The following is a 70343-nucleotide window of genomic DNA, read 5'->3' on the forward strand; positions in this document are numbered from 1 at the left end:
AGGGTGTCTGTTGTGTGGAGAGGAAGGGAAGGAGATTGTAAGCCACTCTGAGACCCCAAGTGAATGTTGGGGTATCAATCCAACTTTTCTTCTTTTTCTCCTCCTCCCTCTTCCAGCTTGGTGTAGCCAGTTTGGTGTAGTGGTTAAGAGCGCGGACTCTAATCTGGGAGAGCCAGTTTTGATTCCCCACTCCTCCACATGCAGCTGCTGGTGTGACCTTGGGTCAGTCACAAGTTCTCTCGGAGTTGTTCTCTCAGGAGCAGTTTCTGTCAGCGCTTTCTCAGCCCCACCTGCCTCACAGGGTGTCTATTGTGGGGAGGGGAAGGGGAAAGGAGATTGTAAGCCGCTCTGAGACTCTCAGTGAAGGGCGGGGGATAAATCCAACTCTTCTCTTAGAATGACACACTGAACACTATCCCACGCTGGTTGCCCACTCTTGGTTGGGGAAATTCCATTTTATTCTCACAACAATCCTGTGAGGTAGGTTGGTTTGAGAGGGTGGTATGACTTGCCTGAGGTGACCCAGCAAGCTTCCATGGCACATGTGAGGAATTGAAACCAGGTCTTCCAGATCTTAGTCTTAACAGGATAGAACGCAATAGAGTCCATCCTCCAAAGCGGCCATTTTCTCCAGGAGGGTCGAACACTAGTCACTCATCCTCCAGGTGGGCCCTGGAGTTCTGAGAGCCAGTTTGGTGTAGTGGTTCGGTGTAGTGGTGAAGTGCGCGGACTCTAATCTGGGAGAACCGGGTTTGATTCCCCACTCCACCACTTGCACCTGCTGGATGACCTCGGGCAAGCCGTAGTTCTGATAAGAGCTGTCCTTGAAAAAGAGCCGTTTCTGTCAAGAGCTCTCTCAGCCCCACCCACCTCACAGGGTGTCTGTTGTGGGGAGGGGGAGGGAAAGGAGTTTGTGAGCCGCTCTGAGACTCCTTTGGGTAGTGAAGGGCGGGGTATAGATCCCATCTCTTCTTCTTCTTCTTCTTCTCCCAGAATGACTGATCTCCACACTCCAGAGATCCACATGTCAGGAGAAAATGGCTGCTTCAGAGATGCAACTCAAGGGCACCACAACTCTGCTGTGTGTTGCATTCCCTGCAGGAATTCAGAACCTGACCAAAATCTCAGTCAAGGACTCTGTAGTCTGTCCTTGAATCAGACCATTTGAACAGAAGAGAAGCCATGTTGGATCAGGCCGGTGGCCCATCCAGTCCAACACTCTGTGTCACAGTGGCCAAAAATACCAGTGCCATCAGGAGGTCCACCAGCGGGGCCAGAACTCTAGACGCCCTCCCACTGTTGCCCCCCCCAAGCACCAAGAAGACAGAGCATCACTGCCCTAGACATAACATAAGAACATAAGAGAAGCCATGTTGGATCAGGCCAATGGCCCATCCAGTCCAACACTATGGGTCACACAGTGGCCTAAACCCAGGGGCCATCAGGAGGTCCACCAGTGGGGCCAGAACTCCAGAAGCCCTCCCACCCTTGCCCCCCAAACACCAAGAATGCAGAGCATCACTGTCCCAGGCATAAGAACGTAAGAGGAGGCATGTTGGATCAGGCCAGTGGCCCCTCCAGTCCAACACTCTGTGTCACACAGTGGCCAAAATCCAAGTGTCATTAAGAGGTCCACCAGTGGGGCCACCAATGGCCCATCTAACTCCAGTATCTTCTAGTGCTTTGCAATTTTAGGCAGAGAAAGTCCTCCCTCAAGTACCTAGCATCTGACTTCTGTTAGAGTCTAGGAACAATATTGACTGAACCGGAGACCCTCTGCTCGTGTCTCGTGAGGTACTTGTCAACTGAGCCAAACTCCTGGTCCACCCAACTCTTGTCTTCTGATTGGCCGGGCAGATTTTTAAAAATGTTGTTTCGGTAGCACCGGCCACCGTAACACAAGGCTCTTCATGGCATGACTGACCGTAAACCATGGGCGCCATTTTGTGTTTGGCTCGGTCTCCCATGTCAGCCATTTTGTGTCTGCGTCCATCAGGCCACGCCAGATTTCCAAAGGTGCCCATGGGCTCAATTAAGTCCGGGACCCCTGTGCTAGTCAGTTATCCCTCCTGCTATTCCATTCAGACCCCCAAAAGCGTGCAGCTTAATGGGGAAGTCTATATACAGAGTGGCTTTTCTTGGGTGAGGGAACATGGGGTGTTAAACATGCGGCCCCAGGGCCGGATGAGGCCCCCGGAGGGCTTCTATCAGGCCCGCAGTGGAACGGGCTGTCTTCTTCTTCTTCTTCCAGTTCTGCTGCTGCTGCGTCATCATAGGTTTGCAGCTCACAGATACACACCTGAACAGCCAGGGCTATTTTTGGGCAGGAACGCACAGGAACGGAGTTCCGGCTGGCTCCCAAGTTGGCCACGCCCAGTAGGAACTCATTAGCATAATAGGCCACACCCAACAGCAGGAACTCATTAGGATTGGCTACATAAGGTGTGTGTGGCCTAACATGCAAAGGAGTTCCTGCTACAAAAGAAGGCCCTGGGTTTTGACCACAAACAAGGTAAACAGAATAAGAAGGGAAAGGTGGGTGTGGCTGGATGACCACACTTCTGGCAACATGGGGGTGTGGCCTAATGTGCTAATGAGCTGAGCTGTCAGGGTTGTGGCCTAATATGCTAATGAGTTTTGCTTTTGGGTGTGGCCTATTATGCTAATTCGTTCCTGCTGGGCTTTTTCTACAAAAAGAGCCCTGTGCCATACTCAAGATTGCAACAGCACAGACACTTTGATGCAATAATTCAGCGCAAGAGGGGTCAGTTAGCAGACACTGTTCAATAAACAAAATATTGCAAGAGTGCTCATGTTTTAAGCCTGTTTTTAAATTTTAAGTAAAACGAAACCCTTTGTGTTTGTGCCCTTTATAAAGTTTATATCTCCGCTACCTGGCATCAGGTTTTGTGACACACACGGCCCGGTCCAACAAGGTCTCATTCAGGTCAGATCCAGCCCTCATAACACATGAGTTTGACACCCCTGCTCTAAGCTGTGGAGTCCTGTGCGCAAAAATTCTCCTTGGTGAGCTGCCGGCATTAAAGTTGTGAGCGAGCGACTTGGCTGCTGCAGAGATCAGTTTGCTCCGGAGCCCTCCGTCCTGAGCGGAGACAAAAATGTGTGAGCCGGAGGCTCAAAAACTGTTGAGCTAGCTCACACGAACCTGGCTTAGAGGGAACCAGTTTCTGTTCGACATACATGGAGTTTAGGCCACAAGTTTGCCCAGAGCACGGCTGACAGGGTTGCCATCTGTGAGTTGGGGAATACCTGGAGATTAGGGGGTGGGGCCTGGGGAGGGCGGGGTTTGGAGAGGGGAGGGACTTCATTGGGGTATAATAATACCACAGAGTCCACCTTCCAGAGCAGCCATTTTCTCCAGGGGAACTGATCTCTGAAGCCTGGGATCTCTCCAGCCATCACCTAGCGGTTGAGAGAGAAAAATCAGAGGTCATTTCGGGGGGGATCGCGGGGGATCGCAGTTCCCCCGGGTGAGGGGCGGGGGGCGGGGCACATGATGAAGCCCCGCCCCCTGCTTCCGGCCACCCCGCTTCCGGCCCTCATTCAGCCAGGAGGAGGCAGGAGAAGAGGGAGGGTAAGTTGCTTCCTCCCTGCCTCTCCCCACCCCTGCCTGCCTGGGGACAGGGAGGGCCTTCGCGGGGCTTCCTTGCACTCCCGCCGGCCTTGCAGGCCCACCGCCGGGCCCGTTGGGGGGCGGGGTGTGTGGCCTTATGACACATTTACGGTGATGTCAGGGGGTGTGGCCTTATGACACACTTCTGGTGATGTCAGGGGGTGTGGCATATGCTAATGAGTTATGCTAATGAGTTCCCCTAGCTCTTTTTCTACGATACGACCCCTGAGAAAAATATATATAACTCACCAAAAAACAACAACACTATTCCGTAAATTTTAACACTTGATCCACTGTCATCTGTTATATGTGTTGGCAAAGAGCTTGGAAAAACAAAGGCTTTTTCGTCCGTTTCTTTCTCCACAGCTCTGTTAAGACGCCTTAAAGTGATAACGCCACTAAAAGAATCCAGGAACATAGCCAGGACCCTGTTCATAATATTTTTTATTTTTTTTTTGTAAATCTATTTATTTCAGTTTTCTTATGCATTACATCATGCATCCATGTTACAGAACCTTTACAGAGTCATCTGGGTATCAGTTTATATCATATTTTCATCTATCCATTTATAAAACATTCCCCATCTATTAGTAAATATATCCATATTCTTATTTTCTAGTATTGTAGTCAATTTGTCTATTTCGACTACCTCCCACACTTTGGTAATTAATTCTCTATGAGACGGTATCCGCTCGGCTTTCCAGTTTTTGGCAAATAATATACGTGCTGCCGTAAGAATAAATCCCATAACGTATTTTTCTTCATTTTTCATCTTATCTGGCATTACATTCAACAGAAAAGTTTCTGGTCTGAAGGGTATATCTAATTCATACATATCTATTAACATCTTATGTATCCTCTGCCAATATTGTTGGGACTTGGGGCATCTCCACCACATATGATAGAAGGTGCCCACATTATTTTTACACTTCCAGCAATTTTTAGATGCGTTTGGGTAGCATTTGGCTATTTTATCCGGAGACCAGTGCCACCGATGAAACATTTTAAATATATTTTCCTTATATGGAATTGCTCGTACTTGTTTTGCAGTTACCCAAATTTTTGACCAGTCTTCTATGATATAGCCTAAGTCTTGCATCCATATAATCATTGTACATTTAACCTCTTCATCCAATACAAAATTAGTAAGGAACAAATTATACAATTTTTGGATTAACTTATCATTTGTCGATAGCCATAATTTATCCAGTTCATTTTTTCACAATAAATTCCTTTTTTTTCATCCTTCTCAAAACATGATCTCAATTGCATATTTTCCCACCAGGATAGCTTTATTCCTTGTTTCTCAAGCACTTCTTGTGTTTTTACTTTACCCATTTTATCTAATAACGTTTCATTTAAATATTTTTGCATTTCTCAAGACCGGTATATTTTGTGCTAGGAATAGGAATCTCGGGAGAATATTCATTTTTAATACTGCTATTTTCCCCATGAAAGATATTTGAAGGTTTCCCCATTTTGTTAAATCATTTGTTATATCCTTTAATAGCTTAACATAATTATCCTCAATTAACGTGGTGTTTCTTTTGGATATGATTATTCCTAAATATTTAACTTTAGTAACAATCTTCATTTGAGATAGCTTTTCTATCTGTTCTATTTGTTGTGTTGTACAGTTTTTTGTCAAGATATTTGTCTTGTTATAGTTTATTTTTAATCCTGCCACTTCTCCATATTTTTCAATGACTTCCATTAATTCTGGTATAGATTCAACCGGCTCTTCAACCACAAATACCAAATCATCTGCGAATGCCTGCAACTTATACGTTTCTTTCTGTATCTTGAGCCCTTTTATTCTATCGTTATTTCTTATCAGATCCGTTAGTGTTTCTAGCATAAAGATAAATAGTAAAGGTGAAAGTGGGCAACCTTGTCTTGTGCCTTTTTGAATTTGGATCTTTTGTGTCGTATCACCATTTACTATCACTCTAGCAGATTGCTTTGAATATATCGCTCTTATCATTGTATAGAAATTTTCTCCACAATCCCAGCTTGCTAATTTCTGTAGCATAAAGTCCCAAGATACTCTGTCGAAAGCCTTTTCGGCATCTAGAAAGATTAACGCTAGCTGTTCACTTGGGTGTAATTCATAGAATTCCAATATATTCATAATCGTACATATGTTGCTTTTCATTTGTCTATTGGGCAGAAACCCTGTCTGATCTTCATGTATTATTTCCACTAAGACCTTTTTTAGCCTTGAAGCTATTATAGTTGCGTAAATTTTGTAATCCACGTTGAGCAGTGATATAGGCCTATAGTTCTTTATATCTTTTGCGTCTGTATTTGCTTTATGCACTAAAGTAATCAGGGCTTCATCCCATGACTGTGGCATTCTACCTCCTTGTACTATTTCCAATAGTACTTCTTGAAAAGGCTTTGATATTTGTTCTTCCAGTTTCTGATATACTTCAATTGGAATGTTGTCTGGACCTGGAGTCTTATTCTTTTTTTGTTTTCTAATTGCTTCTGATATTTCTACACTTGATACTGGAGTATTTAATATCTCTTTCTGTTTTGCATCAAATTTCTTAGTATTCCATCTTCTTAAGTATTCCTTTGTTTTTTGGGGATTTGAATACTCTTGGTGATATAGCTTCCCATAAAATTGTTCAACTATGTTCATAATATTTACATCCAGATTTTGTATTGTATTAGTACCATTCTCTATGGTCTTTGGCCACAGACCTATATATATATTTACTCGTACTTATGAAATGTATTTTCTACAATGAATGTGACTTATGGTAGATATTTGCAATATAAGAAGTATAACAACGAAGAAGAGGAGGAGGAGATTGGATTTATACCCCGCCGTTCACTACCCGAAGGAGTCTCAGAGCGGCTGACAAAATCCTTTCCCTTCCCCTCCCCACAACAGACTCCCTGTGAGTTGATGGGGTTGAGAGAGGTCTTTCGAGGACTGCCCGTGAGAGAACAGCTCTGAGAGAACTTGTGACTGACCCAAGGTCACACCAGCAGCTGCATGTGGAGGAGTGGTGGGTTGAACCTGGTTCTCCCAGATTAGAGTACGCACACTGAACCACTACACCAAACTGGCAAAAGAGAAGAGAAGGGATAGGATTTATACCCTGTCCTGCACTACCCGAAGAAGTCTCAGAGCGGCTTCCAATCTCCTTTCCCTTTCCCTCCCCACAACAGACACCCTGTGAAGTAGGCGGGGCTGAGAGAGCTCTTTCGAGGACTGCTCATGAGAGAACAGCTCTGAAATTAAGCCAGTTTGGTGTAGTGGTTAAGTGCGCAGACTCTAATCTGGGAGAACCAGGTTTGATTCCCCACTCCTCCTCCACCCGCACCTGCTGGATGACCTTGGGCAAGCCACTGTCAGAGCTGTCCTTGAAAAAGAGCAGTTTCTGTCAGAGTTCTCTCAGCCCCACCAACCTCACTGGGTGTCGGTTGTGGGGAGGAGAAGGGAAGGGAGTTTGTAAGCCGCTCTGAGACACCTTTGGGTAGTGAAGGGCGGGGCATAAATCCAATCTCTTCTTCTTCTTCTGACTGACCCAAGGTCACACCAGCAGCCGCATAGGGAGGAGTGGGGAATCAAACATGGCTCTCCCAGATTAGAGTCCACTCTCCTAACCACGACACCAAACTGGCACACCAAAATGTGTTCAAAGTTACAGAATAGTGGGTTTCCTTCGGTGCGTTATATATATATTTTCCTCTATATTCACACTGAAGCCTGTGTGTGTGTTTTTGACCACCTGGAGATTGGCAAGCCTAAACTGTCTGAGGATAACTTAACCTCTGGCCAGGAGCAGCTGGAAGCGCATCTTACAGGAAGGGTGGGCTGAAATGAGGGCCTGCCCCTGGGAAATGGGCTGTTTTGCACATAAATAAATGACAAGGAGGAGAGAAGACGGAAGGAGAGATGGAAAGAAGACTGGATGGGATTATGGAAACACGAAACATAACTGCTCCATAATTCATCCCCCTCTAAAAAGCAATGGCCCGATGAAAAATTAATGGACTTAGCCAGCAGAAGCACAGTAAGATTTGTTAAAAGGCTCCCAAGAAATATCTTCCAGGCACTTTACGTAAGCGCTGGCCGTAGAGCAATAGTGCAACCCTGCTGGGTTACTCCAGTCTAATCCCATTGGTTTCATTGGATTTAGAACAGAGCCACTTGGTATAGGATAACAATCTAAACCAGGGGTGCCCAAATTGTGGCTCGGGAGCCACATGCGGCTCTTTCACACATATTGTGCGGCTCCCGGCAGAGCAGCTGGGGAAGCGAATGGGAGGCGTGCTTTTTCTTCCACCCTCCTCCCCTTCCTTCCTTCTCCCTCCCATAAATTTGCTTTCTGTTTCTCTCTCTCTCTTTCTTTCCACCTCTTTCTTTCTTTCTTTCCACCTCTCTCTTTTTCTCTCCCTCTTAGACAAATAAATGTCATTAGCGAACAAATAAATATCATCGGACAATCATTATCAATATCCCTTTGGTTTTTATTTTTGGCGGTCACTTTTAATGTGATTAAAAAGCAAATTTGCTTATATTAATAAAAACGTGTGCGTAATATCTGTTCATGTCCTGCGGCTCTCAAACACCTGACGTTTATTCTATGTGGCTCTTACATCGAGCAAGTTTGTCCACCCCTGCTGTAAGCCATTCAAGCGGGTTCCCGTATTTTGAAAAGTGAAAAAGAGGACCAATTTCCTGACTGTCTACTTCAAACAAGTGATCCCGGTGATATATCTCATTTGAAATACCCCTCCTGTTTAAGATCTGATAATCGCTACTAACTAGGAATATTCCTAAACTATTGTCATGGCTCAGGTGGGGTGTCACCTGACGCTGCCACCACTCTGGAATTAGGATTCCTTGAGAAGGCCAAGACCTTTAGACCTCCCTTTCGGCTGAATAATAGGTGTGAGGACCAGGCACAGTACAACAAGGAAAAGGTTTATTTTATAGGAGGTCAAACAACAAGGTGCAGAATAATAACAGTAAGTGGGCGAAAAGAAAAGAAATCAAATGCCCTAACGCGTCTAAATATATACTGTCCCTAGCTCACTATCTCAAGTGGCCTTAGACTACTCACCCTTCCCTCAGGAGGAGGGTCTCTTCCCTGCAGCAGCCTTCCTTCTGGCTCTGCCCTCTGGGAAGAAGACCAGCTTTTCCTGCTGCACCAGATCTTTTATTCCAAGCCCTCCTCTTTTCCTATTGGACAATTTTGGCTCCAAAACCTCTCAGGGGCTTCTGGGAATTGTAGGCCCAGCCTCACTTACTGCTAGCCAGACTCCCTGGGCCTAGTAGGCCTCTGGTGGCACGGCCCAGATCATGACAGCTTCCAACCCAGAAGGAGGACATTTTCATCCGTTTTTTAAAAGGAGCCCCAAAGACGATGGACGCCAAAAAAAGAGAGGACGTGTCCTCGAAAAAGAGGACTTCTGGTAACCCTAAGTAAGGGCTCCCTTGCACACATGGTCACATGCGTTCCACAAATAGTGCCTCGTGTGTCCCCAGGCCCGATTAAGAGCCACACAAGAGAAGTCTCACTGAGTAGGAATTATTTAGATATAGGTGTGTTCCACACACGTGTGACCCCGAAGCGCATTTGTTACCGCAGATCGAGAGCGGTGTTCCCTCTAAACTGAGTTAGTGTGAGCTAGCTCACAGTTTTTTAGCCTCCGGCTCACACGTTTTTTGCCTTCGCTCAGGAAGGAGGGCTCCACAGCAAACTTAATTGATGTAGCAGCCAAATCGCTCGCTCACAACTTTAATGCCAGCAGCTCACAAAGTAGAATTTTGGTCTCAAGACTCCACGGCTTAGAGGGAGCACTGCTTGAGAGGCATTTCTACTAGGAGATGTTCCCTCTAAGCTGTGGATTCTTGTGAGCAAAAACTCTACTTTGTGAGCGACTAGCATTAAAGTTGTGAGCGAGTGATTTGTCTACTGCATAAATTAGTTTTCTCTGAGCTAAGACAAAAATGTGTGAGCCGGAGGCTAAAAAACTGTGAGCTACCTCACCCTAACTCAGCTTAGAGGGAACACTGGTTAGGAGAGGTTGACGCAGAAGGTTGCCAACTCTGGGTTGGAAGATTCCTGGAGATATGGGGCTGGCACCTGGGGAAGGCAGGGTTTGGGGAGGGGAGCAGGTCAATAGCCAGGATTTTGTGGCTTGTGGGGCAATTCCCCCCCCCCAGTGGGGCTGAAGTTCTCGGTGCAGACAGAAAAGCCCCATTGTCAGTACAGGCCTGGAGGGAAGGGACTTCAGCAGGGGATATGAATGCTACAGAGCAGGGGTCCCCTACCTTTTTGAGCCTGTGAGCACATTTGGAATTCTGAGGCAGTGTGACGGGCGCAGCACAAAATGGCTGTCACTGGAGGTGGAGCCAGCCACAAAATGGCTGTTGTATCTTACTTTCAGTCACACTGTGAAGATCCTTGTGTTGTGATTGCAGCTCCTGTGAAAAGCAGTGTTTTTAAAATAAATTTGCACAGCCAATCAATTCTTCGATGGCCAATCAGAAGTCGTGCTGGGCACAATCTCGACCTGGCCCCGCCCACCATCTAAAGCACCAAGAAAGGTGTGGGCGGGTGCTGTAATGGCGCCCACAGGCACCACCCGCCAAAGCAGCCATTTTCTCCTGGGGAACTGATTTCTGTAGGCGGAAGATTCATTGTCATTCATGGGCGATCTCCGGGCCCCACCCAAGACGACGCCTGGCCAAATCAGCATTGTCCATTTTGTCTTCCCTGATAACGGAATGTGAATCTGGAGCGAAATATTGTTTCCGGAAGGAAACGCTTGCGGAAGGAGATCTGCCTTATATGGTTTGGAGCAAGGGTGTCAAACATGCGGCCCGGGGGCCGAATCAGGCCCCCGGAGGGCTTCTTTCAGGCCCGCAGTGGAACTGGCTGTCTTCTGCTTCTTCTTCCAGTTCTGCTGCTGCTGCGTCATCATAGGTTTGCAGCTTGCAGATACACACCTGAACAGCATACTCAGGATTGCAACAGCACAGACATTTTGATGCAGTAATTCAGAGCAAGAAACAAAATATTGCAAGAGTGCTGATGTTTTAAGCATGTTTTTATTTTAAGTAAAAAAAAACACCTTTGTGTCTGTGTCCTTTATAAAGTTTATATCTCTGCTACCTGGCATTACGTTTTATGACACACATGGCCCGGCCCAACAAGGTCTCATTTATGTCAGATCCGGCCCTCATAACAAATGAGTTCGACACCCCTGGTTTGGAGGGTTTTGACTGTGGCTGTCGTCTTTACAAAGCGTGTGAAAATCCGATGGATTTTCAGGGGTTGTCTTAGCATTTTGATGCCTGGGCGTCTTTTCCCGAGAACCTGACAGCCGGTAGGCGGTCTCGAAATGATTCGATAAAAAAATATCAAGCAAAAAAGCCGTTCCGAAGACAACCCACAGGCATCGAATCCACGAGGACCTTAATTGCGAACTCCGTCAGTGCCCCTCGGAGGAAAGCCCAGACGGCCGAAATGAATAGAGGGCGCTGGCTTGCACCCACAAAAGCCCCCCCCCTTTCCCCCACCCATTTCTTATTGCTCCGAGCCACCGAAGTCCCGGCGCCTAACAAGGAATCTATTGTCCCCATTTTAAAGAACCTCGTCACCATAATTAATAGCATGCCCAGAGGCCCGGTGGGTGCTGAGGCCCATCTCGGAGAGAGTCTTCTGCTGGGTCCTTCCCTCCCCCCGTTTCCCTCCCTTTGTGCTAAAAGCGGGTGGTGGTGGTGGATTTTTTAAAAAAGGAATGCAGCGCTCATTTTTTTTTTTTTTTTGGCTGATCCAGTTAACGGCTTCGCAGGTTTTAACTGCAGTCTGGTAAAAAAAAAAGTGAGGCGTTTCCACGGGTGAGAATTAAATTTTCTCTGAGCCTCTCTCGACCTGTAGCGGTGGAGGTCAACATGGCCCTCGGGAAGAGAAAGCGGAAGAGAAGCATTCGTAATGGACCGGTTAAGGCTGCCAAGTCTGGGTTGAGAAATTCCTGGAGATTTAGGGGGGGGGGGGCTGGAAGAGGCAGGCTCGGGGGGTGTCAAACATGCGCCCCGGGGGCCGGATCAGGCCCCCCCAGAGGGCTTCTCTGAAGCCCACAGTGGAACTGGCTGTCTTCTTCTTCTTCTTCTTCCAGTTCTGCTGCTGCGTCATCGTAGGTTTGCAGCCTACAGATACGCACCTGAACAGCATACTCAAGACTGCAACAGCGCAAACGTTTTGATGCAATAATTCAGAGCAAGAGGTGTCAGTTATCAGACACTGTTAAATAAACAAAATATTGCAAGAGTGCTAATGTTTTAAGCATGTTTTTATTTTAAGGGGGGGAAAACCCTTTGTGTTTGTGTCCTTTATAAGGTTTATATCTCTGCCAGAGGTCATTTCGGGGGGGAACGCGAGGGAACGCAGTTCCCCAGGGTGAGGTGCAGGGGGGGGGGCCACAAGACGAAGCCCCGCCCCCTGCTTCCAGCCGTCCCGCTTCCGGCCCTCATTCAGCCAGGAGGAGGCAGGAGGGGGGGGGAGTTGCTTCCTTCCCGCCTCTCCCCACTCCTGCCTGCCTGGGGCCAGGGAGGGCCTTGGCGGGGATTCCTCGCACTCCTGCCAGCCTTGCAGGTCCACCACCGGGCCCCTGATGTCAGGGGGTGTGGCATATGCTAATGAGTTATGCTAATGAGTTCCCCTAGCTCTTTTTCTACGAAACGACCCCTGATCTCTGCTACCTGGCATTACATTTTATGACAGACATGACCCGGCCCAACAAGGTCTCATTTATGTCAAATCCGGCCCTCATAACAAATAAGTTCGACACCCCTGCCACAGACTCCACGAGAGTCAATTTGGTGTAGTGGTTAGGAGCGCTGACTGTAATCTGGGAGAACGGGGTTTGATTCCCCCCTCCTCCACCTGCAGCTGCTGGTGTGACCTTGGATCAGTCACAAGTTCTCGAAAGAGCTGTTCTTTCAAGAGCAATTCTTGAAAGAGCTCTCTCAGCCCCACCTACCTCACAGGGTCTCTGTTTTGGGGAAGAAAAGGGAAAGGAGATTGTAAGGCGCTCTGAGACTCCTTCGGGTAGTGAAGTGTGGGGTATAATTCCAATCTCTTCTTCTGTTCTTTTCTTCTTCCTCCACAGTAGCCATTTTCTCCAGGGGAACCCATCTCTGTAGTCTGGAGAGCTAATGTAATTCCGGTAGTTCTCCACTTGGTGCTTGACAAACGTAGGACCGGTGTATGTTTTATATCTATATACGCTACAAACAGACTGAAGAAGGAATCACTTTAAGTTTTGCCTCAGGAGTGAAGAGTGCCTGCAACCCGAGCGAATTCCCGTGCAGAATTCTTCATTGTAGTGAGCTAAAATGACCTAGCCCTCATGACGTAATTCAGGGGTCCCCAACCTGTTTTGATAGTGTGGGCACCTCTGGAATTCTGACATAGCTTGGTGGCTGCAGCTACGAAATGACCGTTGCAAAATGGCCGCCACAGGAGGCAGAGGCAACTCCAAAATGGCTGCCGCGAAATGGCTTCCACAGGAGGCGGTGATGTCAAGGGGCGTGGCACATGCTAGTGAGTGATGCTAATGAGTTATGCTACTGAGATCCTGCACCTCTTTTTCTATGAAATGACCCCGGTGAGCGAGCAACTTGGCAGCTGCATTAATTAGTTTGTTCTGGAGTCCTCCTTCCTGAGCAAAAACAAAAATGTGTGAGTCGGAGGCTAAAAAACTGTAGCTCACACTCACTCAGCTTAGAGGGAACACTGGACCCGAGAACCCGACTGGGAACGGATGTCTATAGGCTGGAGATCAGTTGTGATTCTGGGAGGTCTCCAGGCGCCACCTGGAGGTTGGTAACCCAAATTGCATGGCCTCCAATGAAACTTTAAATCCAGGATTGAGGTTTAAAATAGTCCCACAAGGGAGCTGCCTGTAGTGTTGCCAACCTCCAGCTGGGGCCTGGAGCTCTCCCTGAATTGCCACCGATCTACTAGTGAAGATATCAGTTCAGCTGGGGAAAATGGCCGTTCCAGACGGCGGCCTCTATGGTACAGCAGAGATTCTCGGAGAAATTCCTCTCCAAAATCCCACAAGCACTGGCCCCCCGCCAATCGCCAGGAATATCCCTGGAGTTCGCAACTCTATGCCTCACCCATTCTCTTACAGAGGTGTCAAACTCATTTGTTATGGGGGCCGGATCTGACATAAATGTCACTTTGTATAAAGGACGCAGGCAAACCCAGATAACGATATTATTTTTTACTCAAAATACAAACAAGCTTTAAACATGAACGCTCTTACGGTATTCACGGACGGACAGTATGTCCCTGCCCACCCTCCCGCTTCCACGGCCCATTATGCATTCACACTGGGACGGGATACAGGGAAATAACGCACAACCTCTGTCATCTGGCAATAAAGGTAATGACTAGTTGCTCGCAGGTTGGTAAGAGCCCTGGATGGGCCGGTGCTGGCCCGTGGACCAGCAAAAGGGCCTAGAGGCTGAGTCCTCCACAAGAACATCAGAAGAGCCCTGCTGGGTCAGACCAGTGAGGGTCCCTCTAGTCCAATGTCCTGTCTCACACAGGGGCCAGCCAGTTCCTCTGGATGGCCAACAACAGGGCAGAGAGGCCGAGACCTTCCCTTGAGAAGAACATCAGAAGAGCCCTGCTGGGTCAGACCACGGAAGGTCCCTCTAGTCCAGCCTCCCGTCTCACACCGTGGCCAGCCAGTTCCTCTGAGGGTCCAACAACAGGGCAGAGAGGCCGAGGCCTTCCCCTGAGAACAACCTCAGAAGAGCCCTGCTGGATCAGACCAGGGAGGGTCCCTCTAGTCCAGCCTCCCACCTCACACAGGGGCCAGCCAGTTCCTCTGGAGGGCCAACAACAGGGCAGAGAGGCCGAGGCCTTCCCCTAATAAGAACCTCAGAAGAGCCCGGCTGGGTCAGACCAGTGAGGGTCCATCCAGTCCAGCCTCCTGTCTCACACAGGGGCCTCATCCTGATAACTCTGGAGTAAGGCCAGGATTACCAGTACGATTGCCAACTCTGGTTTGGGAAATTCCTGGAGATTGAGGGGTGGAGCGTGGCTATGACGGGGTTTGGGAAGGGGGAAGGACTTCAGTGCCGTAAAACACCATGTAGAGCCCACCCTCTAAAGCCACCGTTTTCTCCAGGCGAACTATCATCTGGAGAGCTGCTGTAGTTTCAGTAGCCCTCCAGGTCCCCACCTGGAGGTTGGCAACCCCATCTAGGAACACAGCACCCCTGGGCAGGGAAAAACACAGATGGCAGAAAGCGCCCCTTAGAGTCATGTCCTGTCCAATTCAAGAGAAACGGAGAATATGGGACTGTAACGGGTAATTCAGGGCGCAGCCCCAAAACCAGCATTTGGATCCCACGAAGAAAACTAGGGGCCCTCGTCATAAAACAATGGACCTTCGTCGCCCCCTAAAGGTGGCTCTAGTGAAAAGCCGTCCCCAAGGTACAGGAATGGGGTGGGGTCCAATGGTCCCTCTAAGCTGTGAGGAAAAATTCTACTTTGTGAGCTACTGGCATGAAAGTTGTGAGCCGGCAATTCGGCTGCTGCATAAATCAGTTTGCCCTGGAGCCCTCCTTCCTGAGCTGAGTCACAAATGTGTGAGCCGGAGGCTAAAAAACTGTGAGCGCACTCACACTGACTCAGCTTAGAGGGAACACTGCTGGTGGGGTCATAGGGTTGCCACCTCCGGATTGGGAAATATCTGGAGATTCTGGGGGTGGCGCCTGAGGAGGGTGGGGTTTGGGGAGGGGAGGGGCTTCAGCAGATGCGCAGTGCCACAGAGCTTGCCCTCCGAAGCTACCATTTTCTCCAAGGGAGCTGATCTCTGTCCCCTGGGGATCCGTTGAAGTCCCAGGAGGCCTCCAGGCACCACCTGGAGGTTCCCAAACAGCAGAGAAGGAGGGAAGGGACTGAATTCAACAAGAAAAGAAAACCCGTGAAAAAATAACGAAAAACATTCAACAGACAAGAAGAAGAGGAAGAAGAAGAGATTGGATTTATGCCCCGCCCTTCACTACCCAAAGGTGTCTCAGAGCGGCTTCCAAACTCCTCTCCCTCCCCCTCCCCACAACAGACACCCTGTGAGGTAGGCGGGGCTGAGAGAGCTCTTGACAGAAGCCGCTCTTTTTCAAGGACAGCTCTTGTCAGAACTATGGCTTGCCCAAGATCATTCAGCAGCTGCGAGTGGAGGAGTGGGGAATCAAACCCAGTTCTCCCAGATTAGAGTCAGACGCGAGAGGCGGAATTTGCCCATAGGAGTTCAAGGCCACCACCATGGGGCTCAGGGAGGTGAGGGAACTTTTCCCCCATCGCAGCCTCTGCCGCCGTTTCTGCCACCGCCCGCGACGGCCATATTCCTTTAAAGAACCCCTAACAAGGGCTGTTTAGAAAAACATCTACTTCTGCTTCATTGCGGTGGCTTAAGTGGTTAAGACGCTGAACTGCAGGCTGTGGAAGGTCGGTAGTTCGGCAGTTCAAGACCCTAGAGTGCCGCATGACGGAGTGAGCTCCCGTCTCTAGTTCCAGCTCCTGCCAACCTAGCAGTTCGAAAGCAAGAAATTGCAAGTAGATAAATAGGTACCACTTCGGTGGGAAGGTAACAGCGTTCCGTGCGCCTTGGTGTTTAGTCATGCCGGCCACATGACCACGGAGACGTCTTCGGACAGCGCTGGCTCTTCGGCTTGGAAACGGAGATGAGCACCGCAACCCTAGAGTCGGCTTTCGAGCAAGGGAACCTTTACCTTAAGTCCCTTCAGTCTCGGAAGAGAGACATTGGGCTCTGGCACCTTTGGGGGAAGGAGGGGAGGGGAGGGGAGGGGAGGGGAGGGTGCTTTTAAATGCTTCCGAAATGTCGTTTCCTTCTGCAGGTCTTTCCCTTTGCCCGCCCCGCTCCTGGGGCGCCTCCCTTGTGGGTCCGCCGGGCTTGCAAGCGGCTCGTTGCCCTGGCCGCCTCCGAGGGACCGGGATCCGCCAGGTGGCTGGGAGAGAGAGAGATGGTGGGGGGTGCCCCACCTGGCCAGCCGTATTCCTGCATCCTGTCCTGCTTCACTGGGTGGATATCCGGGGTACATTGTGACCAATGTTCTCTCTAAGCTATGGAGTCTTGTGAGCAAAAAAATTCTCCTTTGCGAGCTCCTGGCATTAAAGTTGTGAGCGAGCGACTTGGCTGCTGCATCAATTAGTTTGCTCTGGAGCCCTCCTTCCTGAGCTGAGACAGAAATGGGTGAGCCAGAGGCTAAAAAACCGTGAGCTAGCTCAGACTAACTCAGTTTAGAGGGGACACTGATTGTGACGCCTTTTGCCAGTTTGGTGTCGCAGTGAAGTGCGAGGACTCTAATCTGGGAGAACCGGGTTTGATTCCCCACTCCTCCACTTGCAGCTGCTGGATGACCTCGGGCAAGCCGTAGTTCCGATAAGAGCTGTCCTTGAAAAAGAGCCAATTCTCTCAAGAGCTCTCTCAGCCCCACCGACCTCGCAGGGTGTGTCTGTTGTGGGGAGGGGAAGGGAAAGGAGATTGTCAGCCGCTCTGAGACTCCTTTGGGTAGTGAAGGGCGGGGTATAAACCCAATCTCTTCTTCTTCCAGTTTGGTATAGTGGTTAAATGCGCGGACTCTAATCTGGGAGAATCGGGTTTGATTCCCCACTCCTCCACTTGCACCTGGCCGAATGACCCTGGGCAAGCCGTCGTTCTGATAAGAGCCGTCCTTGAAAAAAGAGCAGTTTCTGTCAGAGCTCTCTCAGCCCCGCCTACCTCACAGGCAATGCTCCCTCTAAGCTGTGGAGTCTTGTGAGCAAAAATTCTACTTTGAGAGTTACTGGCATTAAAGCTGTGAGCAAGCGATTTGGCTCCTGCATAAATTAGTTAGCTCTGGAGCCCTCCTTCCTGAACAAAGACAAAAATCTGTGAGCTGGACGCTAAAAAACTGTGAGCTGGCTCACACTGACTCAGCTTAGAGGGAACACTGCTCACGGGGTGTCTGTTGTGGGGAGGGGAAGGGAAAGGAGTTTGTCAGCCGCTCTGAGACACCTTTGGGTGGTGAAGGGCCATGGGGTATAAATCCAATCTCTTCTTCTTCTTCCTTTTGCATTTTTAACATCTCTATATTGTCTCTTATTGGGTGACTTTGACAAGCTGGAGGTCCCATTCCGGGGAGAGGGAGCAGGATATGAATCGGATTAAATAAGCAGCCACCAGGGTGCCCCTTGCAGGGGCTGAAGGGCGGGATCTGAATTTTGTACATTGAAATAAATCCTGAGCCATGGAGGGAGGAGACAGGCCCAGGAAGGATTCCCAGAGGTGATCACAAGGGAGGAATCTTCCCTGCTGATTGGCTGCCCCAAGTATTATTGGGTGTTGTGAATAAGAAGCGGGAGACTGGCCAGTTATGAAGGTGCACAGAGAGTTTATATAGTTATAAAGGTGAATATATACAGAAACAGTTACAGGCTATTGAACAGCATGTCGTGCCTTAATCTATGAGAACTGAGTCCCCACCCAGTTTACTAAGCTGATAGCTATTATGCTAAACCCCAGCCAATCTCTAACAAGGTGATGTAATCACTAGCTCTAACAAGCCCTGAAAGAGCAACATCTGCTAGAAAACACCTGGCTGTAATTACATGATTACTAGCTTGACAGCTAGGTCTGACAAACTGATCTATAGTAACTGCTTGCTACCTCTATCACTCTGAAATATATCTCAATAAGTATCACACATTTGGGCCAGTGCTCCCCTCTACCCATTGGCAGTTTGGTGGTGGTGGTGATTTTCATTTATGTGCATTCAGTATAGAACAAACTTTGATTCCAGTGGCACTTTTGAGATCAGCAAAGTTTACTTCATGGTGTAACCTTTTGTGTGCAAACACACTTCTTCAGAATAGTCCCAGTTTTTGCATTTTGTAAGAAAGGAAACATCAGTCTGTTGTTGTGCAAGTTTCTTCTCAAGGCTGATCAAGTGCCATATTCCGTGCGGCTTAATGTGATGCCTTCCGCTATTGCATGTCAGCCAGGAGACAGAGTGTTGGACTGGAGGGGCCATTGGCCTGACCCAACGTAGTCTTCTCTTATGTTCTTACTAGGAAAAAGGAAAAAGAATATAAATCCCATATAAATCCAATCTCTTCTTCTTCTTGGTGCTTGGGGGGGGGGCAACAGGGGGAGGGCTTCTGGTGTCCTGGCCCCACTGCTGGACCTCCCGATGGCACCTGGCATTCTTGGCCACTGTGTGACACAGAGTGTTGGACTGGATGGGCCATTGGCCTGACCCAACGTAGTCTTCTCTTATGTTCTTACTAGGAATAAGGAAGAAGAATATAAATCCCATATAAATCCAATCTCTTCTTCTTCTTGGTGCTTGGGGGGGGGGGAGCAACAGTGGGAGGGCTTCTAGTGTCCTGGCCCCAATGCTGGACCTCCTGATGGCACCTGGTGTTTTTGGCCACTGTGTGACACAGAGTGTTGGACTGGATCCAACATTGGCTTCTCTTATCTTCTTATGTCCACATGAATCCTTTTGCCCAAAGCCAGTTCACAGTAAAGAAAAAGAAAGTGTGGCACAAATTAGATGTCACAAGGGCCCTCCGCATTTACATCAAGAGAACACCGGCTCTTACGGAGTCAGATTCTCTGTTCGTTTCACAGGGACCACATAATTTGGGTAAGAAGGTGTCAAAGGCTACCATCGCTTTCTGGATTAGAATGTGTATTTGTAAAGCACACATAGTGACAGGCCTCAGGGTCCCAACTGAGCCAGGTGATGCTCTGTATTCTTGGTGCTTGGGGGGAGGGGACAGTGGGAGGGCTTCTAGTGTCCTGGCCCCACTGCTGGACCTCCTGATGGCACCTGGTATTTTTGGCCACTGTGTGACACAGAGTGTTGGACTGGAGGGGCCATTGGCCTGATCCATCACTGGCTTTTCTGATGCTATTATATGGCGCAGAGGTCCATCAGTGGCTATGAGCCACAAGGTATCGATAGGAACTCTCGGTCTGGGGCAAGTGATGCTCTGTATTCTTGGTGCTGGGGGGGGGGGCAAGAGTGGGAGGGCTTCTGGTGTCTTGACCCCACTGCTGGACCTCCTGATGGCACCTGGTATTTCTGGCCACTGTGTGACACAGAGTGTTGGACTGGATGGGCCATTGGCCTGACCTAACGTAGGCTTCTCTTATGTTCTTACTAGGAATAAGGAAGAAGAATATAAATCCAATATAAATTCTTCTTGGTGCTTGGAGGGGGGACAGTGGGAGGGGTTTCTAGTGTCCCCAGTGGTCCCACTGCTGGACCTCCTGATGGCCCCTGGTATTTTTGGCCACTGTGTGACCCAGAGTGTTGGACTGGATGGGCCACTGGCCTGATCCAACACTGGCTTCTCTTCTGTTCTTATGACAGCAGCATTTTCCACTAGGGGTCCTACTGATGAAATCTTTAAGGTCTTCCTTTAGTACTCTAACGAGACTCCTTTGGGTAGTGAAGGGCAGGGTATTAATCCAATCTCCTCCTCCTTCCACAGAGAAAAACAGGGTTAACAAAAAAATCAAGGGGCTGACTGGCACCAACTTTTACCCTGCCAGAAGACGCACGAATTAGCCACAGAGACCTGAAACCCACACAGAGTTCCTTTTCTCGATAAACGGAAAACCCTAACCCAAGTGCATATCACCGACCTAACAAAAAAAATTGTGGCCGAAAAGTGGAAGCCTTGGGCTTCCGAACGGAAGTGGCTCTACAACAGTGGAGAGTGATCAGACGGGGGGTGGGGGGGTGTAAAGCGATTACAACTGGTGCACTCAGGATACCACCACGGCAAGCAAGAATGATTTGAAACCACACGTCTTTTGTTAGGGCCACCTGTCAGTGCTTCGGCAACCAGAGGTGACTTGCGGGCCATGTTAAAAAATAAAAATAAAGATGACGAGGAGGAGGAAGACCTCCACAACCCAGCACCAGGTTTGATCCCCCACTCCTCCGCATGCAGCTGCTGGTGTGACCTTGGGTCAGTCACAAGTTCTCTCAGAGCTGTTCTCTCAACTGCAGCCCTTGAAAGAGCTCTCTCAGCCCCACCTACCTCAGAGGGTGTCTGTTGTGGGGAGGGGAAGGAGATTGTAAGCCGCTCTGAGACGCCTTCGGGCAGCAAAGGGCAGGGTATAAATCCAATCTCCTCTTCCTCTTCCATATGTTCCGGCTCTTAAAATAGCTTTTTTTTGTGTAATGATTTCGCGAATTCCTGAAAAACAGGTCACTCCCGTTAACAGTGAAAGCTAATTGAACCTACCGTGAAAGCAAACTGCAGGAGCGTGGGGTGGGGGGTGGTGCCTTGCACACATCTTGTATCGTTGCCAACCTCCAGGTGGGTTTTGAAAGAAGTAAACAACCGTGATGTATAATGCCAAAAAACCAACATCACAGTTGTTTACTTCTTCACAAGAGGAGTCCCGACAGTAAGGTGGAGGTCTGGTTAAACTCAAAAGTGTAGCCATGTATGATAACTCGTCCTAGAAGGAAGCACATTATTTTCAGCCATGAAGTCAAGTACAGGGAACCAGGCACGTACACATTTATCATATGTTTTGCTGGAACTGTTTTGTGCTCGGTCCACAATATTAGAGATCTTATTCATCACGAACTGATCCCAGGTCTTGTCATACCAGGATGACAGTGTTGGAGATCTTGGAGATTTCCAGTCCGCAATCATGTTAAACTTGACTCAATTCTATGGGAATCATAGCTCACATAGCATCTATGTATAGGTGATCAGATTTAGGACTAACTTAGTTTGTTATGACTGTTGATGTATGTTGTAAAAAATCTGTATTGATGACTAACTGGTTGGTTTGCAATTTTGGATTTTCAGGACAGTTGTATACTGTTTTGCAGTTATTATATTTCTTGATATGTTATAAAGGTAAAGGTTTCCCTTGCTCGAAAGCCAGTCGAATCCGACTCTAGGGTTGCGGTGCTCATCTCCGTTTCCAAGCCGAAGAGCCAGCGCTGTCCGAAGACGTTTCCGTGGTCATGACTAAACACCAAGGTGCACGGAATGCTGTTACCTTCCCACCGAAGTGGTACCTATTGATCTACTTGCAATTTCTTGCTTTCGAACTGCTAGGTTGGCAGGAGCTGGAACTAGAGACGGGAGCTCGCTCCATCATGCGGCACACTCGGGTCTCGAATATATGTTATACTTCCTCTTAATAAACATTTTAAAAATGAAAAAAAAGTTGTTTACTTCTTTCCAAACTTCCATCCCTTGATCTCTCTCTTTGTTTTGCAACCTCTGGGTGGGGCCGGGAGATCTCTTGGAATTACAACAGCGCTCCGGACCACAGAGCTCAGTTCCCTTGGAGATAAGGGCTGCTTCGGAGGGTGGACGGTATGGCATTATACCCGATTGCGGTCCCTCCTGTCAACAAACACCAGCCCCCCTCCCCCAGGTTCCAGGCTCAAATCTCCAGGAATTCCCCAAACCAGAATTGGCAACTCCATCATGGCCGGATGGGAATTAAATTCCACCTCTGAGAGCTAAGGTGAATGACAAAGGAGTGTGGATTTCCGCCAATGCCAGACACATTCTAACGCTGCGTCCCGGACATAGAGGACTGGAACGGAATAATACAGCAGTTAATCAATCATCAGCTAATACTAATTCATAATTTGTCGCCCTCTGTTTGGAGGGATCTGTCCGCCACTACCAAACATGTCCTCGGAGCCCATATAATAGTATCCCTCTCGCATCGGCGTTCTTCCCCCCCTCCTCCCCCACGACTGGAAATAGAAAAATTATTCCTATCGCTGATTCATGGGTCTCGAAGCACTGGCGAGGAGGGATAATTAAACTGTCTCTTTAGGAGGGGCTGCATTGCAGTAAAGGGGGAGAGAGAAGGAGGGAGGGAGGGAGGGAGAGAGTGCGCAACGCATACACACCCAGACAAAAGCAGAGAATAACGGCGTGAGGACCATCTGTACGCCCCTGGACCAGAAGACTCCTTCTGCACAAAGACAACCTGCTCCATTGTGCTAGCAGCCGGAAGGTACGTTCCTTAGTAAGGTAAGAGAATGGGAGAAATATGTACCATGCTGTGATTTTATTTTATTTTTTAAAACAGAAAGGTCAGAGGGGAAGGGTCTTGTTCATTCGCCTCCCCTCCTTCCCCTTGGCTCTGGTCCATTCGAAGAGAAGGATCGAACAGGGCGAGATCAGTAATAAATATATATCCAGCCTATCGCTTTTCTGTCTGCTTATTCAAACCCGTAATCAATATCCACGACCCAATGCTTAAACATTTAGCAGGTGGGTGATTTTTTTTACAAAAAGGGGAGGGTGACGAGCGGTCGCTAAAAGCCCCTTTAAAATAAGAAGGCTTTAAAAATTTAATCTTGCCATCAGCCCCAACCTCCATTCTATATATAATCTAAGGCTGTTGCCGCTCCCCTCTGTTTAATTTTAAATTATGCCAGTCACTGGGGGATGGGGGAAAAAAACCAGAGAGAAGAGATACCTCCGGAAATATGCGAGCATGGGTGTGCATGGATGTCTATTCGTGTACCCTGATGAGGAAGGTGCTATTTTAAAACACAAGACGTCCCTTTCATACCGGGCACGCCGCAAAAGGGCTTTCCTAGCTTTCCCGGCGGCTGGTCCCCAAAGTCAGAAGCGGTATGATTTCTGCAGAAATGCACAGAGACAGAGCTGATAATGAACGACTGGCGTCTTCCTTAAGGAAGATGGCGCGGCTGGCTTCATTTCCAAAGGCAGAGCGTGGCCTCCCTCTCAGAGCAAGGGTGCAGGGATGGAAAGGGATTTCTCGAGCAGGATTGCCAAGGGACTCGATGTGGCACAGTCGTCGGGCCGGGCCGAAGGCCAGAGAGCTGGAAGAAAGCAGGTCTTCACGCTGACAGGGGGAGCCGGGTGGGTGGATCACTGCAGCTAGATGCGCCACCAGGGTGGGACCACCTGCACGAATATGGTCGGTCTACACCGAATGGGGCTGGCTTTTGTGATGTTCAATATGGAAGGGAAGAAATTGCCATCTTGCAGGGAATTTGGGGGGGGCGGCGCCCCTTCCCTAAGAGGAAAAGCTGAAGAGTCTAGGATTTTGCTGTTTCGGGAGGACACGATTAAGGGAGGACACGAGAGAGATGTATAAAATCAGGCATGAGGTGAGGGGAGCCGACAAAGGGGAAAAAATTTCTCCCTCTCCCAAAAGACTAGAACTCGAGGGCAGCCAATGAAGTTGATGGGCAGTAGATTCAGGACAGACAAGGAAAGAGTACTTTACACAGACAGTGATTAAAATGTCAAATTGGCTGCCAGGTCTGGGTTGGGAAATACTTGGAGATTTTGAGGATGGAGCCAGGAGAGGGCGGGGTTCGGAGATGGGAGGGGCCTCAGCATGGTACAAGGCCACAGAGTCCACCCTTCAAAGCAGCCATTTTCTCCAGGGAAGCTAATCTCTGTCAGCTGCAGAGGTCATTTCGGGGGGGGGGATCGCGGGGGATCGCAGTTCCCCCGGGTGAGGTACGGATGGCGGGGCACATGACGAAGCCCCGCCCCCTGCTTCCGGCCGCCCCGCATCCTGCCCTCATTTAGCCAGGAGGAGGCAGGAGAAGAGGGAGGGTAAGTTGCTTCCTCCCCGCCTCTCCCCACCCTTGCCTGCCTGGGGCCAGGGAGGGCCTTCGCGGGGCTTCCTTGCAGTGGCGGCCGGGACCGTTGGGGGCGGGGTGTGTCGCCTTATGAGACACTTCCGGTGATGTCAGGGTGTGTGGCCTTATGACACACTTCCGGTGATGTCAGGGGGTGTGGCATATGCTAATGAGTTAAGCTAATGAGTTCCCCTAGCTCTTTTTCTACGAAACGACCCCTGGTCAGCGGGAGGTCAGTTGGAAAAGCAGGAAACCTCCAGGCCCCACCTGGAGACTGGCCACCCTACTGCCAGAGGAGGTCAATGCTCCCTCTAAGCTGTGGAGTCCTGTGAGCCGAAATCCTACTTTGTGAGCTCCTGGTATTAAAAGTTGTGAGCGAGCGATTTGGCCGCTGCGTAGATTAGTCTGCTCTGGAGCCGTCCTTCCTGAGCTAAGACAAGAATGTGTGAGCTGGAGGCTGAAAAACTGTGAGCTAGCTCACACTGACTCAGCTTAGAGGGAACACTGGAGGAGGTAGTGATGGCCACAGGAATAAACAGTAGTGGTTAAGTGCGCGGACTCTAATCTGGGAGAACCGGGTTTGGTTCCCCACTCCTCCACTTGCACCTGCTGTTGTGACCTTGGGTCAGTCACAAGCTCTGGCACAGCTATTCCTGAAAGAGCAGTTTCTGTCAAGAGCTCTCTCAGCTCCACCTACCTCACAGGGTGTCTGTTGCAGGGATGGGGAACGGAAAGGAGTTTGTGAGCCACTTTGAGACTCCTTTGGGTAGTGAAGTGTTAAGTCCAACACTTAACAAAATGGTCAGAGAGTGATTTCAGCAAAACTCAGGTTTATTTCAGCTCGACGATCACTTCTCTAACACGGTACAACTTCTGATAGCCCGAACAGCTTTTCCATTGCAGCTGTTCGGTATTTAAACATTCCGGGCTAATGTAGCCATTCCTACTATACAGTTATCAACCTATCAGGTTGAGCGAATAAGGACCAATCAGAGTTTTTCCCGCTTATATACATTTGAACCTGATTGGACGCATTAGTCTTGAACTTCAATTCCTGTTCAAGACGAAGCTTAACATTGCTTCCTTATGAGATGTTTCACATTACATCTTAGGTATTCCTGGCAGCTTCAGAATACACTACATGAAGGGTGTGGTATAAATCCAATCTCTTCTTCTTCTAAAAGGGGATGAGACAGATTCATGCAGGATAAGTCGATCAGTGGCTACTAGCCACGGTGACTGAGGGGAACCTCCACGTTCAGAGGCACCGATACTCTGAATTCCAAAGAAAGGAGGCAACAATAGGGGAAGGCCTCGGCCTCCCTGCTCTGTTGTTGGCCCCCCAGAGGAACTGGCTGGCCCCTTTGTGAGACAGGAGGCTGGACTAGATGGACCACTGGTCTGATCCAGCAGGCCTCTTCTTAGGTTCTTACGTTCTGAAGAAGAAAAAGATGTTAGATTTATACCCCGCCCTTCACTTGGAGTCTCAGAGCCACTTACAAACTCCTTTCCCTTCCCCTCCCCACAAAAAAGAAGACGAAGGGATTGGATTTAAACCCCACCCTTCACTACCCAAAGGTGTCTCAGAGCGACTTACAAACTCCTTTCCCTTCCCCTCCCCACAACAGACACCTTGTGAGGCAGGTGGGGCTGAGAGAGCTCTTGACTCAATAGCTACCAACATGCTCCATTGGAAGCAACACAACCCTGGCTCATAGTTACGGCGGGGCATTTCGGGGCTTTGCCCCTTCAAATGTGAAGCACGCTCCCCCTCCCCTCCTGTGACATTAAAAGGACCCTCCAACGGATCAGTGGGAGCACGTGGTCCCGCCAATCAGCTGGGGGGCCCTTTAAACCTTGCAGGGAGGGAGGGAGACGGGCAGCTACACATGTTCCGTGAACTCCAAAGTGGTGAAATCGTGGCTTGGAGTTCAGGGAAGGCCTGTCGCTGCCCCTCCCTCCCCTCACCCCTCCCTTCCTAAAGGTAAAGGTAAAGGTCTCCCTTGCTCGAAAGCCAGTAGAATCCGACTCCAGGGTTGCGGTGCTCATCTCCGTTTCCAAGCCGAAGAGCCAGCGCTGTCCGAAGACGTTTCCGTGGTCATGTGGCCGGCATGACTAAACACCATGGCGCACGGAACGCTGTTCCCTTCCCACCGAAGCGGTCCCTATTTATCTACTTGCAATTTCTTGCTTTCGAACTGCTAGGTTGGCAGGAGCTTTCGAACTGCTGCCTCACAAAATTTCCCCATGCCCCACCAATCGAAAATTTCTGGCTATGGGGCTGATGCAACCCCTTCATGGTAGGGAGATTTTTGGTTAATGTAGGCCCTGTTCACATGCAGCATTTGTGGTGAGAGAGGCACGACTGTCGGGCGGAGTATACGGGCATGATCAGAAGGACACATCTGGCAAGCGTAGCACACCCGTCGCCGACCCGTAGCATCCACTCAAAAATCCGGAGTTAAAAAATACCCGGGAAAGCCTATTAGCAAACGGTTTGCTATGGGCCGTTGACAGAATACCTATGTGTGATCGCTCAAGCGCGCTCTTGATGTACGCTAGGGTTGCCAAGTCAAATTTTCTTACTGGTAGGGGAGCCTCGCTGGGCTCCGGGAGCCATTCTTCGATCTGCGCGCGCGTGCCGCCAGCACGTCACCGGAAGTGACATGCGACATCGATCACATTGAAGGTGTGGCCCCGATCGTTGGAGGGAAAACTGTAGAGTTTTCCCTCCGACGTTCGGGGCCATGCCCCCAACGTGATTGACATGGTTGCGTCACCTCTGGCGACGCAGCCACACTGCGCTTCGGGGGGGGCGGAGTTCCCCCCGGTGCCCGATTCCGCGGCGGTGGAAATCGGGCCTCCGAAGTGGGGGTTTACCCGACCCCCGACCCCACTTGGCAGCCCTAATGCACGCCGAAAACATGTGCCGACAAACAAAACCCCACTTTGCCGCCGCAGCATCGGATCGCGTTCTGGCACGTTAAATTGCGCCGGCGCAAAAAGTCACGCCTACCCACCCACCCCGTGTTATCTGGCCCGTGTAACCAGGGCTATGCATATTAGAGGTTCCTTAGTCATAGAAGCGTGAAACTGAGGAGACGAAGTAACTCTCCCGTGAAATATATGGGGGAGAGGAAAGGTAAACATACATTGGAACCCTTGTGGCAGACATAATAACCTATCTAGGATAGCATAACCTATGTAGGTAGCTGTGGCTACCTGATAAATTTGATGGATCTGCTATCCTAGATAGGTTATAATGTCTGCCACAAGGGTTCTGATGGGACCCGAGAAAATATGCTGCTATCTTAAGAGTCTTTGTGCTGCACTGTTGGTTTTCTTGTACAAAATTAAAACATTTTTGGTCTGAAGTTTTACAGGGAATAAAAAACATTACAGGTTATGATATCCCATTCACTCCAACCTCCATTCTTTTACATTACTGGCCAAATTACATTTCAGTAGACAGACTGAAGAAGCAATATCTATTTTATTAATGTCGGCAAAAGTTTTAATTGCCCTTCATTGGAAAAGCAAAAAAATCCCTTCCTTGTCCTTGTGGAGGTCCAAAGTATGGGATAATATACTTTCTGATAAAATTGCAACTCAGTTGTTATCAAGAGAATCAAATACCTTTACTCCATCATTCACTGAAAAATGGTTTGTGTTTTTTGATTATATTAATAATGAACAGTCTCAAAGTTTCGAGTTGCCAGGAAAATATACTGATTATGTGTTCTTTTAAATGTTCTTAAAGTGGTTCTTCTTTATAATCTATTATATAGTACTATGTAATAACGATTTGGATTTATGTTCTTTGTTATGTAAGTTATTGTTATTTATTGCTACATAAGTATTGTTTATACTTAACAAAAAACGTTGTTAAGAGCCAGTTTGGTGTAGTGGTTAAGTGTGCGGACTCTAATCTGGGAGAACCGGGTTTGATTCCCCACTCCTCCACTTGCACCTGCTGATGTGACCTTGGGTCAGTCACAAGCTCTGGCATAGCTGTCCTTGAAAAAGGGCAGTTTGTGTCATAGTTCTCTCAGCCCCACCCACCTCACAGGGTGTCTGTTGTGGGGGGGGGGAGGAGGGAAAGGAGTTTGTAAGCCGCTCTGAGACTCCAAGTGAAGGGCAGGGTATAAATCCAATCTCTTCTCTTCTTCTTCTTCTCTTTTTTTAAAAAAGAGTCTTTGTGCTCGCAAAGAGAAATTATTGTGCCCGGGGGTCATTTAGTAGAGAAAGCCCTCTCGATCCACCTTCCAGACCTTGATTCTGGTGAGATCATAATCCTGACTTCCACTGCTTCCTGTCATGTTGATTGTGATGTCATGTGCCTGCAGCACACTGGACTCCCATGCGGCAGGCAGCTTGGGTGTTCAAGGTGGGTCTCAGTTCCAGGAGAGCTGGACACAGCGGCTCTGAGCAGTATCGCACCATCCGGTCAAAGTGATGCCCGGCGCTTGGGTTCCCAGGTCAGACTCAGGAAACATCTGGGGACTTTGGGGGCGGAGCAAGGAACAAGGATGTGACATCACACGAGGGTAGCCGGTGGGGGGGACTTGCCAGGAGATTTCAGGAGAGGGGAGGGAATAAATGCGATTGAACTCCGAAGGGAGTTCTGGCCATCACATTTAAAGGGACCGTGATAAGGCCCTGCCCTGCTGGAATTACCATAAACAGATGTAGGGTTGCCAGCCTCCAGGTGGGGCCTGGGGATCTCCCGCTTTTACAACTGATCCCCAGTCGACAGAGATTAGCTCCCCTGGAGAGAATGGATGCTTTGAAAGGTGGACTCTATGGCATTGTACTATGCTGAGGCCCCTCTCCTCCCCAAACCACGCCCTCTCCTGGCTCCACCCCCAAAGTCTCCAGGTATTTTCCAACCCAGACTTGGCAACCCTAAACAGATGCAATATCACAGTATACAACATACAGAAAGCAAGCAAGCACTGTACAAATGACACAGACCACAAGTGCTCAAAAAGTCATGCAAAAAGAGTAAATTTATATGACAAGCAGGGCTATTTCTGGGCAGGAACGCACAGGAACGGAGTTCCGGCTGGCTCCCAAGTTGGCCACGCCCAGCAGGAACTCATTAGCATAACAGGCCACACCCAACAGCAGGAACTCATTAGGATTGCCTACATTAGGGGTGTGTGGCCTAACATGCAAAGGAGTTCCTGCTACAGAATAAGGAGCCAAAGGTGGGTGTGGCTGGATGAGCACACTTCTGGTAACATGGGGGTGCGGCATAATATACTAATGAGCTGTGCTGTCAGGGCTGTAGCCTATTATGCTAATGAGTTCCTGCTGGGCTTTTTCTACAAAAAGAGCCCTGATTGACAAGAATAACAGAGGACCACCAGTATTACAGGAAAAAACTCAGTCCTATTATAATCATTCATTGCCGGGCACCCGATTAACAATAGAACAAACCCTCCAATAATCAGTAAGCTGGTCTGAAGGCGTTTATACACTGTGAGTGCTGCGCTAAGGATTTTTCCTCCTACATACACCATTATAAAGTCTTCTGTACATTATGAGTACTTTATGAAGTAGTGTGAACTTCTTGAAGAGGTGCTATCGAAACGAAGATCGCAATCCGGACTCTTCGTCCTTGTCGGTGTACCATTTATGGACTTGCACTATTCATGGACCTGCACATTATATGATGTAATTTGGTTTTACTGATACATGTGGTCCTCTGTTATTCTTGTCATATAAATTTACTCTTTTTCAGGGCTCTTTTTGTAGAAAAAGCCCAGCTGGGAACTCATTAGCATAATAGGCCACACCCAACAGCAGGAACACATTAGCATATTGGGCCACACCCCTGACAGCACAGCTCATTAGCACATTAGGCCACACCCCCATGTTACCAGAAGTGTGGTTATCCAGCCACACCCACCTTTTGCTTGTTATTCTGTTTACCTTGTTTGTTGTCAAAACCCAGGGCCTTTTTTTGTAGCAGGAACTCCTTTGCATGTTAGGCCACACACCCCTAATGTAGCCAATCCTAATGAGTTTCTGTGTGGCCTATTAGGCTAATGAGTTCCTGCTGGGCGTGGCCAACTCGGGAGCCAGCCGGAACTCCGTTCCTGTGCGCTCCTGCCCAAAAATAGCCCTGCTCTGTGTTATTTGTGTTATTTGTACAGTGCTTGCTTGCTTGCTTTCTGCTGGAATTACCCGCCACATAAACAAACAGATTATAATTAATAATAATAAATAGATTATAATAAATAAATAGATTAAGATGAGCTGACCATCAACACAGGCGGTATCCCACTTGAATATTCCATCATTATTGCTTCCGCCATCTCCATGCAATACTATTGTTATTAGCTTCATTGTCGCTAGTACTTTGTGATCGTTTGGATTGTTTACAATTGTCTTGGACTATCACAGGATGAGATTTTAAGTTTGTAGTCCAAAGTTCCTATTAGATATCTTGCCAGTCTCTTTATGGCTTTCCAGTCATGGATAGTTGGTGAGCTGGTCTTTCTGCATAACAGTCCAACAGCTGAAGTTATATCTGGTCTGCAGATTGTGCTCAAGTACACTAATTTTCCAGTCGCGGATCTGTATTCGTGGTTGTCTTTAAGTGGTGGTCCATCTGTATTCTGGAGATAATCCTTTTCAAGAGGTGTGCTCACTGGTTTGGAACGTTTCATTCCCACAGATTCAATAAAGTCCATGATCTTTTGTTTTTGGCTCAAAAGAAAACTTCCATCCTCAGTTCTTTCAATTTGTATTCCAAGGTAGCACTTTATGGGTCCTAATTGTTTCACTTCAACTTCTTTGTTCAGTTCATCTGCTATTTCTTGTACATCTCCTTGGTTTTGACAACAAATAACCAAGTCATCAACCTTAAATGAATATGTACTGATATTGTCCATTTTTAAGTCTTGAGAAGTATAAACTGAACAAACAAAAGTATAAACAAATGAACAAAGTATAAACTGAACAAACGAGCAATAAAATAAATACAAAATAAACGCTTTCCCTCCGTTGGAAATAATGGAAGACGGGGGCACCTCCTTTTGGGGCTCATAGAACTGGACTCCCTGGTCCAATCTTTTTGCAACTTGGAGGGGTGTTTTTTTTCAGGAGAGGCACCACCAGTTATGCCAAAAATTTGGTGACTCCACCTCAAAATAACAGCCCCCCAGCCCCCAGATACCCACAGACCGATTCTCCGTTATACCCTATGGGGACCGGTCTCCATAGAGTATAATGGAGCGCCCAGCAGCCGTTCTCCCCCCTCCTACTTTCTGACAGTCCTGAAGAGGGGGGGAAGGGCTCCAAACCAGGGGACCCCCCCCCCAACTGGGGACTGGCAACCCTGATGCCCACTGACTGCATTCTTGTCTCACGTTTCAGAGGCTTGCCATGTTGGTCTCCAGTAGAAGAGCTACACTGAAGTTCCAGCAGCACCTCAGAGACCAATGAAATTTTGGGGCATGAGCTTTCAAGTCTGTGAACGCTCATAGCCCAAAAATCTTGTTGGAACTATGGCTTTTGAGAGTATTGGGAAGTTTGGTTAACGTAGGAGAGTTTTGCCCAGGCATAGAAGAAGAGGAGAGAGAAGAAGAGATTGGATTTATACCCCGCCCTTCACTACCCAAAGGAAGCTCCTTTCCCTGCCCACAAGAGACACCCTGGGAGGTAGGTGGGGCGGAGAGAGCTCTTTCGAGGACTGCTCCTGAGGGAACAGCTCTGAGATAACTTGTGACTGTCCCAAGGTCACACCGGCAGCTGCACGTGGAGGAGTGGGGAATCAAAGCCGGTCCTCCCAGATTAGAGTCCGCGCTCCTAACCACGACACCAAACGGGCTCAAAGTAGCGTGATAGCGAGTGCAGCCAATAAATCTCCCATATAGTATATTGCAAAAGAGGGTAGACTTACATTTATTCAGGTAGATCCAGTTCACATGCAGGCGGTAGTCGAAAGGAGAGAAAGAGAAGCCCAATCTAAAGACTCCTTCCCCTATCACCAGTGGCCAGCTTGTCTGGCATCATGTGTGTGGGAGTAGGAGGGCATTCTCTCTACAGGAGAGACCTACAGAGGCATATGTCTCCATGGAAGGCCATGTGAAGAGAGAGGGAGAGGACAAAGTACACAGAGAGGAGGGGGTCAGAGGGCAGCTCCCAGGTTAAGACAAAGAAAGGCATCTCGTTCAAGGAGATAACATCTTACACAGCCTTAGAGTGACGCAGCGCCCCCCAGTGTCCAGGCACGTTGAGTCGCTCACTCCAAAAGAAAGCTCATCCCCCCCCCATCATTATTGATCTATACAGTGTTACCGGACTCAAATCTACCTTTTTCTTGTCTCTACCGTCAGCCGCAACGACTGTCCTTAACAGCGTACCCTTCCCCTCTTCTTCCTAGTGAGCCATGAGGGAAACCGTCAACTCCCAGTACAACTCCTTCCTCTACTGGAGGATGCCGATCCCGGAACTGGACCTGTCCGAGCTGGAATGCATGGAGCTGGCCGACAGGGCCGTCTACAAGCCGAAGGGGGGCTACGGCAACCCGACGGCGGACCGGAAGAAGCAGGGCGCCTTCGGAGACGGGGCCAACAAAGACACCCTCCTCCAGTTCAACAGCTTCAACTTCTGGAGGGCCCCCATCGCCAGTATCACCCCGCTAGATTTTGACCTTCTCTGAAGCCCGGGCCTTTGGGCTTCCGTCTGTCGCTCGGATGAGAGAGGCGGGCCTCCCTCCCTTCCTCCACGCCCCCTTCCTTCCTCCTCCTCCTCCTCCTCGGTTTTGTTCTCTTTGGTGGTGTCTTATTCTCAAGCAGCATGACAATATTTATTCGTTCCGCCACGGCTCCTGAGATGTTCTGTTGTCTTCTTCTCGCACGGTCTCACGCGCCACTCAAGAGTTCCGTCTCTCAAAGCATTGTGGGATTGCCAGCCAATGAGATGGCCAGCAAAGGAACCGTGGACTATCCCTGTCAACAAGTGGGTGGTAGAGGAACACGCGGCCGATGAAGGACCGCCACCCCGGCCTGTGCCGCTGGCTACCAGAACTGGGAGAGGCCGGAAGCACACGGGGTCTCCTTCACTGCTTGTACCTTGACTGCGTCTGGAACCACCTGGTTGGTTTGCGGCTGGCAGCCACGGCAGTAATCGGCTGCTGAGCTCGTCAGAGCTTGGAAGCTAAGCAGGGTCGGTCATGGTTAGTACTTGGATGGGAGACCACCAGGGAAGTCCAGGGTTGCTGTGCAGAGGCAGGCCATGGCAAACCACCTCCGCCCACCTCTTGCCTTGGCCTGGATGGCTCAGGCTGTCCCGATTTCATCAGATCTCAGAGAGCTAAGCAGGGTCAGCCCTGGTTGGTACTTAGATGTGGGACCACCAAGGGAGTCCAGGGTTGCTATGCAGAGGCAGGCAATGGAAACCCACCTCCGGTCATCTCTTGCCTTGGCCTGGATGGCTCAGGCCAGCCGCCAAGGTAAGCAGGCCAAGCTAAGCAGGGTCAGCCCTGATTAGTACTTGGATGTGGGACCAACCAAGGGAGTCCAGGGTTGCTATGCAGAGGCAGGCCATGGCAAACCACCTCCGGTCATCTCTTGCCTTGGCCTGGATGGCTCAGGCTATCCCGATTTCATCAGATCTCAGAAACCTAAGCAGGGTCAGCCCTGATTAGTACTTGGATGTGGGGCCACCAAAGGAGTCCAGGGTTGCTACGCAGAGGCAGGCAATGGCAAAACCACCTCTGTTTGTCTCTTGCCCTGCCCTGGATGGCCCAGGCTAACCTGATCTCGTCAGATCTTGGAAGCTAAGCAGGGTCGTCCTGGTTGGCACTTGGATGGGAGCCCACCAGGGAAGCCCAGGGTTGCTACGCAGAGGCAGGCAATGGGAAACCACCTCCGGTCATCTCTCGCCTTGGCCTGGATGGCTCAGGCCAAGCTAAGCAGGCCAAGCTAAGCAGGGTCAGCCCTGGTTGGTACTTGGATGTGGGACCACCAAGGGAGTCCAGGGTTGCTACGCAGAGGCAGGCAATGGGAAACTACCTCCGGTCATCTCTTGCCTTGGCCTGGATGGCTCAGGCCAAGCTAAGCAGGGTCAGCCCTGATTAGTACTTGGATGTGGGACCACCAAGGGAGTCCAGGGTTGCTACGCAGAGGCAGGCAATGGGAAACCACCTCCGGTCATCTCTCGCCTTGGCCTGGATGGCTCAGGCTACCCGGATTTCGTCAGACCTCAGAAGCTAAGTAGGGTCGGTCCTGGTTAGTCCTTGGATGGGAGGCCACCAGGGAATCCCAGGGTTGCTATGCGGAGGCAGGCAAGGGCAAACCCCCTCCATTCGTCTCATGCCTTGAAAGCCCCGTGGGGGGGGGGTCCCCGTAAGATGGTTGTGACTGGAAAGCTCTTAATTATTTGCTCCGACGTGGATGGGCTCAGGGTAGCCCAATCTCGTCCGCTCTTGGGAGCTAAGTATTTCGTTAATATTTGGATGGGAGACCCCGGTTAGTCCTTGGATGGGAGACCACCAGGGAAGCCCAGGGTTGCTGTGCAGAGGCAGGCAATTGGCAAGCCACCTCTGAACGTCTCTTGCCTTGAGCTGCATAGCCCAGGCTAGCCTGACCTTGTCAGATATTGGAAGCTCAGCAGGGCCGGTCCTGGTTAGTCCACGGATGGGAGCCCACCAGGGAAGTCCAGGGTTGCTATGCAGAGGCAGGCAATTGGCAAGCCACCTCTGAACGTCTCTTGCCTTGAGTTGCATAGCCAAGGGTAGCCCGAACTTATCAGATCTTGGAAGCTAAGCAGGGTGGGCCCCATTTAGTACTTGAATGGGAGCCCACCAGGGAATCTGAGGGTTGCTGTGCAGAGGCAGGCAATGGCTAAACCACCTCTGAACGTCTCTTGCCTTGAGTTGCATAGCCAAGGGTAGCCCGAACTTATCAGATCTTGGAAGCTAAGCAGGGTCAGTCCCGGTTAGGTCTTGGATGGGAGACCACCAGGGAAGTCCAGGGTTGCTACGCAGAGGCAGGCAAGGGCAAACCACCTCCGCTCACCTCTTGCTTTGGCCTGGATGGCTCAGGCTATCCCGATTTCACTTGTGCCTGCTCCTGGTGACGTCATTGCGCCATGCACATTGGGCATGACGGGGCTTTTCGGGGGGCAGGGTTCTCCCCGCCGGCCAACTGGCCGATGGCGGATTGGGGCCCCCAAAAGTGGGGGAAACCCTGCCCCCATTGGAGGGATAGCAACCCTATTTTATTTCGTGTCGTGGTTAAGTGCGCGGACTCTAATCTGGGAGACCCAGGTTTGATTCCCCCACTCCTCCGCTTGCAGCTGCTGGATGACCTTGGGCAAGCCACAGTTCTGGCACAGCTGTTCTCTCAAGGACAGTTCTCTCAGAGCTCTCTCAGCCCCACCGACCTCACAGGGTGTCTGTTGTGGAGAGGGGAAGGGAGAGGAGTTTGTGAGCTGCTCTGAGATTCCTTCAGATAGTGAAGGGCGGGGTATAAATTCCTCCTCCTCCTCTTCTTCTATATGCCCGCGGTTCTGTTTAGGTCCAATCTACAGTATTCAAAACCCAGATGGAGTGCTCAGCTACAATGTAAAAAGGATCAGTTACTGGATTCAAATCTTGCTCGTCTTTACGCAGCGGGCCAAGGCAAGCCCCCCATTACCTCCCGATCCATTAATGAGATTCCCTCTTACTCAGAAAGGATGTATCTTGTCCCACCAGTTGAAAGCTGACGGACACACGAATAGTGCTCTTTGCCTCCTGCTGCTGGAAACGTAGCACGCTTGCGAAACGCGCACGCAGGGAGAAGAGGTTCAGAGGTTCAGTGTGGCGGCCTGAAGCAGAAGAGGGAGGATTTTGAGTCCAGGAGCACCTGAGAGACCAATAAGATTTTCGGGCTAGGAGCTTTCCAAGGTCAAAGTCAGGCCTGTAGCCAGGATTTTGTGGGGCAATTTCTTTTCTGGTGGGGCTGAAGTTCTCAGTGCAGAAAGAAAAGCCATTTAGCCAATGGGGAGCTGTTACCAGGCTAGATCTCTAAATTGCAAGCTGTCAGCCACTTTAGACGACAGTTCTCAGCTGCTGCAAGTTAATCACTTCTGCCAGCCTGAGCAACAATTCTGATAACATGCCAGCAGGTGGGGGTGATGACTTCTATAGTCAAGAAAGCTAACACTTAGGTAGAAAAGCTCTCTTAAAGGAGACCTGTTTCTTGACACAGAGGTAGAAGGGATCCTAGAGGTCACCTACTCCAACCCCCTTGCTCAGGGTGGGAATTAGTCAGCTACAGCACCCCACTCTGCTTAAAAGAGCGCACACCTTTTAAAAATGTTTTAAAATTATTGTAAAAAGCATTTACAGGAGAAATTCTTGTGGGGCTGAGCCTTTAAGAAAGGGGGCGGGTTCCCCCAAAGCCCCACCATAGATACAGGCCTGGTCAAAGTTCCTTTGAATCTTGCAAGTTTATACCCTTGTAACTTTGTCGGTCTGTAAGGTGCTACCAGACTCAAATCTAGCAACGGCTGTAGACGAGACATCTTTATGCTGGCGTCCATTTGCCAGAATGGGATAAGGAGTGACCAGTGTTCTCACTGCCAAACATATGCCTGCTGTGACCCGCAATAGGACTCTGGAAAGCTTCCCCAGGTATCCCGATAATAGCACCAGACTTACTTTGAAGTGCTGTGTGGATCGGCGACCCCTAGGAAGCTGCTAAATAGCCTTTCCTTCTTCCGAGTGAGCGGTCATTCCCCAAGAGAAGAGATAAGCAATCCTTAACAGACAATTCTGCCTCTTACCAAGCTACAGTTAACCAGATACCTTGGGGAATGCCATGATAGTTAGCGCAGTCTACAGATTTCTAGCGTATAGGGCCAAAGACTGCTTTTACTGTGTGTAGTAGCCAGGCCTGGCAACCTCCAGGTGGAGCCCGAAGTTCCCCGGGAAAGACAACTGGTTTCCATCCTACAGAGAGCAGGTCCCCTGGAGCAAACAGCAACTGTAGAGGGAAGGCTTTTGTCAGGGTCCTTAGGCAGGTTACTCAACACAGGGCTTCATGAGAAGATAACTGTTTATTGGTAAATCCAGAACTAGAGACACGTGTACAGCTTGTGTCAGGAATGGCTGCCAATACTAGGGCCTCTGACTTATACTAGAATCAAACACACACACACACCCCGGTAAGTATGAGCCAATGGATACATCTCGTGCGCAAGGGCAAAAGCAAGCAGGCAAAGCAAAAGCCGTTAACTTTCCCAGCTGAGAAGAACTGCAGCTGGAGCATCTACAAGGTCAAGCATAAGACAGCAAACAGTTGGTGAGCCAGGGAGAGCTGAGACAGAAAACGGGAGGGCACCGCTCCATATTCCAGAGCTATGACAGGACTATCTGACAGCTCTATGGTATACCATAGATTCTAGGTGAAATTTCTTCCCAGATTTCCCCCCCTTCCCAGGATCCACCCCCAAGTCTCCAGGAATTTCCCAGTCCAGAGTTGGCAACTCCCAGTAGCAGGCTGGAAGGGGCTCGGATAGGAATTCAACATGCATCCAAATGTTCAAGATGGGATGGGTAGCCGCGTTACTCTGCCTGTAGCAGGAGAAAAGAGCAGGAACCCCCTGCCCAGTAGCACCTGAAGAAGTGAGCCATGACTCACAAAAGGTCCCCCTCTGCCACAAATGTTGTTCATCTTTAAGGTGCTCCTGGACTCTTGTGCTTGTCTACTGCATCCAAATTTTGTAGCCCTAAGGGTGGGAGGTCATGATGGAGAACAGAACATGTTGGGCTGCACACCCTCAATGCCGTAATCAATAGAGACATAAAGCTAGAAGGGGACCCAAAGGTCATCTAGTCCAACCCCACACACAGTGCAGGAAACACACAGGCCATTTTGGCTGGAGATCCTGGAGGATTTTTTGTCGTCATCTGGGCATGGAGCAGGGGTCACTGGGGGTGTAGGGGTAGGTATTTGTGAATTCCCTGCATTGTGCAGGGGGTTGGACTAGATGACCCTGGAGGTCCCTTCCAACTCTATGATTCTTTGATTCACAGCTACCCCTCATTCCCCCAGTGACCCTTGCTCAACAGATGGCCAGTCATCTTCCTTTGGAACTTGGGGATACCAGGGTCAGAAATAGCGAGGAGAGACAAGGTAGGAGAAAGTGGTTATTTGCTCGCCTGATTTCAAAACTAGTTCTCTTCGAGGCCTGGGGGCACATTCCACACCTACCCTGATCAGCGGAGCTTGAGTTTCACATTTCCGACTACCTAAACATCTGAGCATCAGACATTACGGGAACTCTTGTCCTAGGCCAAATCGCTTGACGTTCAGCCAAAGTGCCTTAAATAAGTGAGAAAGATGAGGTTACCCAACGGACCGTCAAAGACAACGAGGAAAGAAACTTCCAAAGAAGTTGAACGAGAAAGAAACTTCGTATCAGCTATGATGTGGCTAGCAAGCAAAAAGGCTTACAAAGTTTTGGTCTAGAGATCAAGTTGCTCCCAAAGCGGATGTTAAATTATCTCTGTTATCTCGTGGGGCCGTCTCAAAGATTATATGGCAAGCAAACCCAGCCTGGCCGCTGAGAGCAGACATTAGAAAAGGAGCGGGAGGACATGACCTGAAAGATGCACTTGTTTTCAAACATCTGTCTCATTCACAGGGGCTCTCCCACATTTTCATTTTCCTTGCTCGTGTGTCCCTATTGCTTTGGGGGATTTTTTTTCCTTTTCCGCACGTGTTTTGCTTCCCCTAGTGGTCAATTTGATATATCGCTGTGTGTCAAGCATATCAACTATGCCAGACATACAGGGACGTACTATTCAATCCACCACTAGAGGGAGCGAAACACATGCAGAAGAGAAACCGCCTCAAGCAATAGGGACACACAAGCAAGGAAAAGGGGGATGCGAAAGAGCCCACAAATTACATTCTAAGCACACCTTTAAAATCTCTGGTGTGTACACCTAAAAAAGGGAAGGTGTCAATGTGGCACTGTACACTGGTTTTCTTACCAACTTGACATATACCCAGTTTGGTGTAGTGGTTATGGGCGCGGACTCTAATCTGGGAGAACCGGGTTTGATCCCCCACTCCTCCACTTGCAGCTGCTGGATGACCTTGGGCAAGCCATAGTTCTGATAAGAGCTGTTCTTGAAAAAGAGCAGTTTCTGTCTGAGCTCTCTCAGCCCCACCTACCTTACAGGGTGTCTGTTGTGAGGAGGGGAAGGAAAAGGAGTTTGTAAGCCGCTCTGAGACTCCCAGTGAAGGGCGGGGTATAAATCCAATCTCTTCTTCTATGTGAGATGCTGGTAGAGTATGTGCGTGAGGCAGGGGTTTCTCGCATCAAGGGAAGGCTCTTTGGCCTGGGGAAAGTGCTCCCATTGGTGGAACAGATCTGTTGGGGGGGGGTGTCCAACCCAGAGATATCGGCAACTAAAAGATAATTTAACGTCGCGTGATTTACCATGCTGAGAAATCAAACGAAAATCTAATTTTGGTGCATTTCGTTCTTGGAATCAGAAATTAACCACCTAATAATTCTGTTATGCACAGATCTCTCCCAAGACAGAGCCAGAGGTGATGTTAAGGTGGTTTACTGGCATGAATAAACATATTACATAATGTTGCTCAGTATTAAGAAGATTGTAAGACATCGCAACCCTCTGCTTTGTTCGAAAGAGGATACTTCTATTCCTTTGCTGGTCAGCACCTGCACTGCCTCTGTGTCCAGATTACAATTCCAAACAGAAACTGGTGAAACCAATGCGTGTTTCTTTTGTGAATATTAAAAAAACAAATTGTAGTAGCCGTTAAGAAAGCTTCTGTCACTGCTGCTTGATTGGAATAGTCCTTGAATATATGTTAATAAAGAAATTCAAGACATAAAAGCGTACTTCAGTTAATATTCATCAAACGTCTCAGGAAGAAATAAGTTGAGCTACTTATATACACAGTTTGGTGTAGCGGTTAAGTGCGCGGACTCTAATCTGGGAGAACCGGGTTTGATTCCCCACTCCTCCACTTGCAGCTGCTGGATGACCTTGGGCAAGCCATAGTTCTCTCAGAGCTGTTCTCTCAAGGCAGTTCTTGAAAGAGCTCTCTCGGCCCCACCTACCTCGCAGGGTGTCTGTTATGGGGAGGGGTAATCCACTCTGAGACTCCCAGTCAAGGGTGGGGTATAAATCCAATCTCCTCCTTTTCTCCAGAACTGGCTTTCACGTTATGTTTTCCCTCCACACTTGCCGTTCCAACTTGTTTGGCTATGCGCTTCTACAGATCTAACTTTGGCCTGAACTATCACCGACATTTCTTGCTGTCGTTCAGTCGCACAGTCAAGTCTGACTCTTCGCGACCCCATTGACCACATCACGCCAGGCCCTCCTGTCTTCCGCCGTGCTCCGGCGTTTGCTCAACGGCAATCTTTTTTCCCTGGAAATGTGTCATCTACACTCACCCACTCATGTTACATTCCTACGACGGTATGAGTTTAAGAAATCTGGGGGAGGAGAATAAGGTGTGTGTTGTGCAGTCCAGTAACTTCTGACTTATTAGGATCCTATGAATTAACGCTCTCCAAAACGTCCTGTTGTTACCAGCCTTGATGGAGTCTTGAAGACTGAGGTAAGCGGCTTCCTTGGTTGAATCCATCCATCTCATGTTGGATCTTCCTCTTCTCCCCCACCTTCAACTTTTCCTGGCATTATTGTCTTTTCCTTTTTCCCCACTTCATTACATTTCTATACCGCTCCTTTCCGGAGGCTCGGAGTGGTTTACACATATTACAGGGCTATTTTTGGGCAGGAACGCACAGGCACGGAGTTCCAGCTGGCTCCCAAGTTGGCCACGCCCAGCAGGAACTCATTAGCATAATAGGCCACACCCAACTGCAGAAACTCATTCGGATTGGCTACAATTAGGGGTGTGTGGCCTAACATGCAAAAAGCCCTGGGTTTTGACAACAAACAAGGTAAAGAGAATAAGAAGCAAAAGGTGGGTGTGGCTGGATGACCACACTTCTGGTAACATGGGTGTGTGTGGCCTAATATGCAAATGAGCTGTGCTGTCAGGGGTGTGGCCTAATATGCTAATGGGTTCCTGCTGTTGGGTATGGCCTATTATGCTAATGGGTTCCTGCTGGGCTTTTTCTACAAAAAAAGCCGTGCACATATACATTCAATCACCTAACTAGGGCCACACACATTTCAGGGGAGATGGATACCTTACCAGGCACCTAAGCAGCGTAGGACTGTCTGTGGGGGGATCTTGCTGGAACCAGGGGCGGTAGTGTCCTTCTGCTCGGCTCCCCGGGATGGTCCTTTTCGCCAGGCTGCACGATGAAGTCGCGACTGGTCTCTGTCCCGCAGGCTCCGACCGTGCTTACGTCGCCACGCCTCCATGCTGCCTGGACCAATTGCCTCACGAGTCGGCTGCTGCCTGCCGCCGATCCGTCGCCATGTCCTTTCTGCCGGCTCGCCGCTCATTGTTCGCCACATCGTCCAGCTGCCGTTGCCGCCCTCAGGTATTGGAGGTAGGGTGCCCCCCACTCCTAAGGAGTGGGTACCCATTTGTCTAATTGCCGTTAGGGGTTTTCGAGCCGCTGGGTGGGCGGGAGCTAGGACAAGGGCCGGGAGCTCACCCCGGCCGCAGTGGGACTCGAACAGCTATTAAGGCTGTTCGGAGATAGATTAACTTGCAGGCATTTACTGCCTGCGCCACCGCTTCTTGTCTTCTTATAATGTGACTAAAGATTGATAGCCTCAGTTTGGTCATTCGAGCTTCTAGGGAAAGTTCAGACTTGATTTGGTCTAGAACCCACTGACTGGTCTTTTTGACAGCCCACAAGACTTCATCTACTTCTACCTCACTTCAGGGGAAAAGTTCAGCAATGGGAAATGATTTGTCAACCCAAGATCCTTCACAAGTTACTCTGCATCTTCCCGCATCCCCTTTAAAAATGGAAAAAAGGAATATTTCCAGCTCGTTTTGACAGCCCACGAAATCTGTCAAACTCTTCTCCGACCCCACATGTCAAATAAATCCACTTTCTTCCTGTCAGCTTTCTTCATTGTCCAACTTTCACAACCATACCTAGTAACGAGGATTACTATGGCACCCTTTGGGTGAACGGCGACTAATATATATATATATATATATATATATATATATCTAGTGAATAAAAAATAAAATGAAACAATGCCATAAATCATACTATTAAAAAAGCATCAATATAAAAGACAAGTCAGGGCTATAAAAAACCACAGAACCACCTTTGTTCACCTTTATAAAAAATCCGAAAAACAGAGGACAGGCCGTTAAAAAGAGCTATGAAGAGATCAATGGGTTAAAAACAAACAAACATTTCTGTGTCGTATCCGGCGAGTCGCAGTTTCTCCTGGGGATTAGGAGGGCCAGAAGGTGAAGGCAGGAAAATCTCTGTTTTTTTGTTATTTATCTAATTATTTGTAATATCTCTGTGCTGTAGGGTTGCCAGCAGTTTTTTAGCCTCCGGCTCACAGATTTTTGTCTCCACTCAAGAAAGGAGGGCTTCAGAGCAAACTAACTGATGCGGTAGCCGAATCGCTCGCTCACGACTTTAATGCCAGTAGCTCACTGTTAAGTCGCTCGCTTAAGTCGGAGAGTGATTCAGCAAGAACACAACTTTATTCTTCAACTTGAACACCACTCCAACACAGATCAACATCTGATAGCCAGAACAGAACAGTTCAGCTTTTACATTGCAGAAGTCCTGCTTTTAAACTCTCCCGGCTAATGTAGCCACACCCACTGTACAAATACCAACCAATACGGTTGTTCAGATAAGGACCAATCACGGACGTTCCCGCTCAGGGAGCTTGCTGTAAAGTGATTGGCTAGGGGCTTCCAGGGCTAGCAATACGATTGGATGGATTTGGATCCTAGCCCAGGACGAAGCTTAACATAGCTTTTCAATCAGATGTTTCACAACATATCATGCATTCAAGGCAGTAGGATTTGTGCTCACAGGTCTCCACACCTTAGAGGGAGCATTGGTTGCCAGGTCTGGGTTGGGAAATACCTGGAGACTTTGGGGGTGGATCCAGGAGAGGGGCCTCAGCATGGCACGATGCCCTAGAGTCCCCCTCCAAAGCAGCCATTTCCTCCAGGGGAGCTGATCTCGGTCAGCTGGAGATCAGTTGTAAAAGCGGGAGATCTCCAGGCCCCACCTGGAGGCTGGCAACCCTACTGTGCTGCCTGTGATACACAGGACAGCTTGTATCAATTGTTGTTGTTGTTATTGTTATTATTATTTCTTAATCGCCCTGTCCTATTTTTTATTTTATTTTTCTAAACTAAATATTTAATTTAAAAATATTATTTTAATTTTATTTATTTCACTTCATAAGAACATAAGAACATAAGAACATAAGAGATGCCAATGTTGGATCAGGCCAAAGGCCCATCCAGTCTAACACTCTGTATCACACAGTGGCCAGAAATACCAGTACCATCAGGAGGTCCACCAGTGGGGCCAGGACATTAGAAGGGCCATAGAGCCCTTCAAAGCAGCCATTTTCTCCAGGGGAACTGATCTGTGCCGGCTGGAGATCTGTAGTAAAAGGGGCTCTTCCTCTGAACCACAGTCCCTCCCCAAACATTTGTTATCTACAAAACTGCAAATAGAAACGATCTTACTATTGAAGCCATGCTTTTATCATTCGAGTTGCCCTTTTCTGCACTTTTTCCAAAGCTATAATATCCTTTTTAAGGTGTGGTGACCAGAATTGCACACAGTATTCCAGATGAGGTCGCACCATTGATTTATATAGCGGCATTATGATATTGGCTGATCTGTTTACAATACCCTTCCTAATAATCCCCAGCATAGCATTGGCCTTCTTTATTGCAGTCACACACTGTCTCGACATTTTCAGTGAGTTATCTACTACAACTCCAAGATCTCTCTCTTGATCTGTCTCTGCCAGTTCAGACCCCATCAACGTGTATTTATAGTTAGGATTTTTGGCTCCAATGTGCATCACCTTGCACTTGGCCACATTGAACCCCATTTGCCATGTTGACGCCCACTCGCCCAACTTTGACAGATCCCTTTGGAGTGCCTCACAATCCTCACTGGTTTTCACCACCCTGAACAACTTCGTATCATCCGCAAATTTAGCCACTTCACTGCTTACTCCCAACTCCAAATCATTAATGAACAAGTTAAAAAGCAGTGGACCAAGTACTGATCCCTGTGGTACCCCACTGCTTACACCCCTCCACTGGGAGAACTGCCCATTTATACTCACTCTCTGTTTTCTATTAATTAGCCAGTTTTTGATCCATAAAAGGACTTGTCCTTTTATCCCATGATTTTTGAGCTTACTTAGGAGCCTTTGATGAGGAACTTTATCAAAAGCTTTCTGGAAGTCAAGGTAAACAATATCTATTGGATCCCCCTTGTCCACATGTTTGTTCACCCCCTCAAAGAACATTAACAGGTTAGTGAGACAAGATCTTCCCTTACAGAACCCATGTTGAGTCTGCCTCAATAGGTTTTGTTCATCTATGTGCCTACTAATTCTTTCCTTAATAATGGTTTCCACCAATTTACCCGGTATCGACGTCAGACTGACTGGCCTGTAATTTCCCGGATCTCCTCTGGAACCCTTTTTAAAGATGGGAGTGACATTAGCTACCTTCCAGTCCTCAGGAATGGAGGCTGATTTTAAGGAGAGATTACATATTTTTGTCAGGAGATCCACAAGTTCACAATTGAGTTCTTTCAGAACTCTTGGATGTATGCCATCTGGGCCTGGTGATTTATCAGTTTTTAAGTTGTTTATCAGTTTTAGGACCTCCTCTCTCGTCACCTCAATCTGACTCAGGTCTTTCAACACCCCTCCCGAACTCAGCGGCTCTGGAGTGGGCAAGCACCTCTCATCTTCCACAGTGAAGACGGAGGCAAAAAATGCATTTAGCTTCTCAGCCATTTCCCTATCATCCTTCAGTACTCCTTTTACCCCTTGGTCATCCAAGGGCCCCACTGCCTCCCTGGCTGGTTTCCTGTTTCTAATGTATTCCTGTTATATCATCTGTTAATGCTGGTTTCAGTTTCCATTACCCGTTTTTTTTAAAAAAAACTATATGTTTTAAATTGCAAATCGCCTCAGGGGCCATAAACTGGAAATGTGACCCATCTATTTTGTTGTAAACCCACCCAGTCATAAAAAACCAAAACAAAACCCAGTTATCAGATTTTTTAAAAAACTTTCCCTTTATACAAGAAGAGGAGATTGGATTTATATCCTGCCCTTCGCTACCCGAAGGTGTCTCAGAGCAGCTTACAAACTCCTTTCCCTCCCTGTCCCCACAACAGACACCCTGTGAGGCAGGTGGGGCTGAGAGAGCTTTCTCGGAACTGCCCTTGAGATAACAACTCTGAGTGAACTTGTGAGTGACCCAAGGTCACACCAGCAGCTGCATATGGAGGAGTGGGGAATCAAAGCCGGTTCTCCCAGATTAGAGTCAGCCACTACACCAAACTGACGCCCTATATTGTATTTTATTAGTATATTATATGTAAAAAAATTCTCCTCTTTATTGATTAATTCAGAGTAGGGCGCAAGGAGGGAACTATTTCTCCTGACCCCTCAAGAGGAGGGGGGGAAAGGGTGAGGAAACAGTGTGACGCGTCCCTGCAAGCACGTGGTATCAGGAGTCCCATCACCACCGCTTCCCCCGCAAATCCCTCCGCCGCCCTGAGGCGAAGAAGCACGACCGAGACCGAAAAGGTGCGAGAACTTCCGGCAAAATAAACTATGAGGGCGGTTATTACCCACAATCCTCTAGGGTATCACAGAGTCCTGCCGCTCTAGGCTATCGTGTCCCTTACTATTGCCCCGGATACGAGGGGAAAGAATCACTTCCGTTTCAAACCGGAAGTGGCTGGAAAGACACCTGGAGTGCGGCGGACGAAGACGCTCTAGCGCCTTCCCGAACCTCGACGCTACCCTGAGCTTCGGGGAGGTGGGGGGTCGCGCCGGAACTTCCGGATCCGCCATTATGTTTCCTCTTCTTCCGCTTGGGTTGAGTGGAGGGGGAGGGGCGCCATCAATTTAGAAATATAGAGAAATAAACACCGAAGGACGATAAATATGAGCGATAATTTAAATAGCCACGCAGCAGTATTTCCGTTTCTAAACAATTAATTAAGGGAATTAAGGACGGTTCCCCCCCGCAATTAGACCAAACCTGGCGCCCCTCCCCGCCTCTCAGGGGTGAGTCTGGGGCTATAACATGTGGGGGGGGGGGAAGTGGCTGGCTGGGGGCTGTAACGGAGTGGGGGTGGGAAGCTCGCATTTGCTGAAGGCTCTTTTCTTTCCTCTGAATTAATTGGGGTGTGTGTGTCCAGGAATGGGTTTGGAGGAGGGGAGGAATAAGGAATAACCCCCCCCCCCAGGGTTTTGGAAAGGGGGAGCTGAAAGGCTTTGGGAGTTCAAAACATGGCCCTCCCCTTCCAGAAGCGAGGAAGAGGGATAATTCCCCCCACCTTTGGGCCATGAGAGAGGTTTGATTCCCCCACTCCTCCACATGTAGCTGCTGAATGACCTTGGGTCTTTCTTTCTCTCTTTCTCTCTTTCTCTCTTTCTTTCTTTCTTTCTTGGTTAAGTATGTGGACTCTAATCTGGGAGAACCGGGTTTGATTCCCCACTCCTCCACTTGCACCTGGCTGGATGACCTTGGGTAAGCCGTAGTTCTGACAAGAGTTGTTCTTGAAAAAGCAGTTTCTGTCAGAGCTCTCTCAGCCCCACCGACCTCACAAGGGTGTCTGTTGTGGGGAGGGGAAGGGAAAGGAGTTTGTGAGCAGCTCTGAGACACCTTCGGGTAGTGAAGGGCGGGGGATAAATCCAATCTTTTCTTTCTTTCTTTCTTTCTTTCTTTCTTTCTTTCTTTCTTTCTTTCTTTCTTTCTTTCTTTCTTTCTTTCTTTCTTGTGCATGGACTCTAATCTGGGAGCACCGGGTTTGATCCCCCACTCCTCCACTTGCACCTGGCTGGGTGACCTCAGGCAAGCCGTAGTTCTGACAAGAGCTAAAATGAACAGTTTCTGTCAAGAGCTCTCTCAGCCCCACCTACCTCGCAGGGTGTCTGTTGTGGGGAGGGAAAGGGAAAGGAGTTTGTAAGCCGCTCTGAGACACCTTCGGGTAGTGAAGGGCGGGGGATAAATCCAATCCTTCCTTCCTTCCTTCCTTCCTTCCTTCCTTCCTTCCTTCGTTGTGTGGCCGTGGTCTTGGCATTGTAGAACCTGACGTTTCGCCAGTAACTGTGACTGGCATCCTCAGAGTACTCTCTGTGTCCATCTTTTTGTGTTCTACCTCTGAGGATGCCAGTCTCAGTTACTGGCGAAACGTCAGGTCCTACAATGCCAAGACCACGGCCACACAGTCCGGAAAATTTACAGCAGCTAATGAACTCCAGCCAAAGTCTTTGACAACATAGCAAGCATCTAATTGGAAATACATATGATATATCTACAGCATATATAGGAATTATAATTAATGCTGTCTTGCATATAATTTTTCACGCTACATCTTCTGTGTAAAACTTGTCAGAAAAAGCATTTCACTTATTCCAAAAGAGAATTTTTTCCTAGGTTTTTTTCCTGTGGTTCCCAGTTTTTTAATTGAAAAAAATGGTGCTGAAGTACTCCCCCCCCCACCTCTGGAAACAACTGGACACTTTCTTGAATTTTTTCATGCCTTTTCATCCCTAGGCTGCCCCTACACCTTCCCCTGTTCACACAGAGACCTTTGAAAGGGCAAAACGATTGGCGGGGGCAGTTCCCTTTGCCATGTGAGATTATTGGGGGTGTGTGTGTGTTAAACAGTGCTGTGTGGGAAGGGGGCTTGAACGGTGGTGATCAGTGTGTGTGGTGTTCTGGAACTGGTGGAAGGGTTCTGTCAGGCAAGGCAGGAAAGGGCATCATATTAAGATGAGGGCTATTTTGAAAAGTGAAGCATTGTCCCGTCTGTGAATGCCCCTCTGCCCCATCAGATCCAATGTTTTGTCTTGTTGTTTTTTTTAAAGCTGCCTGGGGCCTGTGAAATGCCGCACGCGTGGATCGTTTGTGACCCCCGGAGACGCAAGCAGTGGGGAGTTTGACCCTCCGTCCCGTCTCAGCTGGATGCTGAGCTCATAAAATTTTCCCTTTCTCCCTCTCTTCTCAAAAGTACAGCTGTTCAAAGCGATCCATTCCCATGAATAAAGATGTCACTGGTGGATCTGGGGAAGAGACTGTTGGAGGCCGCTCGCCTAGGCCAAGATGACGAAGTGAGGACGCTGATGGCGAATGGAGCTCCGTTCACCACGGATTGGGTACGTACGGAGCAGAGGAAGTCGCGCGGGAAATTGCGCGGGAAATAGCCGACTCACGCACAGTTGTCCAGTCCCCCCCTTCCAAACTGCAGGCCTGCAAAAGGGTACTAAAAACTGTTGCGTTATGTTCTGCTTTATAAAAAGATATATCAGTTACTCAGTCCAGTGACTGTAAGTTCAGCAGTTCATAGAATCATAGAATGTTCGAGTTGTAAGGGACCTTGCAGGTCATCTAGTCCAACCCCCCGCACTCTGCAGGAGCACAGCTGAAAGATAGCCCTACGACATACCCGAAAGATGATCGTACAGCCTCCGCTTGAAAACATCCAGCGAAGGAGCATCCACCACCTCTCGCCTTGGGAGGTGGTGAGTTCCCCCTGACCAGTGTTCCCTCTAAGCTGAGTTAATGTGAGCTAGCTCACAGAGTTTTAGCCTCCGGCTCACACATTTTTGCCTCAGCTCAGGAAGGATGGCTCCAGAGCAAACTCATTTATGCAGTAGCCAAATTGCTCGCTCACAACTTTAATACCAGTAGCTCACAAAGTAGGATTTTTGCTCACAGGACTCCACAGCTTAGAGGGAACGTTGCCCCTGACTGGCAGTCTTGAAGCAGCGTCTGGATAAACACTTGTCAGGGATGTGCTAAGCCGATCCTGCATTGAGCAGAGGGTTGGACTTGATGGCCTCTAGATCCCCTTCTGTGATTCCATGATACTGTAAAACACACGTGCGTAGGGTAGGAAGGAGGGATCATTTATGCGTGCTATTCTAGTTTCCGCTTTCATTTGTTTTGGTTTTTTTGTAACGGTTTTACTGTTGTGATTTTTTTTGCTGTCGTAGAATGCTTCTCTTTTTGGTAGAAATGTTTTGCGACTTGTGACAGTTTCCATCGCGTTTGATCGTCTGCAGTTTTCCCCTTTGTGAACTGCTTCAGCAGATCTGTGAATCAAGAGCTTAAACGTGTTTTAAGCAAGTAGGCAGCAAAAGCACTGACTGTTGTGTTTAACCGCTTGACAGCTGGGAACGTCACCCCTTCACCTCGCGGCTCAGTACGGCCATTATTCCACCGCAGAAGTCCTGCTTCGGGCCGGGGTGAGCCGGGATGCTCGGACCAAGGTGGACAGGACACCACTGCACATGGCAGCCGCCGACGGACACTCGCACATCGTGGAGCTGCTGATCAGGGTGAGCCAGGCTCTGTCGTGGATGAAGGTGTTGAAGAATATCAGAAGGGCCCCCCTGGGTCAAACCAGTGGTCCAGGTAGTCCAGCCTCCTGTCTCACACAGTGGCCAACCAGTTTCTCTGGAGGGCCGACAACAGGGCCAAGGCCTTCCCCTGAGGAGAACATCAGAAAAGCCCTGCTTGGTCAAACCAGTGGTCCAGGTAGTCCAGCCTCCTGTCTCACACAGTGGCCAACCAGTTCCTCTGGAGGGCCAGCAACAGGGCAGAGAGGCCGAGGCCTTCCCCTGAGAAGAACATCAGGAGATCCCTGCTGGATCAGACCAGTATGCCACCTAGTCCAGCCCCCCATCTCACACAGGGGCCAACCAGTTCCTCTGGAGGGCCAGCAACCGGGCAGAGAGGCCAAGGCCTTCCCCTGAGAAGAACCTCAGAAGAGCCCTGCTGGGTCAGACCTGTGAAGGTCCCTCTAGTCCAGCCTCCTGTCTCACACAGGGGCCACCCAGTTCTTCTGGAGGGCCAGCAACAGGCCAGAGAGGCCGAGGCCTTCCCTTGAGAAGAACCTCAGAAGAGCCCTGCTGGGTCCGACCACTGGGCCATCAGTTCCTGTGGAGGGCCAACAAACAGGGCAGAGAGGCTGAGGCCATTTGTTGTGGTGGTTAAGTGTGTGGACTCTAATCTGGGAGAACCGGGTTCAATTCCACTTGTACCTGGCTGGATGACCTTGGGCAAGCCATAGTTCTGATAAGGGCTGTCCTTGAAAAAAGAGCCGTTTCTGTCAAGAGCTCTCTCAGCCCCACCTACCTCACAGGGTGTCTGTCGTGGGGAGGGGAAGGGAAAGGAGTTTGTAAGCCGCTCTCCCTTGGGTAGTGAAGGGCGGGGTATAAATCCAATCTCTTCTTCTTCCACTGATCAGAACACCAGAAGAGCCCTGCAGGATCAGGCCAGTGAGGGTCCATCTAGTCCAGCCTCCTGTCTCACACACATTGGTCAACTGGGCCCTCTGGAGGGCCAGCAACAGGGCACAGAGGCCGAGGCCTTCCCCTGATGTTGCCTCCTGGCACTGGGATTCAGAGGTTCAGTGCCTCTGAATTTGGAGGTTCTCCTCAGTCACCAGAGTTAGTAGCCTTTGGTAGACTTATCCTCAATGAATGCTGTCTCATCCCCTTTTAAAGCCGTCCGTGCCTGTGGCCATCTCTCCATCCTCTAGCAGTGAATTCCACATTTTAATCATTCTCTGCGTAAAGTAGTATTTCTTTTTCTTCGTCCTGAACCTACTGCTCATCAGCTTCGGTGGATGGCCCTGAGTTCTAGTCTTTTGGGAGGGGGAGAAAATTTTTTCCTTTTGTCAGCTCTCTCAACCCCACGTATAATTTTATAAACCTCTCTCACGTCCCTGTCCCCCCCGTAGTCGACTCTTTTCTAAACTGAAAGGTCCCTGTCTCCCCAGCCATTCCTCATAGGGAAGGGGCTCCAGGTTGGCTTCATGTTGAAACCGGCCGGAGGTGGGGCCCCTGCGGAGATCCCACCACGACACCAGGGGAGCACCCTCCGGGAATTGGTGCAAGCCAAAGAGGGGGGCTGGCAGAGCAGGGTCTGTAAGTAAGAGCCGGCCTCTCCTGCCACACAGGCCGGTGGCTCATCCAGCCCAACACTCTGTGTCACACAGTGGCCCCAACCAAGGAACCATCAGGAGGTCCACCAGCGGTACCAGGACTCCAGAAGCCCTCCCACTCTTGCCCTCCCCCCAGGCGCCAAGAAGACAGAGCATCACTGCCCCAGACATAAGAACCTAAGAGAAGCCATGTTGGATCAGGCCAATGGCCCATCCAGTCCAACACTCTGTGTCCCACAGTGGCCAAAACCCAGGGGCCCTCAGGAGCAGGACTCCAGAAGCCCTCCCACTCTTGCCCTCCCCCCAAGCACCAAGAAGACAGAGCATCACTGCCCCAGACATAAGAACCTAAGAGAAGCCAGTGTTGAATCAGGCCAAGGGCCCCTCCAGTCCCAACACTCTGTGTCCCACAGTAGCCAAAACCCAGGGGCCACCAGGAGGTCCACCAGCGGGGCCAGGACTCCAGAAGCCCTCCCACTGTTGCCCCCCCCCCAAGCTCCAAGTAGACAGAGCATCCCTGCCCCAGCAGAGTGTTCCATCTAGACCTTGTGGCTAATAGCCAGTGCTGGACCTCTGCTGATCAGTAGTGCCATTATTTTCCTTTGCACGGGGGGTGGGGGGGGACCGTGTTTGCACCCTCCTTTCCATTTCCTTTCTTCACAGCAGCTGTTTCCCCCCCTGCTTCTCAGAATGGTGCCGACGTGAACGCCAAGGACATGCTGAAGATGACCGCCCTGCACTGGGCGGCGGAGCACAGCCACTGGGACGTCGTCGGGCTGCTCCTCAAACACGGGGCGGATGTCCACGCCTTCAGCAAGTTTGATAAGTCCGCTTTCGACATAGCCTTGGAGAAGAACAATCCAGAAACCCTGATGCTGCTGCAGGTGAGGTTCCCCCCTCTGGCCTTGTGCATTGCCAGGTGCTTCACGCGTCGCCTGTGATCTCCCGGTCGGCCAAATTCGCTGTCTAGAAAAGGAACACATCAACATGTGAAGCTGCTTTCTACTGAATCAGATCCTTGGTCCGTCAAAGTCAGTATCGTCTACTCGGACTGGAAGCTGCTCCTCAGGGTCTCAGGTGGAGGACTTTCCCATCCCCTCCTGCCTGGTCCTTTTAACCGGAGATTCCGGGGATTGAACCTGGGACCTTCTGCATGCCAAGCAGAGGCTCTGCCACTGAGCCACAGCCCCTCTTCACAGCTCTCCATGGTCTCAGTCGGAGGTCTTTCCCATCACCTCCTGCCTGGTCCTTTCAACTGGAGATGCCAGGGATTGAACCTGGGACCTCAGGCGTGCCAAGCAGAGGCTCTGCCACTGAGCCATGGCTTCTCTCCATGGCTCTCCAGGGTCTCAGGCGGAGGTCTTTCATGTCACCGCCTACCTGATCCTTTTAACTTTTTAAAATCCTTTTAATTCGAGACCAATAGCGCCTTTAGGGACCAACAAGATTTTCGGGGTATGAGCTTTCAAGCGTCAAAAACACTACTGACACTGTTTTTTCAGCCTTGAAGGAGAGTCAGCTCCCCTCTCCCTCCCCCCCTCTCATACACACACACACACACACACAGTTTGGTGTAGTGGTTAAGTGTGCGGACTCATCTGGGAGAACCGGGTTTGATTCCCCACTCCTCCACTTCTACCTGGCTGGATGACCTTGGGCAAGCCGTAGTTCTGATAAGAGCTGTCCTTGAAAAAGAGCCGTTTCTGTCAAGAGCTCTCCCAGCCCCACCTGCCTCACAGGGTGTCTGTTGTGGGGAGGGGAAGGGAAAGGAATTTGTGAGCCGCTCTGAGACTCCAAGTGAAGGGTGGGGTATAAATCCAGTCTCCTCCTCTTCTTCTTCTTCTTTATCAATTCCCTTCTAAGGCACTCAGGGTAGCCTATGTGGTTTGGCCCTCCCTCACACCCTTACAGTTGTCTTATAAGGTTGGTCAGGGTGAGGGAGAGCGACTGGCCCGGCCTCCGCCAGGGAGCTTAACGACTCCCTGGGGATCTGAATCCAGGCCTTCAAGCTCCTAGGCTGACATTCTTACTGCTACTCTCGGGGGGGCGGGGCGGTCCCCAACACGGCGCCCGTGGGCGCCATGGTGCCCGCTGACCCCTTTCCTGGCACCTGCCAAGTTTTGTGAGAGAGTGGGTGGGGCCAGGTAGGACTCTTGCCCAGCAGTCCTTCCGATTGGCCGTTTCAGATTTGATTGACTGGTCAGATTTCTCAGAGTGTCGCTTCGAAAGCAGCTGCCTCCTGCGTGACTGATGGTAAGTCATGGCGGCCATTTTATAGCTGGCTTCGCCTCCGGCAGCAGCCGTTTTGTGGCTGTGCCCCCACCGTGCTGTGTCAGAATCTCAAAGACGTGTGCTGGTGTAGAAAGGTAGTGCCTGCCCCCTGAAAAGCGGCATCAGCTCCATGAATTTTGGAAAAGTGGCATCAGTTCCACCCCCCCCATTCTTACTAAAAGCAACAAGGGCATGTGAAGGAATGGCTCCGTTTGGCCCGTGGAAAGCTGTGCTTGGCAGTCGACACGGCCGTCTGTCTGAGTACCGGCGTTATCTTCCTCAGGGGGCGATGCAAAACCAGGTCAATCCGCACCAGGATAGGATGACCTCCATCCCAGGCACCGTGACGGTGGGCCAGCCCTTTATCTTGACCTCGGGAGGAGTGCTGAGTTTAGCGAGCATCGTCTCCTCGGCAGCCACCAAACCAACCCGAGGTAAGACTCTGTGAACACAAAGATCTCGTAATTCTCTCTGTCTTCCCATTTCTGTTGGTGAGGCTGGGAGAGGTGCGTTTCCCCACTGCCGAGTAACGCAGTATACAATAACAAGGACAAAATTACACGGTGGAGAGTACAAATTACTCGAGGTCAGATTGCACTCAAGTGGACGTCACTTGACAGCCGTGGATGTTTCGTTAGTCTTCTTCAGAGTCGGAGTATTCTTACGGAACTAATACAAATATCAAAACAAGGAAAAACAGGAGTGAGATGAGGAATGCAAAATATGTAAACTTTATGGGTAAGTCAGGCTTCAAGTAGTTTGCAATAAGTTTTGAAGTGTGTTCTGAATATCTATATACAAGATGCTTTGCTTGTTTTGATATTTGTATCGGTACCATAAGAATACTCCGACTCTGAAGAAGACTAACGAAACATCCACGGCGTTCAAGTGACGTCCACTTGAGTGTAATCTGACCTTGAGTAATTTCTGCTCTCCGTCGTGTAATTTTGTTCCTGTTACTGTACTAAGTATTCTCTCACTCGGGTGCCCCTCTCATTGGTCAGATGCTGAGCCTCTTGCTGGCCTTCTGTGCCTTCTGCCTCTCTCCTCTCTCTCTATCACCTGGGCTTGGAGCTGCAGCAAGTTGACCTTTTTGAACTTCATCTGTTCACAATAATTTCAAGGGACCGACCTGAATGTGTCATGTGAGAGGTGCTTCTGTTTGTGTGAGTATGATTTCTTTCTCTTGTCTCCATTGGAGTCAGATCACCTTTTCAGTTGTTTGAACCGCATTTTTCCCTTATGTTTGGTGTCGTGGTTAAGTCTGCAGACTGTAATCTGGGAGAGCCGGGTTTGATTCCCCCACTCCTCCACTTGCACCTGCTGGATGACCTTGGGCAAGCCGTACTTCTGATAAGAGCTGTTCTTGAAAAAGGGCCGTTTCTGTCAAGAGCTCTCTCAGCCCCACCTGCCTCACAGGGTGTCTGTTGTGGGGAGGGGAAGGGAAAGGAGTTTGTAAGCCGCTCTGAGACTCCTTCAGGTAGTGAAGGGCAGGGGTATGAATCCAACCTCCCCCCCCTCCCCTCCTCTTCCTCTTCTTCCTCCTCTTCCTCCTCCTCCTCTTCTTCCTTCTTTTTGGAAACGTGGAGGATCAGAGATACTGCATAAAGTTTCTGGGCTTCCAAGGCAGATTGATTGATTGATTGATTTATATATATATATATGTATGTATGTATATATATGTATATATACACACACACACACATAACATCCAATAAACCAGCCCCATGGCCTTCCTTTGGCCAGCACGGTGCACTTTTTACACCTCCCTAAAACCTAACGCTTCATTTTCAAAAACCCAAGAGTGGTGAACTCACAGTTATGTGGCTCTCTAGACCAGGGGTGTCAAACATGCCGCCCGGGGGGCCGGATCAGCCCCCCCCCCCCCCGGGCTTTTTTCAGGCCCCCAGCTTTTATCAGGCCCGCAGTGGAACTGGCTGTTTCCTGCTGCTTCTTCCAGTTCTACTGCATCATCGTAGGTTTCCAGCTTACAGATACACACTTGAACAGCACACTAAAGGTAGCAACAGCACAGACATTTTGATGCAATAATTCAGAGCAAGAGGTGTCAGTTAACGGACACGGCTAAATGAACAAAATATTGCAAGAGTGCTGATGTTTTAAGCATGTTTTTTATTTTAAGTAAAAAAACCCCTTTGTTTTTGTGTCCTTTATAAAGTTTATATCTCTGCTAGCCGGCATTACATTTTATGACAGACATGGCCTGGCCCAACAAGGTCTCATTTATGTCAGATCCGGACATCATAACAGCTGAGTTCGACACCCCTGCTCTAGATTTCTGAGACATGGCACTGTTTTGTTCCCTTTGATTTAGAAGAAGAAGAGATTGGATTTACAATCTCCTTTCCCTTCCTCTCCTCACAACAGACACCCTGGGAGGTGGGTGGGGCTGAGAGAGCTCTCTTGAGGACTGCTCTTGAGAGAACAGCTCTGAGAGAACTTGTGACTGACCCAAGGTCACACTAGCGGCTGTATGCGGAGGAGGAGTGGGGAATCAAACCTTGGTCTCCCAGATTAGGGTCCGTGCTCCTAACCACGACACCACACTGGCTCAGGAGTAGGCAGTCTTTTTTGCCTGAGTGACAAAAAAAAAGCAACATCCACCTTTGAAGGTATTGGTGTGCCCATAAGAACATCAGAAAACCCCAGCATCCTGTCTCACACAGTGGCCAACCACTTCTTCTGAAGGGCCAACAACAGGGCAGAGAGGCCGAGGCCTTCCCCTGAGAAGAACCTCAGAAGAGCCCTGCTGGATCAGACCAGGGAGGGTCCATCCAGTCCAGCCTCCTGTCTCACACAGTGGCCAGCCGGTTCCTCTGGAGGGCCAGCAACAGGGCAGAGAGGCCGAGGCCTTCCCCTGAGAAGAACCTCAGAAGAGCCCTGCTGGATCAGACCAGGGAGGGTCCATCCAGTCCAGCCTCCTGTCTCACACAGTGGCCAGCCGGTTCCTCTGGAGGGCCAGCAACAGGGCAGAGAGGCCGAGGCCTTCCCCTGAGAAGAACCTCAGAAGAGCCCTGCTGGATCAGACCAGTGAGGGTCCCTCTAGTCCAGCCTCCTGCCTCACACAGTGGCCTCAACCAGAGGGCAGGAACTGGATGCGTGGAGTCATGGGAGAAGAAAGTTATCCTTGGCCAGGTGCTTTGGGAGCCAGCCTAGCTCCAGAGCTGCTTCCAGCTCTGCCAAGGCTCCCCTCGGTTGCTTGGCCAAAGAACCAGCCCTTCATAATAAGCAAACGCTCTGCTACTCCGCCGTCCCATACGCGTGCCTCGAATTTCACTCATTCTCTCTCTCCCCCCAGCGATTTTTTAAAAAAAACTTTCCTTTGACTCTTGCAGCCATCTCAGAGGAGATTGTGGAGACCCGTTTGGCGGACTCCCCCCTGCAACACATGTTCAGCAGCGGCGGGCAGCGAGTGATTGCCATTGTGACCGACGGCATCCCGCTGAGCGGCCTCCGGACGGCCATCCCCGCCGGCGGCCTCAGCCAGCCATTCATCATCACCATGCAGAACGGGCAGCAAGGTACGGCGGGGCGAGTCCCACTGTCCTTTCTGGGGTGAGCCAGCCAGTGTTCCCTCTCAGCTGAGTTGGTGTGAGCCAGCTCACGGTTTTCTAGCCTCGAGCGCACACATTTTTACCTTAGCTCAGGAAGGCTGAATGAATGAATTAACGTCTGTTTGCGGTCAAAGACCATTTTTCGTAAGAATACAATATTATACAGTCAAAGAGATTTGTTCCAGCACAGAAAGTACGTTTCGTCATAAAAACCTTAAAATATTTGTGAACTATAATAAAAAAAACCCTTAAGAGATATCTAAAATGTCTAGTCTGTGTAAAATGGTTACAAGTCCTACAAAGAAAAACTGTACATAACCATACTTCTTCCCCCCCCCCCAATAAATTTTATTAATTATACACAAATAATACAAATAAAAACCAAGACAGTTTAAATCGCCAAGTTTTGATAGATTCTGACATGCATAATATGAGACAGTATACAGTACACTGTAACATGAGAACAATAAAGATTTTATAGAAAATTAAGTGGTTGAAGTGAACACCTCCTAAATTGACATGTGGACATTGAATATAACCATACTTCTTATTGTGAAATCTTACCAAGTAGAAGAGGAGGAGAGTGGATTTATACCCCGCCCTTCACTACCTGAAGGTGTCTCAGAGCGGTTTACAAACTCCTTTCCCTTCCCCTCCCCACAACAGACACAATCTCTTCTTCTCTTCTTCTATGAGCGCTTTATGAAGTGTAATGAAGTTACTGAGGAAGAGCTATTGAAAGGAAGACTGAAATCCGGAGTCTTCATCCCTGTGTCTTCTGTGCCAGTTTCCTTTGTATGCTCTGCATTACTTTTTGTATTTTTGTATTATACTTATGCAGAAGAACAAGAGATTGGATTTATACCCCGCCCTTCACTACCCAAGGGAGTCTCAGAGCGGCTCACAAACTCCTTTCCCTTCCCCCTCCCCACAACAGGCACCCTGTGAGATAGGTGAGGCTGAGAGAGCTCTGACAGAAACTGCTCTTTTTCAAGGACAGCTCTTGTCAGAACTACGGCTTGCCCAAGGTCATCCAGCCAGGTGCAAGTGGAGGAGTGGGGGAATCAAACCTGGTTCTCCCAGATTAGAGTCCGCGCACTTCACCACTACACCACTACACCAAATTGGCACCAAACACCAAACTACAGAGACTGACTCGGGCATTTGACCAGCTGTACCTTTTGTATTTCTACCCAGTCTATTTTGGCTTCCTGTATCCCTCTTGCATTTTGCACCCCACCATTTGTTTTGCTTGCTGCGCCCCTCGCCCTTATCGCTAGCCCTTGCCTGCCATTACATTCCTTGGGGGCGGGAGTGAGTGGCCTGTAGTAACTTAGGGAGGCTAGCGTCGGTAACTCTTCCTGGCAGCCTCAAAGACATCTTTCACACGGGAAGTGTCCTTGAAATAGAGCCTGTGGCCGGCTAGTTGTTGACCGTATACCTTCCGTGGTCTTTGTAGTGAATACAGTACATAAAATCACATAAATCCATACATAGAATGTTAAAAACTGAAACATAATAAAACATAGTAAAGCGCTAGCAATATCCTCAGTTTACGGTCAGCTCTTCGATCTTCTTCGGCTATCTTAGGTGATTGGCATGGGCAGTATTTAAGGGACCAGGGAAGAAGCATCTCATATCTCTAAATAAAACATTCACTGAATTTTATTTATTTATTTATTATTTATTTTTGAGATTTCTATGCCGCCCTACCCAATGGCTCAGGGCGGCTAACAACAAGTTTAAAAATTGAGTGCAAAAAAACACTGTTACACATATAGTAAAATCTGGTGCTACAAAAGCCTACATAGAAATACACAAAACACAGCGACCCACATTTAACAGCTAGTATTCTTAAAAGCGAGAGCGCCAGGAACAGTATTTCACAACACAGTCGGGCAACATCTGCTCCCCAAGATGCGATAGATGGATAATATCGTCGCGGTGGTGGTATAGCGACAGCGGCGGCTCCTACCCAAAGGCCTGGTGGAAGAGCTCCGTCTTGCAGGCCCTGCGGAACTGCATGAGGTCCTGCAGGGCCCGGATCTCCTCCGGGAGCTCATTCCACCAGGCAGGAGCCGCCACCGAAAACGCCCTAGATCTAGTGTGGGCCAGCCTCGCAGCTCGGGGGCTTGGAACTTCAAGGCGATTGATTTGACTGGGAACCTGACAGGTAGGCGGGACTGGCCCTGGTTGGATGAGAGACCTACTGAGGAGGTCCAGGGTCGCTCCGCAGAGGCAGACAATGGCAAACCCACCTCTGTTCGTCTCTTGCCTTGACAAGAGCCAGTTTGGTGTCGTGGTGAAGTGCGCGGACTCTAATCTGGGAGGAACCGGGTTTGGTTCCCCACTCCTCCACTTGCACCTGGCCGGATGACCTTGGGCAAGCCGTGGTTCTGACAAGAGCTGTTCTTGAAAAAGAGCCGTTTCTGTCAGGAGCTCTCTCAGCCCCACCGACCTCACAGGGTGCCTGTTGTGGGGAGGGGAAGGGAAAGGAGTTTGTAAGCCGCTCTGAGACTCCCTTGGGCAGTGAAGGGCGTGGTATAAATCCACTCTCCTTCTCTTCTACTTGGTAAAATTTCACAATAAGAAGTATGGTACATAAGAAGTATGGTACAAAAGGTACAGCTGGTCAAATGCCTGAGTCAGTCTCTGTTGTTTGGTGTTTGGTGCCAGTTTGGTGTAGTGGTTAAGTACACAGACTCTAATCTGGGAGAACCGGGTTTGATTCCCCACTCCTCCACTTGCACCTGGCTGGATGACCTTGGGCAAGCCGTAGTTCTGATAAGAGCTGTCCTTGAAAAAAGAGCAGTTTCTGTCAAGAGCTCTCTCAGCCCCACCCACCTCACAGGGTGCCTGTTGTGGGGAGGGGAAGGGAAAGGAGTTTGTAAGCCGCTCTGAGACTCCTTTGGGTAGTGAAGGGCGGGGTATAAATCCACTCTCCTTCTCTTCTACTTGGTAAAATTTCACAATAAGAAGTATGGTACATAAGAAGTATGGTACAAAAGGTATAGCTGGTCAAATGCCTGAGTTTGGTGTTTGGTGCCAGTTTGGTGTAGTGGTTAAGTACACAGACTCTAATCTGGGAGAACCGGGTTTGATTCCCCACTCCTCCACTTGCACCTTGCTGGATGACCTCGGGCAAGCCGTAGCTCTGATAAGAGCTGTCCTTGAAAAAGAGCAGTTTCTGTCAAGAGCTCTCTCAGCCGCACCCACCTCACAGGGTGTCTGTTGTGGGGAGGGGGAGGGAAAGGAGTTTGTCAGCCGCTCTGAGACACCTTTGGGTAGTGAAGGGCGGGGCATAAATCCAATCTCTTCTTCTCTTCTTCTCCGGGGGTCGCCATAAGTGGGCTACGGCTTGACGCCAATTTCCACCGCCATACTAACACCCCCTTTCCTTCCATGTGTAGTTCTCACTGTGCCTGCTGGCCAGGTGGCAGAGGAGATGGTCGTTGAAGAGCAAAGCGAAGAGAATCACGTAGTGGAGGAGGAAGAGCTCCCGGCCAAGAAGATAAAAGTGGAAGAAGATGGGGACGATTATGAGGAAAGCCAGGTAAAAACAGGAGAGCAGGGAGCAAGTGCCGTGCGGCGTAGGCTGCTCCGTCAGTATTGCCTGCCTGGCTCAGCAGGGTCTCAGGCAGAGGAAGGGCTTTGGCAGCACGTGAGGCTTCTCAGCCCGCAGCGGATCCGGAACCTTTCTGTGCCCAGAGCCGGTGGCTCGGGTCTGGCTCCTCCCAGGGAGGGGCTCCGGAAGGCTAACTTTCCCTGCCAATCAGCTCCCAGGATTCACATCACATCGTGCCTGTAGCTCATTAGACCGGGCTAGCCCCGTCTCATCAGATCTTGGAAGCTAAGCAGGGTCTGTCATTGTAGGAGGTTCTTTTGCCTGTGGATGGGCTTCAAAAGGGAATTAGATAAGCATATGGAGCAGAGGTCCACCAGTGGCTATTAGCCACAAGGTATAGATAGGGGCTCTGGGTCAAGGGATGCTCTGTCTTCTTGGTGCTTGGGGGGGGGGTCAACAGTGGGAGGGCTTCTAATGTCCTGGCCCCACTGGTGGACCTCCTGATGGCACTGGTATTTCTGGCCACTGTGTGATACAGAGTGTTGGACTGGATGGGCCTTTGGCCTGATCCAACATTGGCATCTCTTATGTTCTTATGAGGTCTCCAGACTGTGAAACATGCTAATGGAGGAGGTTTCCTGCTTCCTGAGGAGGTTCTTTTGCCTGTGGATTGGCTGTTCTAATCTAATCTGTAGTGCTATTGTCACATGTAGAGACCTTTGTGTTTTTCAGGACAGGAAACCATGCCCTACATCCAATTACCGTGTCAGATTACACAGGGAAGCCATTGAAATCCATAAACATAAGCACAATTTCAACAGGAAAGAACAGAGTTTAAAAAATAAATAGGGAATGTTTTCCTGTCACAGCTATTGGCGAAGCGTCAGGTCCTGCAGTGCCAAGACCATGGCCATACGACCCGGAAAATCTACAACAGCTAATAAACTTTCGGATAGTTGCCGTAGGGCAGGGATTTACTTCCTTCACCTGCTGGAAGAGAAGGGAGAAGACACAGAAAAGAGCGAGAGTCCAGTAGCACCTTTTAAAGACTTATCAAAATTCGTGGCGGGGGAGGCGGTTTTGTGAGTCAGGGCTCACTCCTTCAGATACCTTCCATTCTGCACGGCTAAATGTGGTGCCTTCTGTGGAGATAGATCAAGATGGGTAGCCATGTTAGTCTGTAGCAGCAGAAAAGAACCAGAGTCCAGCAGCATCCTTAATTTTTTTTAAATGTTTTTTATTTATTATTGAAGTTTATATACATTATCTTACATTAAATCATTATACAATCATTTTACCCCCCTCCCCCCCTCCCTCCTTGTAGTATCTTCATATTTTTAACCATGTGCACAGATTCTTCATTCGTATTTGGATATTTGGATTGGCTTCCCCCCTTTCCACCCATTCCTTATATCCCTCCCATTTATTTGTAATCTTTTGACATTTCTCCTCCCATGTCTCTTCAGTAATTATCTGTGTGAATATATCTGATAGTATGTGTTCAAAGACATAATTATTCCATTTCTCCATTGTCCACTTATGCCTATCCCTCCATCCCAATGCTATTACAGCCATCCCGGCTAAAACCATAATTTTATATAACTCCCGTTTATTTCTTTCCACTTTTTTGTTTCCCAATATTCCAGAAATAAGCAAATCCCTGTTAATCTCTACATTAACTTGAAATAAATCAAAGATAACCCTTACAATCTTTTGCCAAAATTTCTTAACCACTTTACATTCCCACCACATATGTGCGTATAAACCTACTTCTTGGCCACAGTGCCAACATTTTGGATTCATTCCTTTAATCATATACGCTATCTGAGCCGGAGTTCTATACCACTTCCACATAAATTTCCTCACCAATTCTTTATCTATTTTAATTTGATTTATACCGTTCTTTATTTCTTGAATCACTTCCTGATGCATTAACCCTTCTCCCTCCCATTTATTCTGTATAACCCTTATCATCCTCTCCTTATCTCTTACCATCAGTTTATATAATGCCCCCGCTATCCCTTTGTCTTTTACTTGTCTTCTGCTTAATATTTCATCAATTTCTGTTCCAGCAGCATCCTTAAGACTAACAAAATTGGTGGCAGGGAAAGCTTTCGTGAGTCACGGCTCACTCCTTCAGATAGATCAAGATGGGCAGCCGTGTTAGTCTGTAGCAGCAGAAAAGAACCAGAGTCCAGCAGCAATCTCTAAGACTAACAAAATTGGTGGCAGGGAATGAGCTTTCGTGAGTCACGGCTCACTCCTTCAGATACAGCTACGATGTGAGTCCTTCTGTCCTATCTTGGAGAGAGGAGTGAATTCAGATGTCAGATGACAATAGCAGGTGTGATTGGATTAGGTGTGAAAGTGTTCTGGTTTTTTCTCTCTCCATACCCCATGAGATCTAGTACTTGTCCCAGTTTGGTGTAGTGGTTAGGTGCGCGGACTCTAATCTGGGAGAACCGGGTTTGATTCCCCACTCCTCCACTTTCACCTGGCTGGATGGCCTTGGGCAAGCCAAGGCACAGTTCTGATAAGAGCTGTCCTTGAAAAAGAGCAGTTTGTGTCAGAGTTCTCTCAGCCCCACCCACCTCAGAGGGTGTCTGTTGTGGGGAGGGGAAGGGAAAGGAGTTTGTGAGCCGCTCTGAGACTCCAAGTGAAGGGCGGGGTATAAATCCAATCTCTTCTCTTCTTCTTCTTAAGAACATAAGAACATAAGAGATGTTGGATCAGGCCAAAGGCCCATCCAGTCCAACACTCTGTATCACACAGTGGCCAGAAAAGCCACTGAAAAAAGAAGCCGCGACAAACAGAGAGAAGCGCGGCGCCCTGCTTCCGTCCCCCTTGCAAAAAGCTTGTTTCTTCATCTGACATTTTTTATGCCGGCTTTCCACCCAGTTCGCACAAGGGGGCGGACATAAAAAAAAATGCAGACGTTTCAGCGATTGTAATAAGGTTAAAACAGTAACGTAATTCAGTTAAAAATCCACAAATGAACAACACTAGAAGGAGAGCCAGTAACCATTATTAGAGGGGTGTTTATTTATTTAATGCAGGCTGGCTGCAACTAGGGCCAGGGCTTTCTCGGTGGTGGCTCCACACTGGTGGAACGAGCTCCCGGAGGATATCAGGGCCCTGTGGGACCTTTTACAGTTCCGCAAGGCCTGCAAGACGGAGCTCTTCCGCCAGGCCTTTGATTAGGAGCCGTCACCACTATTGACAACCACAACAGCTGTACATCCTGGCTCCTGGTTGGTTATTGACAGCCTAGGAGCGCCGATTATATAGAAGATCAGCAAACTGGTGACTTTAAACAACTGTGGAATGCACCCATACGGTAATCGCCATCGTTATGATATCCTAGAACACAGCTAGCACTTTAATACTTAGTACGGTATTGTTTTAATCGATATGTTTTAAGTGTTTTATGAAATCCAGAGTGTTAATGTGGATTTTATCTTGTGTAAGCCGTCCTGAGCCTGCTTTGGTGGGGTAGGGCGGGGTAGAAGTTGGAAAAATAAATAAATAAATAAAATAATAATATTCCGCCTTCCCCGCGAACTGGCTCAGGCCAGATCACAACAAATAATTAGGCCCAGGGGTCATTTCGTAGAAAAAGAGGTGGAGGAGCTCATTAGCATAACTCATTAGCATAACTTATTTGCATATGCCACACCCCCTGACACCACTGGAAGTGTGTCAGAGGGCAACATCCACGGCAACTTACCTGGCTGCTTCTCGCTCCTCATGGCCCAGGGCTGCTGGGAGCAGGGGGTGGGGCTTGTTGCATGTGCCGGCCCCCTGGGCTCTTTACTGCCGGAGCTCCGCTCCTGTGCGCTCCGGCAGGAAATGACCCCTGATTAGGCCATTCAGCATCACAGAAAGCACAGTAATATGCCAGATGAAACAAAAAAGTCTCCCCCTGCTGGCAAAAGTAAAGGGAGACAGAGGGATCTCCCTGGGGAGGGAGCTCCAGAGTTTTGGTGCCACGACCGAGAAGGCCCTTAATCGTGGGGCCACCCCCATCCAGGTTTAGATGGTGGGGGCGACCGAAGCAGGGCCTCGGGAGACGACTGCAGGGCAGGGGACGAGAAAAACTTACTTGCTGCTTTTTCCCTGTTAAATAGTGGGGGTTCCGTGGGTGAACAGACTCCCAGTCTAGTGATCAGCTCCACTTTATTCAGGGATTTCAGCAAGAACAAGACTCTAGACCAGAGCCTCGGTTATATTGCCTGCAGTGGCCACACCCCAACACACCCCACTTCCAGCGATAGGCTATTTACAAAACTTTCTATCTTAATTGGTTCCTGCCAGAATCCTGTTGGTCTATTGTTACTCGGCTCCAAGCTCGTCCTGTCTCTGGCAGCACCATCCTGCAATGCTTCAGTCCCAATACGTAACACTTCCCCTCCTCCGACCAGCACCCAGTGACAGGGGCACCATTGTTTCCGCAGGACGATAGCGAACGCGAGGCCTTGCAGCTGCAACTCCAGGAGGCCAACCGCAAGGCCCAGGAGTACCGGAGCTGGCTCTGGAAGAAGGAGCGGGAGGCGGAGCGGTACCGGCTGAAGCTGGAAGCCATGGCCGGGCACCAGACCAACGGGACGGAGGCCGAGGAGGGAGGCGAGGTAAACTCGGCCGCGGCGTCCTCGGAAGGGGCAGCCGGGCCCGCGGCGGAAGCAGCCCTACCAGCCAGCATCAAGGCAGAGACGGTAACGTTGTAACCTCCCGAGCGGCTTCTCCGAAGAGGGAGGAAACGAGTGCGGCCAGATGACACTTGCGGACTCTGGCGAAATCGGGACACCGGATCGCTCGCGCGGGCCAGAGCCGTTGGAACCCCAGCCTCCTTTTTGCCCGCCTTTAGCGGCCCGTGGCTCTTCACTTTGCCTTTCCGCGCGCGGCCCTGAAATGAAACAAACCTCGCTTTTTATTACCCTGCACCGTCCAGAGAGATATTTTTGTAAACAGAGACCCCCGTGGGTGCCTTCACGACAGCCAGCCGGTGTCCCGAGAGCCCTCTTCAATACGACAGGGCGGCTTCGTCGGGAGGCCTTGCCCGTCTTTGGAGCGTGGCGGAGCAGCGCTGTTTGTCCCGGACAGTCCTTTGGTGCTGCCCTCCTCAGGAGCAGGAAAGGAGAGCAGGTGAATGGAGCTCGGCCGAGGGCACCGCTCTGGGCGCACGCGGTGCTAACGTAAGCAGAAATGGGTGCGGAGAGGATCAGCCAGTTAGCTGTGCCTTAAACACGGGTCATCGAGGGCGGACGCCGCCTCCTCCCGGCACTGCTGTGGGCGCCGGTTGTCCACAGCCCCCCTTCACGCCTGGAGATCTTTGAGCAGAATTCAGAGAAGATCCAGGTCTGATTTTTTTTTTTTAAGGAATTCTTTTGACAGAACACCCCCAGTTTTGTAGGTGCAATACATGCAGAAAGGTATCGGCTGGATATTAGGAAAAAGTTCTTCACTGTCACGAGTGGTTCAAAGGTGGAATAATCAGCTGCCTGGGAGGCGGTGAGCTCCCCTGACAGCTTTCAAGAAGAGGCTGCACGAATATTTGTCAGAGATACTTTAGGCGGGTCCTGCATTGGGCAGGGGGTTGGACTAGATCGTAGGTGTCTAACTCATTTGTTCTGAGGGCCGGATCTGACATAAATGAGACTTTGTTGGGTTGGGCCACATGTCTCATAAGATGTAACACCAGGTAACAGAGATAAACTTTATAAAAGATATAAACCAGTTTGGTGTCGTGGTGAAGTGCGGGGACTCTAATCTGGGAGAACCGGGCTTGATTCCCCACTCCTCCACTTGCACCTGGCTGGATGATCTTGGGCAAGCCGTAGCTCTGATAAGAGCTGTCCTTGAAAAAGAGCAATTTCTGTCAGAGCTCTCTCCGCCCCACCTACCTCACAGGGTGTCTGTTGTGTGGAGGGGAAGGGAAAGGAGTTTGTAAGCCGCTCTGAGACTTCTTTGGGAAGTGAAGGGCGGCGTATAAATCCAATCTCTTCTTCTTTGTCTTCTTCTTTATAAAGGACACAAACAAAATGTTTTTTTTTTACTTAAAATAAAAAAATGCTTAAAACCTTCGCTCTGTAAGCTGCAAACCTACTTTTGATTTATTGACATTCAGCACAGAAATCTCACGCTCAGAGTTCTGAGTCAGGGACCCAGGGGAAAACATGAAATGGCCGAGTGATTGAGAGAGTCTGGCGAAGCAAGCTATGATGCAGCAGCAGCAGAACTGGAAGCAGGAGATGGCCAGTTCCACTGCGGGCCTGATGGAAGCCCTCCGGGGGGCCTGATCTGGCCCCTGGGCTGCATGTTTGACACCCCTGGACCAGATGGTCTGTACGGCCCCGTCCAATTCTACGATTCTAACAAAGGATGCAGATCTGAGGTTTGCATTCATCGCTCTGTTTTCTAATGTGGTAAGAGCAAGAGTCCAGCAGCAGCTTAAATTTGTGGAAAGGGACGAGCTTTTATGTTGTCAAAGGCCTTCACGGTCGGAGTTCATTAGCTGTTGTAGATTTTTCCGGGCTGTGTGGCCGTGGTCTTGGCATTGTAGGGCCTGACGTTTCGCCAGCAGCTGTGACTGGCACCCTCAGAGGTATAACACGGAGAGATGGAGTACTCTCCGTGTCAAGGTGAGAAGAAAAAATGGTAGGCAGGTCGTTTATATCTACTCAAGAAGGTGGGGTAGGGCCGAGTCATTCTCTTGTCGGAGTTCCCCAGGCTGTGAAACATGGTAATGGAGGAGCTTTCCTGAGGAGGTTCTTTTGCACGTGGATTGGCCGTTGAAAATTCTAACCTTATCTGTCGTGCTGTCGTAAGATGTATCTGAAGAAGTGAGCAACGGGGCTCACGAAAGCTCGTCCCCGGCCACAGATTCTGCTCATCCTGAAGGTGCTCCTGGACTCTGCTGCTACAGATAGACTAACACAGCTACCCATCTTCATCTTTTCTAACGTGGGCAGCACTGTAGACCCTAGAGTCTATGGTGGAGAAGCAAGAGAGGACGGACTGTCTGGGAGGGTAGAGGGTCAGCAACTCTTTGAGCACCCCCCAAAAAAAAGGTTCTTGGAAGGCTCTGGAAGTGGAAATAGGAGGTACAAGGATCTGGAGTAGCAGTTGTAGGAGACGGGCCAGTCAAAGCGGGCCGGCCGTGGGTTGCTTTGCAGAGGTGATGGCGCCCCGTTCCATCTATGCTGCGAACTTTCAGGGCCTACGGGGGTTGGTTGGTTGGTTGGGGAGGTGCTGTGGCTTAGGGGCAGAGCCTCTGCTTGGCATGCAGAAGGTCCCAGGTTCAGTCCCGGCATCTCCAGTTAAAAAGGACCAGGCAAGAGGCGAAGGGAAAGACCTCCGCCTGAGAACCTGGGGAGCTGTAAAGAGGGGCTGTGGCTCCGTGGAAGAGCCTCTGCTTGGCAGGCAGAAGGTCCCAGGTTCAATCCCCGGCATCTCCAGTTAAAAGGACCGGGCAGGAGGTGATGGGAAAGATCTCCGCCTGAGACCCTGGAGCGCTGTAAAGAGGGGCCGTGGCTCAGTGGCAGAGCCTCTGCTTGGCATGCGGAAGGTCCCAGGTTCAATCCCCGGCATCTCCAGTTAAAAGGACCGGGCAGGAGGTGATGGGAAAGATCTCCGCCTGAGACCCTGGAGCGCTGTAAAGAGGGGCCGTGGCTCAGTGGCAGAGCCTCTGCTTGGCATGCGGAAGGTCCCAGGTTCAATCCCCGGCATCTCCAGTTAAAAGGACCGGGCAGGAGGTGATGGGAAAGATCTCCGCCTGAGACCCTGGAGCGCTGTAAAGAGGGGCCGTGGCTCAGTGGCAGAGCCTCTGCTTGGCATGCGGAAGGTCCCAGGTTCAATCCCCGGCATCTCCAGTTAAAAGGACCGGGCAGGAGGTGATGGGAAAGATCTCCGCCTGAGACCCTGGAGCGCTGTAAAGAGGGGCCGTGGCTCAGTGGCAGAGCCTCTGCTTGGCATGCGGAAGGTCCCAGGTTCAATCCCCGGCATCTCCAGTTAAAAGGACCGGGCAGGAGGTGATGGGAAAGATCTCCGCCTGAGACCCTGGAGCGCTGTAAAGAGGGGCCGTGGCTCAGTGGCAGAGCCTCTGCTTGGCATGCGGAAGGTCCCAGGTTCAATCCCCGGCATCTCCAGTTAAAAGGACCGGGCAGGAGGTGATGGGAAAGATCTCCGCCTGAGACCCTGGAGCGCTGTAAAGAGGGGCCGTGGCTCAGTGGCAGAGCCTCTGCTTGGCATGCGGAAGGTCCCAGGTTCAATCCCCGGCATCTCCAGTTAAAAGGACCGGGCAGGAGGTGATGGGAAAGATCTCCGCCTGAGACCCTGGAGCGCTGTAAAGAGGGGCCGTGGCTCAGTGGCAGAGCCTCTGCTTGGCATGCGGAAGGTCCCAGGTTCAATCCCCGGCATCTCCAGTTAAAAGGACCAGGCAGGAGGTGATGGGAAAGACCTCAGCCCGAGACCCTGGAGAGCTGCTGCCAGTCTGAGTAGACAATACTGACCTGGATGGACGTCTGATTCAGTATAAGGCATCTTTGTTCATTTGGCGGCAGCAGTTGAAGCAAGCGACAGGTTTCAGGCCCTTGAAATTGCACCCGGGCTGGGGCAGAGCTTCTAAGGAAGGGCCAGTATGCGATCCATTGTGGTTTCAAAGCACAATCAAGCCCTTCTGTATCCCCACGTACCAGAGCCCTTCCCCTGTACCAGAGATCAGGGAGTTTAAAGGAAAGATACTGTGGCTCAGAGCCTCTGTGAACTTGCAGTGTGGTGTAGTGGTTCGGAGCACGGACTCTAATCTGGGAGAACCGGGTCTCATTCCCTGTGTCTCCACAGGCAGCTGCTGGAGTGACTTTGGGCCAGTCACAAGTTCCATCAGAGCTGTTCTCTCAAGGGCAGTCCTCGAAAGAGCTCTCTCAGCCCCACCGACCTCACAGGGTGTCTGTTGTGGGGAGGGGGAAGGGAAAGGAGATTGTCAGCCGCTCTGAGACTTCTTCTGGTAGGGAAGGGCGGGGTATAAATTTAACAACTTCTTCTGCTTTTAGCAGGATCCCTAGGAGAGCAGAGTGCCCCAGGAGGTGTTTGGCCGATTCCACCTCCTCCTGAGACATCCGTATCACAGAGTGAGGGAGATACGTCCTTCTCAGAGGTGCCTTCAGAGGGCTCCTCTTCAGATTCCAGTTCCAGTGAATCCTCGGGCCGGAGTCCGGGTCTGAGGTCATTAGCAGTAAGGTAAAGGTTTCCCTTGCTCGAAAGCCAGTCAAATCCGACTCTAGGGTTGCGGTGCTCATCTCCGTTTCCAAGCCGAAGAGCCAGCGCTGTCCGAAGACGTTTCCGTGGTCATGTGGCCGTCGTGACTAGATGCTGAAGCGCACGGAACGCTGTTCCCTTCCCACCGAAGCAGTCCCTATTTATCTACTTGCAGTTTATTGCTCTCGAAGTGCTAGGCCCACAGGAGCTGGGGCCAGAGAG

The 70343-nt window shown here is 49.6% G+C and overlaps 2 protein-coding genes across 4 annotated transcripts; both read left to right on the forward strand.

Annotated features, from left to right (window-relative positions):
* The first annotated feature begins 22558 nt into the window (after positions 1–22558).
* Positions 22559–33520, forward strand: MLLT11 (myeloid/lymphoid or mixed-lineage leukemia; translocated to, 11). 2 transcript variants are annotated; one of them, XM_015424509.1, is made up of 2 exons: positions 22559–22725; positions 32716–33520. In XM_015424509.1, exon 2 carries the CDS (start codon positions 32722–32724, stop codon positions 32992–32994), a length of 273 nt encoding a protein of 90 aa, XP_015279995.1. In that variant the 5' UTR covers positions 22559–22725; positions 32716–32721; the 3' UTR covers positions 32995–33520. The 2 variants fall into 2 exon arrangements, with proteins under 2 accessions (XP_015279995.1, XP_015279996.1); XM_015424510.1 differs by having other exon boundaries at positions 22559–22708.
* A 12744-nt stretch (positions 33521–46264) lies between these two features.
* On the forward strand, positions 46265–66334 carry GABPB2 (GA binding protein transcription factor, beta subunit 2). 2 transcript variants are annotated; one of them, XM_015424501.1, is made up of 8 exons: positions 46265–46315; positions 48524–48663; positions 49681–49848; positions 52148–52342; positions 54013–54163; positions 57086–57271; positions 60715–60857; positions 65324–66334. In XM_015424501.1, exons 2-8 carry the CDS (start codon positions 48556–48558, stop codon positions 65591–65593), a joined length of 1221 nt encoding a protein of 406 aa, XP_015279987.1. In that variant the 5' UTR covers positions 46265–46315; positions 48524–48555; the 3' UTR covers positions 65594–66334. The 2 variants fall into 2 exon arrangements, with proteins under 2 accessions (XP_015279987.1, XP_015279986.1); XM_015424500.1 differs by lacking the exon at positions 46265–46315 and adding an exon at positions 46360–46566.
* Positions 66335–70343: the final 4009 nt, after the last annotated feature.

This window comes from Gekko japonicus, unplaced genomic scaffold (genome assembly GCF_001447785.1).
Source record: "Gekko japonicus isolate JY-2015 unplaced genomic scaffold, Gekko_japonicus_V1.1 scaffold142, whole genome shotgun sequence".
NCBI lineage: Eukaryota > Metazoa > Chordata > Lepidosauria > Squamata > Gekkonidae > Gekko > Gekko japonicus.

Bases quoted from the DNA above. Each gene is read 5' to 3' on its own strand.
- MLLT11 (XM_015424509.1), top strand. From the start codon at position 32,722: ATGAGGGAAACCGTCAACTCCCAGTACAACTCCTTCCTCTACTGGAGG.
- GABPB2 (XM_015424501.1), top strand. From the start codon at position 48,556: ATGTCACTGGTGGATCTGGGGAAGAGACTGTTGGAGGCCGCTCGCCTA. The intron at 48,664-49,680 runs GTACGTACGGAG...ACCGCTTGACAG, and splicing joins CTCCGTTCACCACGGATTGG to CTGGGAACGTCACCCCTTCA. The intron at 60,858-65,323 runs GTAAAAACAGGA...TTGTTTCCGCAG, and splicing joins ACGATTATGAGGAAAGCCAG to GACGATAGCGAACGCGAGGC.